A 55,541-nucleotide genomic window follows, 5' to 3' on the forward strand; every position below is an offset into this window, starting at 1 on the left:
TTACAATGGGGCTCAATGGCAGATATTGGCACGTCAAAAAAGCACTTTCACCTAGAAACTCCATTCACACTTTTTATAATTCAGCTTTCTGTGGAGACACATGCTGGAACTTTTTACTTTGAAATGTTTTGTAGTTTCTGAGTTATTTAAGTTGAACGCCCAATGCATTCCCAATGGCAATAGCACAAACTTTGGCATGCTACTAGTCCTACATACTTACACCTAGAAACCCCATTCAAACCTATTTAGGTTCATCTTACGGTGGACATGTTTGCCTGAAAATGAATCTTTGAAATGTTTCATAGTTTTAGAAATATAGTGCTTTCAAATTTGAGAAATTCAGAATGGGGCTCAATGGCAGATATTGGCACGTCAAAAAATCACTTTCACCTAGAAACTCCATTCACACTTTTTATAATTCAGATTACTGTGGACACACATGCTGGAACTTTTTACTTTGAAATGTTTTGTAGTTTCTTAGTTATTTAACTTAAATGCCCAATTCATTCTCAATGGCAATAGCACAAACTTTGGCATGCTACTAGTTCTACATACTTACACCTAGAAACCCCATTCAAACCTATTTAGGTTCATCTTACGGTGGACATGTTTGCCTGAAAATGAATCTTTTAAATGTTTCATAGTTTTAGAAATATAGTGCTTTCAAATTTGAGAAATGTATAATGGGGCTCAATGGCAGATATTGGCACGTAAAAAAGTCACTTTCACCTAGAAACTCCATTCACACTTTTTATAATTCAGCTTGCTGTGGAGACACATGCTGGAACGTTTTACTTTTAAATGTTTTGTAGTTTCTGAGTTATTTAACTTAAACACCCAATGCATTCTCAATGGCAATAGCACACACTTTGGCATGCTACTAGTCCTACATACTTACACCTAGAAACCCCATTCAAACCTATTTAGGTTCATCTTACGGTGGACATGTTTGCCTGAAAAGGAATCTTTGAAATGTTTCATAGTTTTAGAAATATAGTGCTTTTAAATTTGAGAAATTCAGAATGGGGGTCAATGGCAGATTTTGGCAAGTAAAGATTTGAGTGGGGTTTGAACCCACAATCTCCAGATCATGCAGCCAGTGTGCTAAGTCACTGATCTACTTGCTACCTGCCACAACAAAGTCTGCTGTTCCCTTTGAGTACAACATTGATACAAAAATAAAATACAAAAAATAAAATAACAGGAGATTTGTCTATTGTTTCTTTTGCTGTTGTTTATCTCTAGACGTTCGAATGATTATGAACCACAATGGAAACAAGTCTCTGGCTCTTCTGTCATTATCTATTCGGCCTTTTAAGAACAGCATGCACAGTGGCTCACTGGGTACAGAGCCTGCCTGGGAATCAGGAGGCTGCAGGTTCAAGGCCTGCCTCTGACATAGTGTCCCAAAATCATGAAAATATGACAAACCATGGACTATAGTATGTCGTTTTTTCATGATTTTCATCTTTTTTTCAAATCCTCCAAAATCATGAAAAACGACATGCTATAGTATGCCGTCCGAAACCATGAACTATAGTATGTCGTTTTTTCATGATTTTCATCTTTTTTTTAAATAGTCCAAAATCACGAAAAACGACATGCTATAGTATGCTGTCCGAAAAAAATTATAACTTTGGCATGCTACTAGTCCTACATACTTACACCTAGAATCCCCATTCAAACCTATTTAGGTTCATCTTACGGTGGACATGTTTGCCTGAAAAGGAATCTTTGAAATGTTTCATAGTTTTAGAAATATAGTGCTTTAAATGTGAGAAATTTATAATGGCAGATAGTGGCACGTCAAAATCACTTTCACCTAGAAACTCCATTCACACGTTTTATAATTCAGCTTACTGTGGAGACACATGCTGGAACTTTTTACTTTGAAATGTTTTGTAGTTTCTGAGTTATTTAAGTTAAACGCCCAATGCATTCCCAATGGCAATATCACAAACTTTGGCATGCTACTAGTCCTACATACTTACGCCTAGAAACCCCATTCAAACCTATTTAGGTTCATCTTACGGTGGACATGTTTGCCTGAAAAGGAATCTTTGAAATGTTTCATAGTTTTAGAAATATAGTACTTTCAAATTTGAGACATTTACAATGGGGCTCAATGGCAGATATTGGCACGTCAAAAAAGCACTTTCACCTAGAAACTCCATTCACACTTTTTATAATTCAGCTTTCTGTGGAGACACATGCTGGAACTTTTTACTTTGAAATGTTTTTTAGTTTCTGAGTTATTTAAGTTAAACGCCCAATGCATTCCCAATGGCAATAGCACAAACTTTGGCATGCTACTAGTCCTACATACTTACACCTAGAAACCCCATTCAAACCTATTTAGGTTCATCTTACGGTGGACATGTTTGCCTGAAAATGAATCTTTGAAATGTTTCATAGTTTTAGAAATATAGTGCTTTCAAATTTGAGAAATTCAGAATGGGGCTCAATGGCAGATATTGGCACGTCAAAAAAGCACTTTCACCTAGAAACTCCATTCACACTTTTTATAATTCAGCTTTCTGTGGAGACACATGCTGGAACGTTTTACTTTGAAATGTTTTGTAGTTTCTGAGTTATTTAAGTTAAACGCCCAATGCATTCCCAATGGCAATAGCACAAACTTTGGCATGCTACTAGTCCTACATACTTACGCCTAGAAACCCCATTCAAACCTATTTAGGTTCATCTTACGGTGGACATGTTTGCCTGAAAAGGAATCTTTGAAATGTTTCATAGTTTTAGAAATATAGTACTTTCAAATTTGACACATTTACAATGGGGCTCAATGGCAGATATTGGCACGTCAAAAAAGCACTTTCACCTAGAAACTCCATTCACACTTTTTATAATTCAGCTTTCTGTGGAGACACATGCTGGAACTTTTTACTTTGAAATGTTTTTTAGTTTCTGAGTTATTTAAGTTAAACGCCCAATGCATTCCCAATGGCAATAGCACAAACTTTGGCATGCTACTAGTCCTACATACTTACACCTAGAAACCCCATTCAAACCTATTTAGGTTCATCTTACGGTGGACATGTTTGCCTGAAAATGAATCTTTGAAATGTTTCATAGTTTTAGAAATATAGTGCTTTCAAATTTGAGAAATTCAGAATGGGGCTCAATGGCAGATATTGGCACGTCAAAAAAGCACTTTCACCTAGAAACTCCATTCACACTTTTTATAATTCAGCTTTCTGTGGAGACACATGCTGGAACGTTTTACTTTGAAATGTTTTGTAGTTTCTGAGTTATTTAAGTTAAACGCCCAATGCATTCCCAATGGCAATAGCACAAACTTTGGCATGCTACTAGTCCTACATACTTACACCTAGAAACCCCATTCAAACCTATTTAGGTTCATCTTACGGTGGACATGTTTGCCTGAAAAGGAATATTTGAAATGTTTCATAGTTTTAGAAATATAGTGCTTTCAAATTTGAGAAATTCAGAATGGGGCTCAATGGCAGATATTGGCACGTCAAAAAATCACTTTCACCTAGAAACTCCATTCACACTTTTTATAATTCAGATTACTGTGGACACACATGCTGGAACTTTTTACTTTGAAATGTTTTGTAGTTTCTTAGTTATTTAACTTAAATGCCCAATTCATTCTCAATGGCAATAGCACAAACTTTGGCATGCTACTAGTTCTACATACTTACACCTAGAAACCCCATTCAAACCTATTTAGGTTCATCTTACGGTGGACATGTTTGCCTGAAAATGAATCTTTTAAATGTTTCATAGTTTTAGAAATATAGTGCTTTCAAATTTGAGAAATGTATAATGGGGCTCAATGGCAGATATTGGCACGTAAAAAAGTCACTTTCACCTAGAAACTCCATTCACACTTTTTATAATTCAGCTTGCTGTGGAGACACATGCTGGAACTTTTTACTTTGAAATGTTTTTTAGTTTCTGAGTTATTTAAGTTAAACGCCCAATGCATTCCCAATGGCAATAGCACAAACTTTGGCATGCTACTAGTCCTACATACTTACACCTAGGAACCCCATTCAAACCTATTTAGGTTCATCTTACGGTGGACATGTTTGCCTGAAAATGAATCTTTGAAATGTTTCATAGTTTTAGAAATATAGTGCTTTCAAATTTGAGAAATTCAGAATGGGGCTCAATGGCAGATATTGGCACATCAAAAAAGCACTTTCACCTAGAAACTCCATTCACACTTTTTATAATTCAGCTTTCTGTGGAGACACATGCTGGAACTTTTTACTTTGAAATGTTTTGTAGTTTCTGAGTTATTTAAGTTAAACGCCCAATGCATTCCCAATGGCAATAGCACAAACTTTGGCATGCTACTAGTCCTACATACTTACACCTAGAAACCCCATTCAAACCTATTTAGGTTCATCTTACGGTGGACATGTTTGCCTGAAAAGGAATCTTTGAAATGTTTCATCGTTTTAGAAATATAGTGCTTTCAAATTTGAGACATTTACAATGGGGCTCAATGGCAGATATTGGCACGTCAAAAAAGCACTTTCACCTAGAAACTCCATTCACACTTTTTATAATTCAGCTTTCTGTGGAGACACATGCTGGAACTTTTTACTTTGAAATGTTTTGTAGTTTCTGAGTTATTTAAGTTGAACGCCCAATGCATTCCCAATGGCAATAGCACAAACTTTGGCATGCTACTAGTCCTACATACTTACACCTAGAAACCCCATTCAAACCTATTTAGGTTCATCTTACGGTGGACATGTTTGCCTGAAAATGAATCTTTGAAATGTTTCATAGTTTTAGAAATATAGTGCTTTCAAATTTGAGAAATTCAGAATGGGGCTCAATGGCAGATATTGGCACGTCAAAAAATCACTTTCACCTAGAAACTCCATTCACACTTTTTATAATTCAGATTACTGTGGACACACATGCTGGAACTTTTTACTTTGAAATGTTTTGTAGTTTCTTAGTTATTTAACTTAAATGCCCAATTCATTCTCAATGGCAATAGCACAAACTTTGGCATGCTACTAGTTCTACATACTTACACCTAGAAACCCCATTCAAACCTATTTAGGTTCATCTTACGGTGGACATGTTTGCCTGAAAATGAATCTTTTAAATGTTTCATAGTTTTAGAAATATAGTGCTTTCAAATTTGAGAAATGTATAATGGGGCTCAATGGCAGATATTGGCACGTAAAAAAGTCACTTTCACCTAGAAACTCCATTCACACTTTTTATAATTCAGCTTGCTGTGGAGACACATGCTGGAACGTTTTACTTTGAAATGTTTTGTAGTTTCTGAGTTATTTAACTTAAACACCCAATGCATTCTCAATGGCAATAGCACACACTTTGGCATGCTACTAGTCCTACATACTTACACCTAGAAACCCCATTCAAACCTATTTAGGTTCATCTTACGGTGGACATGTTTGCCTGAAAATGAATCTTTGAAATGTTTCATAGTTTTAGAAATATAGTGCTTTCAAATTTGAGAAATGTATAATGGGGCTCAATGGCAGATATTGGCACATCAAAAAATCACTTTCACCTAGAAACTCCATTCTCACTTTTTATAATTCAGCTTGCTGTGGAGACACATGCTGGAACGTTTTACTTTGAAATGTTTTGTAGTTTCTGAGTTATTTAACTTAAACACCCAATGCATTCTCAATGGAAATAGCACACACTTTGGCATGCTACTAGTCCTACATACTTACACCTAGAAACCCCATTCAAACCTATTTAGGTTCATCTTACGGTGGACATGTTTGCCTGAAAATGAATCTTTGAAATGTTTCATAGTTTTAGAAATATAGTGCTTTCAAATTTGAGAAATGTATAATGGGGCTCAATGGCAGATATTGGCACGTCAAAAAAACACTTTCACCTAGAAACTCCATTCCCACTTTTTATAATTCAGCTTGACACATGCTGGAACTTTTTACTTTGAAATGTTTTGTAGTTTCTGAGTTATTTTCGCCTTTTTTCAAATCTTCAAAAATGATGAAAAACGGCGTGCTATAGTATGCCGTCCGAGACCATGGTCTATAGCCCATGGTCAAAAATGATAAAAAACAAGGATTTGAAAAAAAAGACGAAGATCACTCTCAGCTGAGTTTCTTCTACTCTTCACTGTGGACCACATTTTGGAAAATAACACCCAGAAGAACAATGGAAAGCTGAGGAGATTCTCAGAGTTTTTTCCACCACTGGACAAATGGACAGTACAGAAGATTCCCTTTCTTGTAATTGCAATACATAACATTAATTTAATCTTGAACAAACCGTACAGTAATTGGCTCAGTAGTACACATGCTAAGCAAACTGATTTGTCGTGGCAGCAGATGATGACCAAAGGCAGTGTTCAGGAAGGAACAGCTCCTCACTTGTTCAGTAACATCAAACAACCATAGCATCACAGCAGGGAAACTGAGCTATAGAAGTAGACAGTAAAATGCGGCCAGCGCATGAGAGGGCCTCTATGTCAGTTCAGTGGCCTTGTGGTTAGTGTCCACCCTGGGATTGGGAGGTCAGGTTCAATCCCCGGCCGGGTCATACCAAAGACTATACAAAATGGGACCCAATGCTAGGCAGCCTCCACTATGCATCAGGGGTTGGATTGGGGGTCAGGTCTCTGTGACATACTAGCATCATGTCCGGGGGGTGTACTTGTATGTGTACTTGTATATGTTAGTGTGGCTTCTCGGAGGTAGTCCAACATTTAAAACATGTTGTATAAAAATCATGTATTTCTTGGGGTCATTATTGTCAAAAATAGTAAAGAATAAATGTCTTAAAAAAATAAAAAATAAAATTGCCATATTCTGCCATCTACAAGCTCACAATGTTGTGAGCTTGCAGATCGGCTATTTTCACTATTCGTCGTGCAAGAAGCATATTGTCTCTGTCGGGTGGAAACCTCATATGTCCAAAACTCTTACTTTTCAGGATGCAAATTCAAAAGCAGCAAAAGTGGCAGATCGACAAGCTCCAACCGTGGTTCGAGCTCCAAGTCAAAGCCACTGGGCAACTGCTCTATGTGGGGGCGGTGGTGTTTCTGTGTGTGGAGGTGTACCACTGCTCTATGTGGGGGCGGTGGTGTTTCTGTGGAGGTGCACCCTGCTCTATGTGGGGGCGGTGGTGTTTCTGTGTGTGGAGGTACACCCTGCTCTATGTGGGGGCGGTGGTGTTTCTGTGGAGGTGCACCCTGGTCTATGTGGGGGTGGTGGTGTTTCTGTGTGTGGAGGTGCACCCTGCTCTATGTGGGGGCGGTGGTGTTTCTGTGTGTGGAGGTGCACCCTGCTCTATGTGGGGGTGGTGGTGTTTCTGTGTGTGGAGGTGCACCCTGCTCTATGTGGGGGTGGTGGTGTTTCTGTGTGTGGAGGTGCACCCTGCTCTATGTGGGGGCGGTGGTGTTTCTGTGGAGGTGCACCCTGGTCTATGTGGGGGTGGTGGTGTTTCTGTGTGTGGAGGTGCACCCTGCTCTATGTGGGGGTGGTGGTGTTTCTGTGGCGGTGCACCCTGCTCTATGTGGAGGTGGTGGTGTTTCTGTGGAGGTGCACCCTGCTCTATGTGGGGGCGGTGGTGTTTCTGTGGAGGTGCACCCTGGTCTATGTGGGGGTGGTGGTGTTTCTGTGGAGGTGCACCCTGCTCTATGTGGGGGCGGTGGTGTTTCTGTGGAGGTGCACCCTGCTCTATGTGGGGGCGGTGGTGTTTCTGTGGAGGTGCACCCTGCTCTATGTGGGGGCGGTGGTGTTTCTGTGGAGGTGCACCCTGCTCTATGTGGGGGCGGTGGTGTTTCTGTGGAGGTGCACCCTGGTCTATGTGGGGGCGGTGGTGTTTCTGTGGAGGTGCACGGGACTGTAGGAGAAGCTCAGGATGGGCGGGCCCACGCTCCCCACGTGGCGCACTTTGATGAGGTCGGACAGGAAGCGCATCACTCTCAGGTCGTCGTCGCTGCTGCAGAAGCCGCCGTCCTCCAGGAGGAGTTGGCTCCTCCTCCTCCTACTCTGTGCGCCGACATCGTCCTCCTCCTCCTCCTTCCCGGCTTGGTGTAGAGGAGCATGGAGCAGGTCCTCCACGGAGGAGGAGGTGAAGGTGTGGAGCAGAGCCTGGCTGGCCAGCGCCGTCAGGCTGCTCTCCAGGTGCAGCAGGTAGGTGCTGCCCCTGTAGATGGAGCTGTGAGGGTCAGCCAGACGCTTGACCACGGAGCCTGCGGACGGACGGACAGTACTGTTGTTTAGAGTTATAACCAGAATGAAATAAATAAATCAAACTGGAATAAAAAAATAATAATAATCCCACTATCTATATAATTAAGATTAGGACCTTTGTGGTGTGTGTTTGCTAGGATCAATCTTAACAGCACTCCACTTGCCTCCACACTTGCCACAGACTATTCATAAGTATTATCCCACCCTCAATGTCTTCACATATTGTACAGTTTATATAAAATACCATTCATTATGCAGGCACATTTCAGCCACATCTTGTGTCCATTAGGCCCACTCTACGCAACATCATCAAACAGCAATGAGCACCTATGGTAACATCATTCTATAGGCCATTCTATGCTTTGCTCCTCTCTGCTGCCCTCTGGTGCTCTGTGTGTGTAATATCATGTCATGTTTTTTTGCACTAGAATCGAGTGAGCCTCCGAACCAGTGTTGTTTTCGTCGACTAACACTATGGCAAAAAAAATTGTCGACTACCTTTTTTCACTGACGAAAACTAAATGAAAAATAAATGAAAACTAATCTATGATGACTACATGATTTAGTTTGATGTGCTATATTTTCTTTTGTGTTTTGTTTATTTCCCCTTTTTGTGCAGTCTGCTTTTATTTCTTTATTGCACAGCAGCTCCCTTTGTCAACTTGTAGTCTTTTGTATTGTTGAATTTTTTATCTGCTTAATCAATGACCTCTTCCATACAGGAAAGGATTCCAAATAAGCCAGCTGGCTCTTCCTTTCCTTGCATTGTATTGTATTTTTGTTCATTGGTATTGTCTATTTTTTTTATACCATGTGCTAAATAAATAAACCTAAACCTAAAACTAAGGCTAAATATACTGACAATTTCGTCAACAGATAAAAACTAGACTAAAATGTTAGGGACTAGTGGACTAGAGGTCCGGTATAAGTGATTTTACACTTGGTTGCATGCTGAAAATAGCAGATCTACAAGCTCACAACGCCTTGCAGCGTGACGCGTTGTGAGCTTGTAGATCGGCAATTTCAGCAAGTGTAAAATCAGCCATTACGACGACATTAAAGCCAGAAAAAATAAATTTTAGTCGACTAAATCAACTGTAGATTTAGTCGACTAAAATCGCATGACATTTAGTCGACTAAAACTAGAACCTGTTAGCGTCTTCAAAGTATTTTTGCTGACCAGTGAGGAGACCCTGTACAGGAATCTTGTTCTTTGACCTTTTTGATTAAATTGATAACCATTGTATCACAGGAAAGACTTTCCGTCAATATTGTCACCCACCCAGCAATGGAACAATACAACTAAAACATGTACAGTATGTACTAACCTTGGTATGACGGACAACGCAGGGTCCTCTGGTCCAGGTCCAGTACGGCCAGGTAGCGTGCATACCTGGCCAGAGAGTTGAGCATGCTGCATGATGAGGTAGAGGATGATCTGTTCAGAGGGAGACCAGGTGTGAGGCAAAGCCAGAATTAATTTCCACATTTCTTCTACTCTAATGTTGATGATAAAATATGCAGCAATGTTTCACAAGCAGTGGGTCAGGATCCATTTGTATTATTATTATTTCAAAATATTTTGAAAAAGTAAATTTGTTAAAATTCTAGCTTTTAATTAAGAAATTCAATTAAACAAAATAAGAAAATTGTGAAAATGGCCAATCTACAAGTAGATAGTATTTTCAGTAGTTTGGGTCCCGTGGAGACATGGAATCGCTCTTTTAGGTCTCAAGCTACAGTACAAGATTTGGTAACCACTGCCATACGGTCGTTTCTCTTATCTATGCTTTGAATGGGAGCCAGCAAAAGCACAATCACAGAGGCTGATCTGAGGCAGGAAAACCGATACTACCGTAGTCAGTTCTTGAAGGCCATTACAGCCCAGAGGAAAATAAATAAACGACGATGGGGGTCATCAAATAATTATTATTTGTGGCCTTGCACACTTACAATGGATGAACAGATTACATTTTGGACACACGGTACCTGTGTATGCCGATAAGACGCCAGGCGAGGAGGTCGGTCAACTGAAGGGGAGCGGTCAGACAGGGCAGCACCGCGTCGGTGCCCTCCGGGCCGGGGGCGGGCACGAACAGGGCCAGGGCGTCCACCAGCTTCCTGACGGCGCTCTCGTCCCCTCCGATCACCACCAGCGGCCGGCCGCTCAGCAGACAGAAGATGGCGTGCTGCGAGAAGGAGTTCTGCTGCAGGAAGCGCAGCACTCGGAGGGCAGCCCTGAATCAGAATCAGCTGTATTGTCATATCACAGTTTTACAAGTAAAAAAGTGGGTGAAATTAGTTTTTGTGCATACTTCCCATCGTGTCATTTTTCCACGAAAACAAAGAAAGGGAAGAAGAGGGGGGGGGGGGGGGGGGGGGGAATAAGTCAAGGCAGGAAAGAATAAAGTTTGAGCGCTTTTACCACAAAAAGCTTGTTTCACAAACGGCACATAGTTTATTTACCTTCGCCTCCTTCCCGTCCTCTGGCCTCTGTGGTGGTGGAACTTGTTGTGGGACGACAGGGAGGTGGGCTCTGAGGAGGAGGTGAAGCTGGCGCAGTCGGACGCCACCTCCTCGTCCACGCTCAGTAACCTCAGAGGAGGAGCAGCGAAGCGAGAAGGAGGAGGCCACAGGCTCACCTCTGGCAGAAGCATTGTTGTTGTTGCAGGAGGAGCCACGTTCACGAGAAGTTCAGGCACCGTGGGGACCCTCTGGCAGCCATCACAATCTACCGACTCTACTTTACCCCGCTGTGGAGTGGGTACTCCCTCTAGACTGCTCTCCTCATGGACCTGATGATTTCTCTTCCCATACTGCAATGCACCGACCGGTTCCTCCTCTTCTTCTTCTTCCCGGACTTCATTACCCACAGTCCTTTTCTGCGCGGACTCTTCTCTCTCAGCTGGAGACTCCATTCTCTGAACAGGCTCCTCCTCCTCTCGCTGGCCGTCATTTTCCCTAGTCCTTAATTCCTTCATTGACTCCTCCTCCTCAGCATCCAGGAATCCGCCATCGTCGTTGAGCTGGTGCTCCTCCGCCTCTTCCTCCGTGATGGCGGTGAGGTCGTCAGGGATGATGGACTCCGTGGTGCTCAGGACCTCGATGCTGTCCTCGCTGTTGGTGCGCCTGGTGGAGGCACGCACTACGCGCCTGGCGGTCCCTGCCTCCGCCGCTGGTAGTACGCGCCTCGCCGAGGTGTCAAACATCCCAGCAGACGTTTCTGGTAAAATGACAGTGAGAGAACACATTTTGTCTTGTTGTATGAGACATTATGAAAGTGGTTCTCAAAGATTTTGTGTTATGTATTTATTTGGCTAGCGGGCCCCCATCTGAATAGATTTTGCACCACGGACAGATATTACTAACTAGTTCATTCAGCTCATTTGATGTGATGGTAATAACTGAGTATCAGCCAAGTGTTATATTTCACAGAACTGGGCATGCCATAAGAGGGAGAGCCACTAATAATGTTGTCCCTTCCAAGTTCAAGACTGATAGTGGGATAAACTCATTCCTGTACACAGGGGCCATGTCCTGGAATAGTTTATCTAGTCGACTTTAAGTAGTCTATTAGTTCTATTGTTTCATTCAAATTCTCAGTAAAGAGTTGAATCAGGAAATTGGATTCATTACAATTTTTGCTGTCGTTTTTGAATTGAGAATATATGAAGGTTTCACTTTTTTAATTATATTACGGAAGAAAATAAACTTTTACAATTAGTTGAGATGGACCTGTACCTATACCTATACATGTTTTTTAAATATATTTTTGGGGCCTTTATTGATAGTCCACAGTAGAGAGAGACAGGAAACAGGGAGTGACCCTCTCAGTCTTCCCTCCCCTGGCCTGGTAGGCACACCCATGCAGCCTTGACTACATGCAGCCCTGCACTCTCATTTGGACTTTAACACTCACAGGCGTTCAATCATTCATTCACCAGTACATTGTTTACACATCCTCAATATGTAACTGTTTAATAACTATATAGCTATATATTATGTCCCGCAAACTTATACAGTTACATGTTTAAGCAATAACAATCATCCTTCCATAAATGTATAGACTCAGGGGGGTCCCTGCTAGGGGCTTAGGGTGACCACCCATCCCTGCTAGGGGCTTAGGGTGACCACCCATCCCTGCTAGGGGCTTAGGGTGACCACCCATCCCGCATCACGCGGGACAGTCCCGAAATCTGCCTTTTATTTGTTATGATTTACGTTAGAGGAGTTTTATACTGTATGGTGTGTGTTATGTGAAATGTGAGCTTACCATAATGACAGTAATCCTTAATCATATTCCATCATATTCAAGGGCTTTTGGAGAGAAATGGAACAGACTCCAGTATTCTCAGTGTGTGTGTGTGTGTGTGTCTGTGGGGGTCCCTGAGGGGCTTGACTATAGACTCAGGGGGTCCCTGCTAGCCTGCTAGGGCCTTGACTATAGACTACGGTCCCTGTTTAGGGGCTTCACTTCACTTGGGAGAAGATGAGTTTCAACCTGGCATTTGCCAAGAAGACCATGGCAGAAGTGCTAGTCAAAGTGAAAACTGGCCAATCACAGCTATATGTAGTTTGGGATATCAGTGGCCACTTGTGTGTCCAAAGTGGCCACTGATACCCCAAACTACATAGAGCACTATAGCTTTAATGGAAGAATCACACCCAGTGTGAAGTGAACGGTGCAGGCACGCTCTCTAGGTGTTCCATGACATGTTTCTCCTTTCTTTTCATTTACATCAATAAATGCTGTTAATTGGTTGCTTTTCAATGTCTGTATGGCCTATAGGAGCAGTTCTGAGAACAAATTACATCTCTGATGTCATTAGTATATAGCCATATACATGGACACTCGTGCTGCTATAGACAGACACATAGACACACTCTGTCAAACGTTGGAGCCGCTTTCGCCACTCAAAAGTGAAAGCAGTGACTGTAACGTTGCCCAACAGCATTCATAACTAAGCAGAATGTGACGCCATGCAGGTCCCTGCTGGTCATTACATGGGGACACCAAGGGGACAGGTCATACCGTACCTCTGGCGTCGGCCGATACGTAGACAGCCTGCTGTGTGCGATACGACCTCTCGGTGCTGAGCACTTCGATGCTGTCGCCACTGCTCACGCTCTCCGTCATCATCTCAATGGCGACATCGGGGTCGGGGGTCACCGACGCTGACCCTGACCCATAGTCCCCCTCCTCGGCGGCCTCCATCTTGATGGGGATCTCCTCCACACAGGAGTGGAAGGAGTCCAGGCTGGCCGGAGAGGCCAGCGGCACCTCCAGGCACTCTCTGGCTCCTCTCGACCTCCGTGGATCCGATGACAACTCTCTGCAGGGATGTTATTCATTGTGTGTTGAAGTGATACTGTGTTAATTTCTTCAAATTAACTCGATAACTGACACGATTTCTCGTGTTTAGGAATTTTACCCATCTGTGCCAATGATGACAATCTCGCCATTACTATTGATTATTTGATTCAGAAAGATATCGTGTCACCGACGCTAGGCAAACGCTCGCTTCCGCTGTGGTCAGTCAATGAAATCTTTCCCGTCCGTCCACTTCCATTATAAGTGCGATCTTTAGCTGTGTTCTTCTCGGAATTGAGGCTCAGATTGAGGCGATTTAACAGAACGTCGATGTTAGGAGCTCAATAAAATATCTGCGCTGCTATAAATGTCATGCTTTACTGGGCAAATACATTTTATTTGACCAAATTTGGACATACTTGCACCTTGACAGGCATGCAGAGATTCCATGCATGTATAGAGATGTCGTGTAGTGGTATGGAACTAGTTGTCGTGAACTAGATGTCGTGTAGTGGTATGGAACTAGTTGTCGTGAACTAGATGTCGTGTAGTGGTATGGAACTAGTTGTCGTGAACTAGATGTCGTGTAGTGGTATGGAACTAGTTGTCGTAAACTAGATGTCGTGTAGTGGTATGGAACTAGTTGTCGTGAACTAGATGTCGTGTAGTGGTATGGAACTAGTTGTCGTGAACTAGATGTCGTGTAGTGGTATGGAACTAGTTGTCGTGAACTAGATGTCGTGTAGTGGTATGGAACTAGTTGTCGTGAACTAGATGTCGTGTAGTGGTATGGAACTAGTTGGTGACAAGTAATTCAAATTCTAACCTAGCGTCTCTCTCCCTCTCGTCGTCCTCCTCACAGCAGTCCTGCTCGGACCGGGGCCACAGATCAAACAGGAAGTTGGTGAGCTCCAGCCTCCGGGACAGCGTGCGCGTGAGGCGCGCGGTGTGCAGAGCGCTGCGAGCGCCGCGCAGCCGGCGCTCCGTGTCCGCCAGCTGCTCCAGGGTCAGCGACAGGAAGTAGGCGTCGCTAAGCTCCTCCAGAGGCTTCAGGCGCCGCTCAAACCTGCGGGGAGGGGAGGAGCTGGGAGGGGGAGGGGGGAGGGGAGAGGATTTGGGTGGAACAGGTTTATTATAGTTAGTTTTTATTTTTGTTTGTATATTTTTATTTTATTTTGGCTCCAACCATCCGAGTTGCGCAAGCGCCTTCTTTATTCAGCTATACGTGTCCACTGCTAAGACGAAGTATAATGTTGGAATATCCGTTTTAATCCTATAGTTAAAGAAGCACTATTTTTGACCTACCTTCATACAATTGGTCCTCACTAATGCTCATTATAAGATGGCACCATTAAAAAAGCCTTGTATTTTTGTTTTTTTTGTGTATTAATGCGGCACTATGTAACGTTTTGTAATGAATACAATGTAATTTAGTACCAATCTGTATGGTACAATATTTTAATACAATATAACTTATCCAATTGGAGTGGTCGTATTTTGTCTCCCTGCTGCCAAAGGTCATGTCTCACCTAGACACAGGTCAAAGGTCATGTCTCACCTAGACACAGGTCAAATGTCATGTCTCACCTAGACACAGGTCAAAGGTCATGTCTCACCTAGACACAGGATCTGACATGAATGTTGACCTGATAGTCAACATTTAATTTATCCCCTGAGCAGGCAGGCAGGCTCTATTAGCTCAATGGTAAAAATGTCAGCACTTTGTGCCGGAAACCGTTTGAATCCAGGGTAGAAGAGGAAAGTTACAGTGGTGCTTTAAATCTATCTTTAATTTGTTTAACTGAGAATACTTTCTTAAAGGAGTAGTTCACCCAAAAATGTACTTATTTTCTATCAAATTACTCACTCCATGAAGCCTTGAATGCATGGAGATTTTTTTGTCACATTCCTAAGTCAATAATTTGATGAACGGTGGAGTCTACTGGTACTATTGACCGATGAACCGGTCATGAACTTGGAATGCGACAAAACAACAAAATCTCCATGAATTCAAGGCTTCATGTGGTGTGTGTGTAAGAAAATAAGTCACTTTCCCTAGGATGGAAACCCCCGTTTTTCGGTTTTTACTTTTCAAGAAGGGAACCCGTTTTTGGGTTGTTGTTGCTATGTACAGTATATAGCAAATCAATGTTTTTGTAATTTTTGAATACGTTTTTCAGAAAACTTTTGTTATTTCACAATACTTTTTCTGTCCTTTCTGAACCTCACCCCTGAAAAATACCCCATATTATGACACAAAAAACTAAAACACAAAAAATAATACTAAACTAAAGTAGAGTTCAAAAAGCAATAAAACTAACCAAAATGATTAAAAAATTGAAAAAATAATAACCTTGGTGGGGAGGGGCAGGGCGAGGGTGTCAGTGACCCGGGCGGGTCAGCCAGGCTGTCGGCCGGGTCGTATGGCAGGAAGTCAGGATGCTTCAACTTCCTGTTGGGGTAGGAAGTGACCTGGCAAACAGTGAATCAAACTAAGCGATTTAATTTTATGATTTCATAACAATAATCAATAATTGATTATTTGAACTAGCCCTTACCCGTTGTGAAATACTTGCCGCCTTGTGGCCGCGGGGGGTACTGCCCTGGGTGCGTTTTTGCATTTTTAATTCACTAATAAATTCATTATTAATTTATAATTAAATTGGAAAAAGGGCTTTGTTAAGACCTCCATATTATATGGTCAATGCCTGTGTGAAAAGTGGGAGCGATTGGTGCAGGCAGTGAGGAGCTACAGCAGTGACAGTGACACACAGACACACATTCATTCAAACAGACATTGTCAGAATTATAGTATGATGATGATTATAGTATGATGATGATTAAATAATCATTGAATAATCGATCCCAATTGTGAGCATTATATAGGCAAAATTGTTCAGAATTAGGGAAAATAGCCGGTCTACATGTAGACCTTGCAAGCTCTTGATCGTCACATCACAACGTGTTGTGAGCTTGTAGATCTGTCGAGGCAGAAACTTCTCATCTCCATATTTTAACTTTTCGTGTTTTTTTGTAAATGAACGTGCTAGTTGATAATACAGTGTCACACAAAAGCATCAAAAGTAGCAGATATAGAAGCTCAAAGCTTTGTTCCGAGCTTGTAGATCTGCTACTTTTGAATTTGAACCCTAAAAAGTAACAGTTTTGGACATTTCCACCCAACAGAGAAGATAAACTAATCTCTCACAAGATAGAATCTGTCATCGCCACTGCCATGAACATGTAGTTGTTGTTAGTAGGAAATAAAAAACACAGAAGCACCCAGGAGGAAATGGACTAAGAAAGGGGAGGAGACAAACAAAGTTCCTGTTTCAACACAACAAAGGCACACTCAAATGTTACAAACCGATAATCACCAGTTAGGTTACTTACAAGACGATCTTAACGACCAGTATTCTGACAGCCTACTGGCTGAGATTAGGAAACACGGAAGTGAAACTGACTTACATGGCCGGTTAAGACTGATATGAGGTCAGGGTAGTTACATGGCCGGTTAAGACTGATATGAGGTTAGGGTAGTTACATGGCCGGTTAAGACTGATATGAGGTTAGGGTAGTTACATGGCCGGTTAAGACTGAGGTGGTGCCTATATATACAGTATAACATGTATATATATATTATTTTTTAACCTGCTGCATGCATCTCTGGGGGTGCCGGTGGCCTAGTGGTTCAGGCACAAACTGAAAATAGCTAAGTGTAAAAGACCTACCTGGCGGAGGAGTTCTCTGTGGTCCAGGATGGAGTGCTCCACTGCAGCCAGCTCAGAGGGCTCATCTCCCACCTCCATGAACTCCTCTGTGTCTGCTGCTGGAGCCTGGAGCTCTGCTGCTCTCTGCAGAGTCAAACGCTTGTACCTGTAACCAAACATTTAGATAATAAAGGATTTTCAAGTTGTGATGCCCAGTTTGTGCCACACATGGCACCCACTTTGAGAAGCTCTGCATTAGCCACAGATCCCCATCGACACTAAAAAAGAATGGAACTAAATGGACCCCATAAGGATCCATTTGGTTCCATCTGTACACAAGAAACGTCACACATTCCACATTGGCTGCGCCTCAGTGTGTGCACACACACACACACACACACACACACACACACACACACACACACACACACACACACACACACACACACACACACACACACACACACACACACACACACACACACACACACACACACACACACACACACACACACACACACACACACACAGTCAGCCTACATACAGAAGGGTGACAAATGAAAGGGAAAGAAGTGTCATGAAGTGTGTCATTGTGTCAAGGTGCAGGGTCACCACGAGCCACCAGAACAGCTCCAATGCACAGTGACATAGATCCTACAAGAGACTCTGGGGAACTAACAACACATATTCACTGATGATGATGATGATGATGATGATGATGATGATGGGGAGCGCTGACGTGTAAGTGGCAACTTACTGTTAAGATATGATAATAGTTACGCAAGTATTCAGACACAAGACAGGTCTGAACAGTTTGACACATCTTGAGAAAGATAAACATTGCATTTAAATATACTTCCTTTAGCTATCTGCCAGTTAGTTGTTCAGATCTTTTCAAATTATTGAAATTTTGTATGTATGTATGCCCAAACATTAAGTTGGCCAAATAAATATTATAAGGTTATTATTATATAATATATTTATTTTTTTATTATGACTAAATGTTTCAATTGTATAGGTAGGAGTGGGCCTTGACTGACTTTCTCTGAACTTCGTTCGGCATTGGAAAGCCAACATTTCACCCCTTTTTTAAGAATCAATTAGTCAAGAAACATAATTGGACCATGAAGTCGAATTATTCCACTTATTAATAGGAAACCACTTTCAAAAACTGGCATCACTTTTCAAACTTCCATTTAAGCATGCATGTCATGGTAGGCAACAATGCAAAAATTGCAGATAAGCTCACATTGCATCACAAATCACAATGTGTTGTGTTGTGAGCTTGTAGATCAGCTATCGTCACTATGTTTGCATGACACTGCTATACAACGAACTACACGATAGGGCTTAAGTGTTTCACCAGGCTAGTTGATTTAGTCAACTATAAGAGAATCTGTGAGAATGTTTTCACTGTGATACATTAATAATACAAAAAGATGAAAAGGAAAATAGGAAAATAGTTGCATCCCTAGGTCATAGCATATGATTCACATAGTTGTCATACTCATCAAAATATACCCCTCATTCATCCTGGAAGAGACTTCTCCCATCAGGACAGAAAGGTTTCATCACAGGATACGTGTACATCAAGCTTCCTCACGCTACAGAAACAGGAGATAGGCTCCTGCCCTATGGGCCTCATGGCTCGGCAAGGCTTACTTATTAAGGTCACGGACAATGTGCTTTCAACCACAGTTACCAGCACTATTTACTTGAGTCTCTGTTCCTGGAAACAGTAGCCAGAAGCGGTTTTTGTCACTGAAGCTCCTTCTGTCCTTGCCTCAATAATGAACCCTCTTGTATAGCCACATGGATCTTTATCAACTGTCAACTGCCCTTATCAACTTTAGAAATTTGTATGTCCAAAAAACCCTGATACTTTTCAGTATTAAAAATAAATAACCTGTGTTCCAATGGATCAAATGTAGTTGTTGTTTAGCTCTTGTTAATACTAATCAAAATTCATAAAAACCCAGACAGACTTAACCACTTCCCCCTTCACTTTCAAATGTTGAAAATATGAAGGTTTCTGCCTCTGAGAGTAAACGATATGTGCATGTATGCATCCATCTTGTGTGTATCGTCTCTGTCGGGTGGAAACCATCCAAAAACTGTTACTTTTCAGGATTCAAATAAATAAATAGCCAAAATAGCAGATCGACAAGCTTGGAGTGCATCGATTCGTGCCACGTTTCGAGCTTGTAGATCTAATGATCTAATGATCCCCGAGCGTGGCACGGCTGCAGCTCACCGCTCCTTGGCTGCGGCTCACTGCTCCAAGAGATGGGTCAAATGCAGAGAACAAATTTCACTGCGCTAACGTGTTTGACAAATGGTACGACTATGACTTTGTACTATGATCAAGAAGGCAGGGCGTTAAGTTATGAAAAAACACACAAAAAGTTAGAATATGGAGATAAGATAAGAGGTTCCTGCCTGACAGCGATGATATGTGATGTACTGTATGCATCCATCTTGTGCTACTCCATGTGTGTGTCTTACTCCAGCTCTCGTACTCTCTATGGCCCGGGCTACACTGGGGACTGAATTGGCTCCGCAACTATGCTACTATAATTAGTGGAACCCGTCTGTGGTGCGCAGGTTGTGTGTAAGCTTTGCATGTGAATCTTTTTTGTGCTTTTTTGTGCTCTATTTTTCGCGTGTCCACTCTGCAGTCCTTCACCTCACCTTCAGAGGGAAAAAAACAGGAAATACGGAACTCCCCGCCTGACGGACTAATTGTCGGTGCAGCCGTGTATGGTTCCGTTCCGTCCCCACTGTAGCCCGGTCGTATGTGTTTATCTTATACCAGCTCGCTCTTTTACTCTATGTGTGTATCTTACTCCAGCTCTTGCAGTCTCCGCTGCAGCTCCTTGGCGAAGGCCCGGCGGTTGCCGGTCTTCAGGCTGTCGGAGGCGCGAGAGAAGCACGCGGAGAGCTCGCAGAAGTGGTGCATCAGCTTGTCCTGGTCTGAGGACACGTAGGCCATGCAGAACGGACGCACCATGCCGCGCGCCTCCAGGTCGTACAGGGTCAGGTGGTGGACGTAGGCGAAGGCTCCGTCTGCCGAGTCTCCCAGCACCACCCGGGAGTCCTCGCTGAAGCTGAGGCGGGGGCCACCGGCGCCCGTCATGGTGTAGTGGGCGGTGGGCCCGGGGCAGGACGCCTGGTAGTCCACGGACATGAGGCGCACGGAGAAGTGGTTGAGGTCGAATGTGCCGAGGACCCTGGGGTCGTCCGGAATGGTCAGCAGCGGCTGGGGTCCCACCTGTAGTAGGGGACAAACGCAATGACTGTTTTAGAAATGGTAAATGGTGCATTTATATAACGCTGTGTGCGAACACAGCAGCCAGATTTGTGAACCATTCTGAACCATTGTGTTTCCTGCATCTGTCCCAAAAGTGACTGCAAAAACTTGAAAGATATGGTATTTGTTTCAAAAAGCAAACTTGAAAACGTATCTTTTCTCATGCCAAGAAAGCTCCTTTGAATTGAAATGTATTACGTTCACACAAAGTATAAGACAGGGCTTGAATGAATGAATGAATGAATGAATAGTTTATTTCGGTGCTTTACATTTACTTACTTTGCTTAAAGGGGAATACCACTCATTTTCAACATTTTACTGTCATTAATATACCTGGCTTAGAGTGTGGAAATAATAAAAAAAAAGTCCCCCCATTCCATTCTGTGTTTCCTAGAACTGGAGGTCTGAAAAAAATCATTAACATGGTGAATCACATCTTGATGACATCATCAAGATGTGATTGGACTTCTTTTAATTATTTCCATACAACAGCTCTAAGCTTTATTAATGACATAGTAAAATGTTGAAAATGAGTGGAATGCCCCTTTAATCAAATTCTGGCTAAATTGTAAACGATGAATTGTAAATTGTAACAACACCCCACGTCACCTGCTCTGAGAACTCGGCCACCAGGATGAAGTCTCGGTGGAAGTGAGCGGCGGTGCTCCAGGGGTCCGCCGAGGGGAACAGAGGGACGGACAGCTCCTCTGGCAGAACGTCCTCCACCACCTCCAGCCCGTCGTCCCCAAAGCCCTCCGTACCGGTGAACGCCAGCACTTCCGGCGACCCGATCATCCTTCTTCAGTCGGAGTGAAGGGTCAATCCATGTGCAGCAGTGGAGTGGCTCAGCCTCAGAGCCTCTGTCTGATGATCTAAAAGCCTAATATCTCCCCTGGCCAAGGGGGGAATTCCCCTATAGGCTAGTGGATAAGGTGTTGGGTTTTCCACACGAAAGACCCGAGTTTCAAATCATGGGTGTTACACATGGCCTCATTAAGGCCTCTTTGATAGGCTAATAGATCAATCCTGTTGATCTATAACCACCACAACTGGTTTGAGCTTTTGGTTTAGATAAAACTAAATCTTTGAGTGATGACGAAGTGAGATCAACTCATTGGATGGTCATTTAATGTGGTGTTGGTGGTCCTGTGTGGTCCCATGGCAGCTTCTGTTCACTCCTGTTCAAACTCCTGTACGATACAGAAAAGTATACCATCAAGTAAATAATTAAAGTGATATCTTTTTGTGATATTTGTGTGTGTGTGTGTGTGTGTGTGTGTGTGTGTGTGTGTGTGTGTGTGTGTGTGTGTGTGTGTGTGTGTGTGTGTGTGTGTGTGTGTGTGTGTGTGTGTGTCTTTCTCCTGATTGGATGAAATTGTTGTCCCGACCTGAAAATGTATGTTCTGTTTTAAAAAACCTGAGAGAGGAGAGCTTCCCCAGGACCCCATACCTTCAAGTATTCTGAAGTAGCCTACCAATTACAAAGTACATTTCCCATTTTTAGATAGGGCCCTATTATAAAGATTATTTTTTTTAAAGAAACATTACGATTTTTTTCAAAAATAGTTACTCCATAATATATTTGTAAGTTTCAAAAGTGCAATATTTCTAGTTGAAAAAATATATAATTATTATCATTAAATAAAGAAAACGTTTATTAGCCTACAGTAGGCTCGCAGCTCTCAAGCTAAATGTACAGTTTACTGTACAGTGTCAGTCCACCACTGCCCCTGTAGTGAGTCAGCTGTTATAGCGCTATAACATAGAAATAGAGAATTAAACGTGTTGCGCAATTCACTTTAATATGGAAAGATCACTTTATAATTTTGAATACACTTGAGCATTAAATTATCCCCCGCCCGCCGCCCACTAACTATAATGAATACAAACCTTTTAGCTCGTTTGAAGAAATTGAACTCTTCCAAGAAGTGCAGCAGCAACAACAGCAGCAGCAGCCAATAAATAAGTCGTGGGTGGCGTAAACAAACGGCCACTTGGAGAGTAATCCGAGAAGCGAAAGTTCTCCGTCACGCAGATCACACGGTCAGCCTGTGTAGAACAAGACGGGGGTTTAGTTTCCTCTTTTCATTTCAACTCCGTCTATATATAAACTTTCATCTGATTCTGAACTGCACCAAATAACAGTCTCTTCGAATATCATGTGAGTCTAACCGGCATATGATACCATGCACGTACTCTAAAACCCTACCTACTAGCCATGTGACTGACAGACAGCTGGTGGTGGTCCGGAGCTCTGTTGTCAGTGTTGTGTCACACTTGTTCGGCTGCTGTCTTTAAGAGGTGCTTTTGGCGTTACACCGAGATTGGTGAACTGGAGAATCCGGTGACTCAGTGGGTCGCTGTTTTGTTGATTTCATGTGTGACAGACCTGCAGCTAGGGCTAAACTCTGTCACTGTTATTCTCAAAGCCAAAGGCCTTTTATTCTGTTAATTTGATTGGTTGATTATGCTTTATTTATTAACAGTTGCCAAATTAAGTACAGTGGTACGATATACAAATGGTGCAAAAAGGAAAACCTTGTCTTGTTTCCATGGTGTAGCCTATTTAATTCATCATCGTGAAAACTTATTTCTAAAACAAGTAAGAAACTACAACAACTGGGACTTAATTGAATCAGGGAGTGACTATTTGTATGGCTTTTTTTTTATTAATAAGATACTAACTCAAAAGCCAATCAAATCTTTAATTTTAGCTTTAGGTGAGACTGGCGAGCCTTAATCTTTAGTTTATCTTTCGACAAATTCGACAGAATGCGAGATATTGAGCCACAGTATTAGATAGGGCACCGACCTGGGTGTAACAGCGGCGCTCTACAACCAAACCACTTGTGGGCGGGTTAACTTTATGAATGAATTCCTCAGAAGTCAGAACACAACCACAGACAGACTCGTACTACCCAAACGTTTATTTAGTGATAATGTAACGTCCATTTATCACCTGACTTTGCCATTGTAACAATGAGCAAGAGTCGTCTCTATACATTCTATGCAAACATAAAAATACCTGTTTATTGTAGACTCCAATAAACCTGTCTTTTTATGTTTTCATAGAATATCTCACAAGTTCCGCAAGGAAGCATACTAGGGACTTTACAGTTCCTAACTTCCTAATGTGTAACGATATAGAAAACGGTATTAAAATATACATTTTAATTTAAAAAATCATAAAAATTATATCGATATGTAAACAGCAAATATCGTATAGGCTATCGTTTGACTTTGTATCGTATTTCGTTTTGCAATGGAAATAATCGGTATCGAATCATTTTGCAATGGACATAATCAATTAATCAATACTAATACTTGTGCATTTCCTGGCGACTGTGTTTTGAGGTGAGTTGAGTTTGTTGGTATTCAACGACAATGACATCAGCCTGAACGGTGAACGCAATTTGTTCTTATTCGCGGATGACTTGGCTCTGCTGGTCTCGGACAGGGACAAATTGCAGGTTGAAAAAGCCCTCAGCTCCGAACTCGGTAGAATCTGCACCTGGCCCACTGATAACAAACTATCATTACATCTGGCCTGGGTAAAACTGAATCCATTCTCTTTGGGTCAAATAAAAACCTCATCAAGGCCGACGGTTTTACAGTCAAAGTGGGAGGTGACAATGTTATCACAAGAAAAGATGAAATTACCTACCTGGGTTCCATCTTGTGGCCCTTCACTGAGTTTTAGAATTGATTTTAAGATTGTATTGCTTGTTTTTCTCAAAGCCAAAGGCCTAATGGCCTGCTTATATCTGTGATCTTTGAACTCCCTATAAGCCAGGGTCTGGCTTATAGGGAGTTCAAAGATCACACCGGGGCGCTGAGTGAGATCATCAAGCAAAGCCATATTGAAGGTTCCAAAGTATCGCCTTGTCACAAAGAGGGGACCATGCTTTTGCCGTAGGCTACGGACCCCTCGGCTGTGGAACTCACTGCCTGGGGACCTGAGGCATGCAGGTAAACGCAGTGTCCTCTTCTAACAACGCACCATATTGTGCTGAATATAAGAACTTTTTTTTCCAACGAAATATCCTAAAAAAACAGGTTCATATTATAATCGGGGACTAGACTATTTGACATTCAGTCTTAAAAAATGGGGGTCGTCTATTAATCAGAGGGTCTTATATTCGGCACAATCGCACAGCCTTTTTATGAAATGTTGTACTGTTGCAATTCTTTGATCGTTATTGCGTTTTTATTGTTATTAGTGTTATATAAATAATAATATAATAAAATAATAAAATGGCAAGTAATGTAATAAAAAAATCACACCCGTGTGAACTGAGTGGTGCAACTACACATTTATTGTTATAGTTACTGTACATTAGAACCAGGAAAGCATCTGTGTCATAAGTACTCTCCGCATGAATTCAGTCTCAACAGTGTCATTTGAAGGTAGGTCACTCAGGCGTTGAAGGAGCGGTTTCATCTGAAATGAGATGGTATAGTATAGTATGATCTTACATAGCTTGTAAGATCATAGTGACGTCACATACTGACCATAGCAACCATGCTCGTTTTTTTGGTTGCTAACCATAGCAACCATGCTCGTTTTTTTGGTACGAACAAACACGGGTACACGGGTACAAAGCCAGTTGTTGGAGTGGTTTGCACCACTCAAAAAAACAAGATTTTTGTACAGAATCTCCTCACTGCAGTAAGAATACTTTGAAGACTCTAACAGGAGACCTCATTCAAGGTTTCTTCGACTATGCATGCACCTCATGGTATGGCACCACAAAGGTCCTAAAAACAAGGCCCCAGACATCCCAAAACAAATTGGTCAGGCTACTGCTTGGCCTCACTCTTACAACTCACCTCACCCCTGCTCAATTAGATAGGTTGGGATGGCTTAGGGTAGACGTCACGTCAGAGTACAGCAACTTGCAATGGGCCTGGTCTGCAAGACAGTGAATACACGCTATACACCACAAAGACAGACAGACTGTCAAACTACTTCCTAAACGTCAATGCCAGTATCCACAATCACATCGTCAGAGGGAGCTCCACAAATCACGTTCAACTCATATTTGTCTCAAACAAGGGGTTAAACATTTACCCTATGCCACAAAAATGTGGAACGCCTTACCAACAGTTGTAAAGGAATGTGAATCCCTATACTCTCCTTCAAAGCCGCTCTCAAAGAGCACTTATGGGCGGCTGCAATTCGAAACTGGCCCCAGTGGGCGGCTGCAATTCGAAACTGGCCCCAGTGGGCGGCTGCAATTCGAAACTGGCCCCAGTAAAAAAGTCAAAGTCCCCCTCTTTATTGTACATGTTATTGCGACCATAGGTTTCCCATGATTTCCCATCAGTCGTGTCACACGTCATGTCACGCCTCCATATATGGTCACACATCGTGACATCACGCCTCGTGACACGTCACGCAACCATATATGGCCGTCTACATGTATGAAGATCACGACACTGACCTCATCAAACCCTGGATAGCCATACATGGAGAAGACCATGTTGATCTGACCTCAAGACACGCTCCATATATGGCCAGTACAGAATTCATTCCATATGTTGATCTGACCCCCTATCCCAGCGCTCGCCCAGCAGTCTGCCGTCACTCAGGCAGATGTGTGCACACGATCTCTCCCTCAGGACGTCTTACTGGTTTATTTTTCTTTCTAATCATTCTTTATATGTTTTTGTAGTACTGTATATTTGTATGTCATTAAATGTTCAGATGACTTGAATATGAAGGACCCCAATGGAAACAATAGTGCTTTCTTGGGTTATAACATCTCTTAACAGACCTTGTATTGAACTGTACTTTTTTCTGCAAACTGTTAAAAGTATTCAAATAATCAATTACAATTAGGAAATATGCAGCCCTATATGCTGTGCATTTATGTAAAGACGAAAGAATGCATGAACTTGTATTATATTATTAACATAATTATTAGCCTACATTAAAGAACAAGAGTACAGGCTGAACATGTTAGAGTTTAGTTGTTATTAAGTTAACAAGCAATGAGAAGAGGAATTAATAATCCTTTCATTTCCATTAGCACTGTAAATCCATTGCATCAGCTGATCTGTGACTACTATGCATCACTTTAAATCTGGCTGCTGCCCCACAGCATCACATGTCTTACTCAAAGTAAGACTTACTTTGTGTAAGCCTCAAGTCTGGGCATCTTTCCAAGATTATGCTGCTTATACATCCACGTATGACGGCGGTGGTGTCACGTAGTCTATGTGAACACATACCTTTCTCACTGCTGGGCTGCCTGCAATTAATACAGTGATTCTTAAATTAAGAACAGGAATGCAAATATAAGTGCAATAAGAACACCATTTTCCTCTCACAACCACTGAGAGCCAACATTCATAACAGCATTCATACTGTGTTACAAACAACTGCATATAATACAGGGACCTACTGTACAAGACTTAAATCATAATTTAAATGGTTACTTTACTCAAAGGAGGCAAGCTACAGACTGTAAACTAGGGGTGATCCTTTTAAAATAAAAACAATTGCCACATTAAAACCTCCAGTAAAATATATATTGTATGTCTAGACTTCATTACTGCTATACTGGGTCTACAACCCTGAAAAGGTTCTGCAAAGTCTTCTGCATAGCTACAATTTAGAGGTGGGAAGAACAACTATTTATGTTACGGTAAATGTAGGGCATATATATATATATATATACATTACATACATATACACACACACACACACACACACACACACACACACACACACACACACACACACACACACTACAGTATATATCTCGTCTCTAGTCTGTGGGGTGAAAAGCCTGTCCAAGTGTCACTCTTCAGGATTCAAGTTCAAAAACCTTGTAGATCTGCTAGTTTTGCTTTTGTGTGATGCTGTAACATGATCCAATAGGGCATTCATTTAAGAAAAAAACACAAGTTTGAATATGGATATAAGGTTTTTGCCTGACAGCTACGAAATATAAAAAAGATGGTAAATTTCCCAACAGACTCTCATGTATGTCTACATTTCCCAGTAGATCAAGAAATGTGGGGGAAATCCAATTGTCAGCGTTTTCACTTCTGCCGACGAGAAGTACAGCATGCAACTTCTCCTTAAACAAATCTCAATTTAAATACATTAACGTGTCTCGTTTAGAGTCCAATGCCCTGTACAACGTTAACGATCGGGCAAAAACCTCTTATCCAATATTTTAAATATAAATTAAAACCCTACTCACACTATAGTGTCACATAAAACTATCAAAAATAGAATATCAGCAAGCTGGAAACGTTTTGAGCTCATCAATCTGCAACTTGTTTTGAACTCTTTTTTAATTTGAAGCCTGAAAAGTAAACGTTTTGGACATGTCTCCACCCAACAGAGACGATATGCATTTTTTAAAACGAGACAAGGCCATGTATGGGCACTCAACTTGCCTAGCCGCTCGTTCAGGTCAGAAGCAAGTGCGACTCACTTGCCTTGCTGCTATTGGTGTGGCTGCCCAGTTTGGAGGAGCTCTGCACAGCTGCAGCACATCCCTGAGGATGATCAAAGACCCCACACACAACCTGATAACAGTCTGTTCAAACTGTTGCCATCAGGGAAGAGGTATCGGAGCCTCAAAGCCAGCACTAGCAGACTGAACAGTTTCCTCCCCCCCCCCCCCCCCTTCCTTCGCTATAAGAAAAAAGTTACCCTGTTTAAAATAATAAATAATAGTCTTGTAACAAACTTGTTGGCTGGTGCGAGAACTTTATTTTGCATCATCACATTCTGTTACTTATCCCCTTCCATTTGCAAGTACATAATATGGCCTTGTGGACCTTCAATGAACTCCACGCAAAAAACATTCACCCGCTAGTAATCAATACACTATATATTCAATAATCCCACGCAAGCCATCCAAAAAGCTTCTGTTCATTTGGCGAGTCGGGTGTTCTTCTCACCCCAGTCCGTAAAAAGAGACCCAGAAGCTTGTCCATGTGTGTGTGGGAGGAATTATCATTTTGCACATCCTTCAGAAAAAAATAAAAATAAAGACAGCATTTTTCAACAACTTAGGTTATATAAACCCGTCCTCGCCTCGTTCCCATTGGCACGTGTTTGACTTTCCTCAGTCCAGTTTGCTTATCAGGGTCACCCACCTCCAGCTGTATTATATATCCCGATATATTAATGTAAATTAAAATGCCTTTCACTCTACTTGGGTTCCTCTCCTCCACCTGGGTGGGTAGAGTAAAGTGCACGGTGCTTGCTGCATCCTGTATAGGGTTGGGATCCTTACTGGTTCCTCAATGTTGGATCCAGTTCCTCCGGTTCCGGATCCCGACGCTAGGGAAGGAAGAAGGAAGCAAGGAGGAGCCAAGGCCAATCGAAAAGGATCGAGAAAATAAAAAAAAACACATTCAAGTGTCTATTAATAAGAAGATAATCTCTTCTGGTAGCAAATATGATTTGCAACATTAACCTCACAACTCTGTCATCAATGAAATGCCTTTTTTATCACTTAAAGGGGGATGAAAGTTGGAACCCTAGGCTGATTGTTTAGGATGTTGTTTTCCAGTTCAGGTTCAAAATAAAATACAGCAGGGTAAAACATGGCAGGCTGCCTAGGATTGACCTTATAGTACACCATGATGTAAGCAATGCAGCTGCAGCTAATCACATTAATAATGTGTTAAGATTTAGGTGTACCTGCCATTGTGCATTGACAATACAGTTGACTACCCTCTATGGTTGCACAAAGGTAATTGGTGCATTCATTAAATGTGCATACCTAACACTAACTAGCCTGCCATGTTTTTTAATATGCTTAGCCTAAAAGCTGAAAAACAACCACCTACAATATAAGCAAAACCTAGGGTTTCCTTTAAGCCCTATTCAATTAAGTTGTATGACAGTGTTTAAAAAAAGGCAAAAACAAAAATACAATCTAAAATTTCTTTTTTTGTTATTGAAAGGTTTAGCTTACAATGACCACTTCCCAAAATATGGACACCAGGTTGAAAGTGGTTAACACAAAACACCCCCTTACTTCTCAGGTGCGCGTGTACACGTTACTTTGCGTGATATGTTGGTGACTGTGTTTGTGTGTGTGTGTGTGTGTGTCGTGCACGTGTTCATATGAGCAGTACTTCGGGCTCTGACACGGCGCAGTAGAGCATAAAGCCTATCTGGTCCACCTGCTCTTCCGAAAGGCCGCTCAACAGATTGACGGCTGGCTTGAAGTAGCTGTGCATGGCGCCTTGCTCCAGGTAGCCGATCAGCTCTGTGACGCACTGTTGGAAGCGCGCGTCCACGGCGCTCTGGGACCAATCGCTCTCGCTGTCGCTGAGGTGCAGGATTAGGTTGTGCAGCGGCGCAGCGGGGAGAGGGCGCAGTGCCGGGTTCAGGCGGCACACCGCCTTCAGGGTCTTGAGCACGTGCCGGCGGCAGCCGCCGTCTGCGGCGTCCAGCTGGGCCAGGCGCTGGGTCTCCCACGGGTAGAGGGACAGGTGCCACGCGTTGACCCAGGGCGAGGTGAGCTCGGGCTGGCCTGTCAGCGCCACGTCGCCCTCCCGGATCAGCGGCAGGATGGAGAGGAACAGGCGCTGCTCGCCGCTCCCTTCGTCTCCGTGCCTAGAAGATAACAGCACAGTGCGGCTTAGGGGTAGGAATAGGATCCTAGTCTTAGCAGAAATGGAAATAAAAAATAAAATGATATATATATTTTGAAATATATTTTCGTGGAAGGAATTGGCAGCTTCCTTACTCGGATTTCGGGAGGTGTAGTTCCAGACTCTATATAGCAGGGGTGCCCACACTTTTTTTTATAAAAATAATATCTAGGACTGTCTTTTCTCAAAGACACTTTACTTGTGTGGGGGCCAGGGGAGGGAACATAAGAAAAGGACAACTTTATTTTTGACTTGAGAACTACTAAATGACCAGCTCAAGCTCGATCTACTAACCTTTTTTCCCCCCCATTGCTTAAAATGCTTTGAAAATGTACGTGAGGGGCTTTAATAATGGCACTGGTGTTTTAAGACAAATGCACTTGGAATGGGAAATAGAGGGGGAAATGGAATTGGTGTTTTGTTTTTATAAATAAGGTTATGCTACTGATGTTTGCATGGAACGCTATAGAAGCCATGAAGTCAGTGAGCTGATAGGCCCATCTTGATGTAAATCAATCAAGTCACCTTAATTCAATTGGCAGATGCCAAACATACTTTCATATTTTTACATTTACTTTTTTAAGGGCATGTCATGTGGTCTACCTGTGGTCTACTTGTGATCTACTGCTAGATCACAATCAACTTTTTAGGAACCTCTATAGCATGCGAAGATTGTTGAATAGTTGTCTGGCTACGTGAGACTAGTAGGATCCGGAACCAGAGCCAATTGAGAGGCGATAGTAGACACCTTTATGAACACAGCTATTGGTAAGCATTTATTTTGCAGATTGCTCACAAATGTTGCTAACTAGCCCTAACTACTGAGAGGTAGTACTGAGATTTGTTAGGCATGCAACACAAATGCACACCCTGTCCCTGACAACACAAAAAAAGCACATTAATAATAATACTTACTGTATCTCAAGCTCTGGGACTCCAGGTACGGGTCTGACCAGGCAGTCCATGGTGCTGCTGATACAAAGCCAGTTCATGGTGTCTAGAATAGCCTTGTTCAACATGTTCACCAGGGCCTCTGAAGACAGGTAACCCCCCACCAGGTGTCTGTGGCACAACACACAAAACATAGAGAAATCTCAGCGAAGCTCAACTCTGTAGGTCACGTTACACAACATGTTGGATTGTTATGGATTTATCTGTTGCTAGGAGACATGCGGAAATCCTTGCGTTTCAACATCCACAAGCAAATATATTGGGTGGAAACCTCATATGTCTAAACCTTTACTTTTGTTTTCAGCATTCAAATACAAAAACCAGATCGCAAATCGGCCTGTTATAGCACAACCATGAGGCTGATTTGAACAATTTCAAGTGGCATTTCTTCCTCTGCATAGGCCCTAGTGGGAAAGTGTGTGCAAAAATGTATTGGAAATCACGCGCTGCATTCATTATTTGAGGCATTTTGTTCAAAACGGAGCAATCCTGCAAACTTCGGACAGGTAAAGTATAACAAGCACCTGTCCCAGTAGCTGCATCCTCGGGGGTAGTACTCCAGGCTGACCCTGCGGACCATCCAGTGGAGGGGGTGGGTGAGGAGGGTCTCTTCCCCCGGAACCAGACGCCACAGAGACGACTCCAGCTGCAGAGGAACTAGAAGACATGCATGGTCCGCACTCACAACCTACACACACACACACACACACACACACACACACACACACACACACACACACACACACACACACACACACACACACACACACACACACACACACACACACACACACACACACACACACACACACACACACACACACACACACACACACACACACACGTTTGCAAATTGACATCACATCACAATGGCAACAAGCCCCTGGGGATTTTGGGTTCTCCCTTTGGCATGAACTGACTGACTGTACTACTTACTACCTCTAGTATTACCTACCTCCGTGTTATCTGTATTCATCGTGTTAACAAAGTATTCAATCAATCAATGTTAGGGATTGGGAAGGATGTCAGACTTAATTGTCACGTCACAGAATGGTTGTTGTGTACAAGCTACAGTTTGTTGCTCTCGGTGGAAACCTTGTATGTCCAAAACATAACTTTTCAGATAAAATAGCAGATCTACAAGGAGTACAAGCTCATTGTGAGCTTGTCGGTCGGCTATTTTCGCTACTTTTGCACAAGACCCAAAAAAAGAAATATGAAGATAAAAGGTATCTGCCTGACAGCAACGATTTGCAGATGCATGCAAATAACCAGTGCCATGTACACAATGAAGAACTGTGGCCAAGTCTGTTAACCCATTAAGACCTGGAATGCATCTGTGTCACTTTAACTTTTAACCACTTTAACCATTATTTTATGAGGGGTCCCTGGAACAACATATGGGGTCAGCAGCTAATTACACACATCATTTTTGGGGTCCTTGACATGAACAAGTTTGAGAACCAGTGACATAGAAACATATGTTTTTCTGAAAACTGTCATGATTTAGAAGACATTTGTAGAATCTGGTCTCTGCTAGTCTCAATGGGAAAATTAATGTGTGTGCATCAGCGCCACCTGCAGGTCATCGAGCAGAGAGCCTCCCAGACTCATCTCTCCCAGGGGCATGTCAGGGTGGCGCGTGTGGAGGAAGCCCTGGATCTCTCTGCAGATGTCCAGAGCCAGACGCTGGGCCCGGCACACCTCCTCAGACCCCAGCGCTGCCCGTGTGTCATAGTACTGCTGCAGGCGCTCCTAGACGCAGACGCACGCACACACACACACACACACACACACACACACACACACACACACACACACACACACACACACACACACACACACACACACACACACACACACACACACACACACACACACACACACACACACACACACACACACACACACACACACACACACACACACACACACACACACACACACACACACACACACACACACACACACACACACACACACACACACACACACACACACACACACACGCTTGTATTAGTGCAGGGGGGTCTTCAACAGTGCATCCGGGACTCTTAGGGCAAGGGTTCAAATATTGTGAAAATAACCAATTTACAAGCTCACACCAGCTATTTTCAGCAATGAATCTACCAAGATTTGCACGTTTCGAGCTTGCAGATCTGCTACTTTGATACTATTGTGTGACGCAGTAGTGTGATTAAGGGCATTCATTTACGAGAAAAGTCAAAAAGAAAAGTTAGAATATGGAATTTTGTTGACTAAAGGTGGCCTTACACTAGCCGATAATCGGGCATTTTGACGCTCGGGGGGTGCCGGACCGCTCAAAGCGCGATCGGCCCAATCAACATCAAGAATGTTTGATATTTGCTCTGCCCCGCTCCGATTATCCTGTAGTGTGTGGTGCTATCAGATTTCAGATTGAAAAAAATCGGCTAGTGTAAGGCCACTTTAAGATTAAGACTAAATAGACTAAAAGACTAAGGTTTTTCAGAAGACTAAATAAGAGCACAAGAAGACTAAATGGTGTGTTATTCAAAAGACAGACTAATCTACAAGCTCACAACGTGTCAATGTAGGCTAGTTGAACTATTCAAAAATGTTTTTCAAAATAGTAAAAAGAAAAAAAGAAAAGAAGTTTAGGGACAAGGGGTTTATCATGGACGAAAATATAAGGCTAAATCTTTTCTGGAAAAATTAACATTGCATTAAGACTAAGACTAAAAGACTAAGGTTTTTCAGAAGACTAAATAGGACTAAATCTAAATGGTGTGTTATTCAAGGCTAAATCAAAATATTCAGAAAAGATTAACACTGTGCCCGACAGCAACGGCATGTTGCGTTTATCATATACATGTGTTGCAATGATTAGTCAAGTGACAGTTTTGTTTGAACTTTCAAAAGATGTGCACATACTTCTGGATTATGTTATATATAGAACGTTGTTTTGGAACTGTCTAACAGGATAATGTAGTTTATATTTTTACAACTTTCAACATGGCGTCCCTATTTTGGGCATGTCATTAGGGGGGCGAAGTTTGTGACGATTTTCCAAAACGACCCAACCATTTAAAAAAAATAGAGAAAACAGGCAATGTACAAGCTCACAACGCTTTGCAAGGTGGCACGTCATGAGCTTGTAGATCGACTGTTTTAACAACCAAGTGTAAATTAGGGTTTAAGTGGTTAATAGCATTCGATAGAGGGTGCTTTAGCAAATGGAACGAACAGCTGCAGTGAAGGAACCGACGCCAATTCAGTTAACAAGTTAAAGCAGAAGAGCAATGCCGGGTGACGATTGTCACCATGCACCGTTTAGCTCTTGCAAAAGTCAGGGTTTCATTGTTATTAGGGTTACCAAAGGTGCACAGCACAGCGGTCCATGTGAGGTGCCAGCCAAGGGATTAAACACTAAATAATGAAGGCGTATTAGTCGCACACTGGGAGCGTCTTCAGGTTGAAGAAGGCCCAGCTCAGTCTGTCCCACAACGTTGGTAAAGTTTGCATCGGCAGCTACGAGCGTGTGGCTATAATACCCCATTATTAAATTGTATAATAACAGAGGTTCTCAACCTTTTGTGGATCAGGGTCCGTCCACATTTCAAAAGGTTTGTTTCACAAAACCATCAGATGGCTGAGAAAGTTTAATTTATAAATCATTCAATCAATTGTGTTTCCCACTTGTATCAATTAAATGGAACTAACATAATACATATTCAAAATTCAGTGTCACAGTGAAAGCTTTTTAAGAAAATATACCATGACTTTTTCTCACATATATTTATAAAAATGGGTTTTGCCAATGATGTGGGGGCCCACTGCGAAGCAATTAATTATAAGATAATCAGTAGAGCACCAAAGTCTGATGTAATTTACGCATCCTACCTGGGTCATGTTATTTTTCCCCCCCATTCAGAACTCCCATATAGATATGTTTAATATAGCATCAAATAAGAAAGAAAAAAAAAATAAAGAAATTAATGAATAAAGAAATTACCCAAAGTTATTCTCCATTGGGAAGAAATTACTTCAATGACCCAGAGGATGAACGATGATGACTTCTGTACTCTGCTGTCTCTTCAACCAATTTGAAGTTTTCAGAGCACTTTAAAAACAAATGCAAATCTACAACCTTATGCAACTCTATAAACAGGGTTTAAATTAGGGTGCGGTGAATCAGAACATACTTGCAGGGTGAGGACACGAAGCTGGATCCTCTTGGGTGTGGACTGGAGCACTGGTGGTGCATCCAGAGCGAGAGACACCTGCTGCTGCTGCTGCTGCTGCTGCTGTTGGCACAGATCACCTGGGACAGATAGAAACCATAAACACAATTAACACAGGATATCATTGCTGTCGAGTGTCACACAGAAATAGTGAAAAAAGCAGACAACGATTTGCATTGCGCCACGTTGTAAGCTTATAAATCTGCATTTTTGCAAATCTTTGCGATTTGGCGGGCCCCCTTGTAAGTAACTCAGACCCCCCCTAGCGGTCCTGGACCCCATTGTTCAGTGTTTGTGTGCATTTTCAGCACCTTTCTTCTGTTTGGCCTGTTTGGCCGCCTTGGCCACGTGCTTCATGACCACGCCTTCTAGGCCCTTCCTGATCATGGTGGGGGAGGCGGAGACTTTACTCAGCTCCTCCCAGCTCTCCGCCATCTTCTGCTCCACCTTCTCGTCCTCCGCGGCACGTCCCGCTCGCTCAATCAGCTGGAGACGAGACCACACACACACACACACATCATTCTCATTCTAAAGCTTATTTTGCTGCTGTTTGCAGCCAACACATTGAAGAAATCACAACCTGAGACTTTGAACCCCTAATTGCTCCCGATGTGCAGATTGGTGCATTGCATGGTTTCCTCCACCATCGGTGTATGAATGTGTGTGTGAATGGGTGAATGTGATGCACAATCTATGTAAAGCGCTTGGGATAAAAATAAATCACCATTTATCATTATGACCATTCATGTTCATGTAAGATGCTTCTAAACTGCTATTCTATTATTATCTGTGTGAACTGAGTGGTGTAAGGTCTTATATAGCCTGATCAGCTGTGGTCTGACGTAATGTCTGACGTAATGAAATCACACCCGTGTGAACTGGGTGACTGTAGCAACCATGCTCATTTTTTACGCACAGACAGACTAACAAAGCCAGTTGTAGGAGTGGTTTACACCACTCAAAAATGTATCACACGATTTTGTAACCCATTTTTCACCCCTGTGTCAACTATGTAAATGTGATCCTGGGATCCTCCGCCAACCTGGGGAGAGCAACGGACTTGAACTCATGCTTCCTTCATGCACAAGTTGCTCCTTTACACCTGACAGGGGGAAGTTTCCCTGGTTGGACGTAGTGCGTGGAAGGAACACGTTATTCCCAACCAGTTCCTTTCACCTCCATCAGGCGCCCTGGCTGGCCTTTCACCTCCATCAGGTGCCCTGGCTGGCCAGGGGGAGGCAGTTTAGAGACCAGGATTACTGCATGTTTTTTGTGAGGGTACCTACCCTAGGGGACACGGGGAGAACATGCAAACTCAACACAGAAAGGCCCTTTCGCCAACCCCGCCTCGGGTATGGGCACTGATGATGCGGAGGAGAGAACAAGCCGCCAGCACCCACAGCGTGTGTCCACAGCGGGAATCGAACCCAGGACGTTCTAGCTGTGAGGCGACCGCACTACCGACTGTGCCACCGTGCCCCTGCTATTCTATTATTAATTTAACCACTTCAAATAGTATTTAATCTTAATATAACTATGACCAAAAATAGCTGATCTACAGCAAGCTCACAACACTGTGGGCTTGTAGATCTGCCATTTTCAGTGGGCTTCTATGGAATCCAAATGACTGAAATCAGTCGCGGCGACAGAGAAATGTAATATATCACACACACACACACACACACACACACACACACACGTGTTGGCAATTAAGACTTTCTACAACCAGGAAAAGGAGCTGTTATGAACAGCTGTTTGCATACCTCTCTAATGGAGAAGAATGGAATTACTTAAAGCATGCAAATTGAATTTACACCCACAAAGTAAGCCAGGGTAAGTGCTTAATTTCTACACGCGACACAGTGTAGTAGTAGGTGGCGGTGCTGCAGTCTTTCTAGGTGTTTGTGTAGTTGCTGTCTGCGTGGCAGTGCGTGCACATGTAATGTCCAAGATTCGAACCTGTGTGTGAAATCAAACATCTGCCCCCAGGCCAATCCATGAGGTAATAATCCTCCCTTGGTCAGGAGAGATATTAGGCTTTTATTGGGGGGAGGGGGGGATTTAAGGCTGGACTACTCTGCGGCGATGTACAAATATACTTTGAACCTTCAAATACAACTCAACTGGGGGAAAAAAACTGTGATTTCCACCCTGTGGTCTGGGCCCACTGCTGGGCCGCAAGCGTATCGGAAGTGGCCCACCAAATTATTGGCACAACACTAGGACTTTGATGATTATATAACATTAATATTTAAAAAGTAATGTAAATAAATGACATGGATTTTGTTTTTATCAATTCTTTAAAACCTTGAAAATGTGTTTTCATAGTGATACAATAAATAAGAACTTATACATTGTCTGCCAAATGCCTTCTAGTTCTGACTTTTTTGTGGCAAGGACACCCAATATTTTCTAAAATAGCAGATGTACAGTACAAGCTTGTTTAGTATATGTGCAGTTTTTGCATAGCCAACACTAAAAATCTGAAATGACAAGGATGCTTTAGTAGTTGTAATGGGTTAAGTATTCTACATTCCACTGAGATTGCAATGCTCATCAAAATAAACTCTGAAATGATGACGATGATACAAAACATTATTTCGATTATCTCAAATAATTGTGATTAGGCGATTATGTAATGATAGGGGCTGACAGGTCTAGGCCCTTATCCAGAAAAGGTCAGGGACCACTGCACTGGAAAGGACACAGTATCCTTCCTTGACCAATGAAAAGATGGAAAAACTCACCCGTTTGACAGCCAGTGTAGCGATGCCCAAAATTGCAGCCCCGCCCACTCCCAGGACCAATCGGGCGTTAGACAGCAGGAAGTCCACCACCATGCCGATGCCATCTTCTCCTCGCCCCCTTCTGCTGCCGTGGAAGTACATCACTTCCTGTTCTTGGAGTTAGCCTTGAGGGACGGCAAAGGCGGTTCATTTAGGAACATGCACCATTCCAATTGGAGCCACTAGAGGCGACATGTTTCACAAACCCTACAAATGGTCTCCTACTGTAAGTGGGCACCGGCGTCTGGCGGCAAATCTCAAACGTCCTATGTTTACTGGTGCTAGATCCTGCGAGAGTTGTGTTGCTGGGACAGAGAAAGGTCGATAATAAAGTCTCCTAACCCTTGAGAAAGTATAAACCAAACCAGTGTGGTGTAATGGTGATTTTCTTTTTCGGTAGAAAACTGTTGGTCTTTCTTATTCCGTAGCACAGATTAGCGATGTAACGATACCATTTTCCCCTTCCCGATTCCAATCCCCATAACTTGCATATCGATTGATACCATTTACCATTTACCATACCGAGTCCGATACCACTGTGTAATAATAAAAAAAATCCCACTTGTGAAGTGAGCGGCGCTCTTATCATCATACATAACATCACATTCCTTGCTCAGCTAATTAGCTGAGCTCATTCCGTGCTCATACAGACAAACACACATACACACAAAGCTGTGCAAAGGAGCCGCTCAAAAATATGGTTCTGGACAGTGGTTCTCAAAGTTGGGTCGAGGCCCAGGACCCTCTGGGTTCCTTGAGGGGGTTCCAAATGAACCCTTACAAGTTTGTAACTCTGAGAATATAACTCGGAGTAGTTTTCTTTCAGAATCACTGATCTAGGAATAAATAAAAAGTGAACAAAATAATAATGTAAATTGTACAGTACGAATATAAAACAACGCAACGTCAATTAAAATTAACTATGACTGTAAATTAAATCTCATCATGATGTGATACATTGCATGGTATCGGAATGGCATTAACTAACATTCATCGCCACGGATACCAGCGTTTTAGGTAGTATCGCCAGCTTTACAGACACTGGCATCGGTACAACTCTAGCAGAGATCACTTATCCACTCTGAGATTGTCCCTTCTGGATAGTGGATAGACAGGGCCGGGGTGCTGGGTATATGTGACTGCAACAGAAATACACTTTGTCAACTTGCCCAAAGCAGAGTCTGTGCGCTGCTGTGCTTATAATATCGAGCCCTGATCATTTGGGAGCCAGAAATAGTAATAGTATCACTGTTAAGTAACCACGTTGTTCCAGTCTGGAGCAGCAAGGCTCCCTTTTTGGCACAAAACGGGTGAGAGGGCACAAGTTCTATGGCATATACCCTTTTGTTCTGACTGGCATCCATCTGTGAAGCTATTTATGGATGCAACATACACATTGTCCTAGAATGCAGCATACGTGCCACGTTGTTGAATCTTCTGAACATTGAGGACAGCACAACAACCAATACATGCACAGCACAGAATAAACACAGCTTGACTTTGTTAACTGGTGTTAAAACCAGACAAAGCAAGGGAACACACAAAGCCACCTGACATTCATTTAGCTAGAACAATGGTTCTCAAAGTGGGATCCAGGACCACCAGAAAATTGTGTTAACAGCAGCACAAAAATGTATCCATATTTTATACGTTGGCTATTTAAAAAAAATGCAGATTTTTTTTGCCATCTTTTCTTTTTAATATTTAGGAAATGTTTAATCATTTTGATTTGTTTTTTTCACGTGGGGGTCCGTGGCCTAATAAATATCAATTTGGAGGTCCTTGACATGAAAACGTTTGAGAAACACTGAGCTAGAAGTAGAAATACTAGGAGATACAGCCAAGTAAAACAACACTCAAATGTAGGTCACATGATGGTTCAGCGGTTAGCACTGGTGGTCATCATACCCAGAGGTTACTGGGTTTAAACTTTGAACCCAATTTAGGGGCCTTTTTCTTTCTCTGTGGAGAGTAGCCTACATGTAGTGGATCTACTCCCACACCACAAAACATGCATGTATGTTATTAAGAGACAGTGACCTTGAGCAAGGCACTTATTATAGCTGCATGGTCCCCGGGGCACTGCAGTGGCTGCACAGCTTGATCCTTATAGTTAGGATAGGCTACATTAAAGTATAATTAAATGAAATAGTAATACTGAACTACTACTGAATAAGGCCGAGGCTCTTCAGATCTGTGTTATGAGTACAGTCAGAGAGTGGGCGGGGCAAGCTGATACGAGGGCATTGTCAATGAACAACAAAAACCCCAAAGGCTAACGTGACGTAGTTTCCATTTAAACACCCCCCACGTCTGGCGACGTTGTTGTTGGCTGGATATCACGGTATCCGATAAACAATATTGATAAGAAGAAAGAAGGAAGTTGTTTTTGTGCCTGCGTACTGTACTGGCTAACTAGCAAGTTTGCTAAGTTAACTAGCCTCAGCCAGCCAGTCAGATGTGTTGATTGTGTCCCAACCCTCACAATGTTATATTATGATCCAAGTGGATCTATTTCGAGGTGTATATATATATATATATATAGGCCTTACTTACCACTCAGTAAGGATTGGAAAGTAATACTACGACCCCCCGAAGCATTAGAATGTGTACTTCAGCCTCACACCGCATCCTGTAGCTAACAGCGGCTAACAACAAGCTAAGCTTCAGCTAACGAGTCTGCTGCTGTCTAGCAGCTGTTGTGACTGACAGGAACCCGCCTACACCGCACAGCAGATTGGCACTCCATCCGGCCAATAGGAAGGCAGAGAGCGCGCGCACGCACGCACACGTCACACACGCACGCACGCACGCACACACTGACACACACACACACACACACTGACACACACACGCGCGCGCGCGCGCACACACACACACACACACACACACACACACACACACACACACACACTCACACACACTTTGAATGACTTACTTTGCCTGCTCCATGGTAGTCTACATCCTGTGCCCACTCAGCCCCACTGCCCACCATCATATTGGTTTTAATGTGTAAACTTTGCATTGTATAAATTGATGTATATGGGTTTCTTTGTACCATTTTGGTGGGTTGATAAACTTTGACAGTTGGCACATTAAAGGTGTAGCTTACAGTAGCTAAGTGATATTATTTGGTTAAAACAAAAAGGTTTTTGTTAAAAGGCACTAGGCCTATAGTCTGGGTCCCATATCTGTCTTCTAGTCAGCCAGAGTAACGCCACTCCTCAAGAAATCTAAACCTAATAGCAGCATTTGACACAGTGAACCACCAGCTGCTCCTAGACACCCTAGTTGATCTAGGCATCGGCGGGAGGGCACTAAAGTGGTTCTCCTCCTACCTAACTGACCGGTCGTACCAGGTTTCTTGGAAAGGTTTGCTATCATCCCCCGAACCCTCCTAACTGGGGTCCCACAGGGATCTGTACTTTGTCCCCTCCTTTTCTCCCTGTAGTGTACACTACAATTTACAATTTACAATTTAGGCATTTAGCAGACGCTCTTAATCCAGAGCGACTTACATTAGGCAAGAACAAAAGTATGGGAATACATCACATATATAAAATGCATTTATCAAGAAACATGCGTAAGCTAAGAACGTAACTAGAACATATCTATATAATGACACTATACATATTAAATATACATATATACTATACTATGCTATACATATGTACTATGATGTGCTATGACTACATACAATGCAATTATTGTGCTGTCTACATGACATGCTATAAGTCTGTTTCAAATGCTATCTAAGTCTAAAAAGTGCTATCTAAGGGGGTAGGATAAGTGCTATGGGCCATGATGGAGTCTGAAAAGGTGGGTCTTCAGACTACGGCGGAAGATTGGGAGTGATGCTGCAGTTCTGATTGCAACGGGGAGTGCATTCCACAGTTTTGGGGCCAGAAGGGAGAAGAGTTTGGGACGTGTGGAGCGTTGTCCCGGCGTTTTTAGTGAGGGTACTTCCAGCTTTCCTGCGTTGGCTGATCTGAGTGCGCGGGAGGGTTTGTAGGGTTCAATCATGCTTGCAAGATATGGGGGAGCCATACCTTTGGTTGCTTTGAATGCCAGCATCAGAGTTTTGTATTCTGTGCGGGCAGCGACTGGGAGCCAGTGCAGGGAGCGGAGCAGGGGGGAGACATGTGAGAATTTTGGCTGGTTGAAGACCAGACGAGCTGCGGCGTTTTGGATCAGTTGGAGAGGCTTAAGTGCACATGCCGGTAGGCCAGTAAGGAGCGAATTACAATAGTCAAGTTTTGACAAGACTGTTGTCTGGATTAGGAGCTGGGCTGATTCCTGGGTGAGGAACGGTCTAATTCGTCGTATGTTATAGAGTGTGAACCTACAGGATCGAGTGACAGCTGTGATGTGAGTTTTAAACGAGAGCTGACTGTCCAGGACAACACCAAGGTTCCTGGCTGTTGGGACAGACGTTACCAGGGCGTTGTCTACGGAAATAGTTAGCTCCCGCATAGGGCAGGACTTAGCTGGGAAGAAGAGAAGCTCAGTCTTGTCTGGGTTCAGCTTGAGGTGGTTGGAGGACATCCACTGTGAGATGTCAGCCAGGCATGCAGTGATGCGCTCTTCCACCTGAGTGGCAGAGGGGGGGAAGGATAGAAACAGTTGTGTGTCATCGGCATAGCAGTGATAGGATATATTGTGAGCAGAGATGATAGTGCCAAGGGATTTGGTGTACAGTGAGAAAAGGAGCGGACCAAGTACAGATCCCTGTGGGACCCCAGTTTGGAGGGTTCGGGGGGATGATAGCAGACCTTTCCAGGAAACCTGGTAGGTCCGGTCGGTGAGATAGGAAGAGAACCACTTTAGTGCTGTCCCGCCGATGCCTAGATCCGCTAGGGTGTCTAGGAGCAGCTGGTGGTTCACTGTGTCAAATTCCGCCGATAGGTCTAGGAGAATCAGGACAGCAGAGTGGGAAGCAGCCTGGGCAGCATGTAGTGCTTCTGTGACTGCCAGCAGGGCAGTTTCTGTGGAGTGTGCCTTCTTGAATCCTGATTGGTTGGGATCCAGCAGGTTGTTCTGTGAGAGATGGAGAGAGAGCTGGTTGGAGACAACACGTTCAATGCTTTTAGACAGAAATGAAAGGAGTGATACCGGTCTGTAGTTCTTGACATCTGAGGGGTCAAGGGTTGGTTTTTTGAGGAGTGGAGTTACTCTGGCTGACTTGAGGGCAGATGGGAAGCAGCCTGAGGTTACTGAGGTGTTGATGATGGAGGTGATGAAGGGGAGCAGATCAGGTGCGATGGTCTGGAAGATTGGAGACGGGACAGGGTCGAGAGGACAGGTGGTAGGTCTAGTGGATGTCACTAGTTGTAGGACCTCGTCTGGGGAAAGAGGAGAGAAAGAAGACATGCATGGTAAGTTGGGGTTAGTGTTGGTTGAGTCAGATGCCACTTTATGGGGGAGGGGGGGAAAGGAGCTGCTGATATCGTCAACCTTCTTCTCAAAGTAGTTGACAAAAACATCAGCAGTGAGGGATGCAGGTTGAGTGGGGGGAGGGGGCTTAAGGAGGGAGGAGAAAGTGGAGAAGAGTTTCCTTGGGTTAGAAGTACAGGATTGGATTTTGGTGTGGTAGAAAGAGGTTTTAGCAGTGGTTAGTGAGAGGGAGAAGGCAGAGAGGAGTGAGTGAAAGTGGGAAAGGTCATCAGGTAGCTTTGTCTTGTGCCACCTTCTTTCGGCTGCCCTTAGAGGTGTTCGTTCAGATCTGAGAGTTTCAGATAACCAGGGAGCCGGTGGACATGAGCGAGCTGGCCTGGATGAGAGCGGGCAGTGTTGGTCGAATGCCGATGAGATAGAGGAGAGGAAGGATGAGGTTGCAGTGTTAGGTGAGAGAGAGAGGAAGGACTCCAGGGAGGGTAGAGAGGAGAGAATAGAGGATGAGAGGGAGGAGGGGTTTAGGGACTTGAGATTGCATCGGGTGGTGGTGTTCGGAGGGTTAGTAGGTTTGGGCGGGAGGGTGGAGAGAGAGAGGGAGAAGGTTATGAAGTGGTGGTCAGACCTGATTAAGGGGGTAACAGAGAGTGTAGAGGGAGAGCAGGCTCTGGAGAACACAAGGTCCAAAACATTACCAGCCTTGTGAGTGGGAGGGGAGGGAGATAGGGAGAGGTCAAATGAGGCCAGAAGGGATGTAACGGGAAGATACTTCTCTGCTGTAGGTAGGTTGAAATCACCCAGTAGGATCAGAGGGGTGCCATTCTCCGGAAAGGAGCTGATCAGAGAATCTAGTTCTTCCAGGAAGTTCCCAAGGGTTCCTGGGGGGCGATAGAGCACAATGAGGGTTAGGGGGACTGGTTGTGATATTGAGATAGCATGAAATTCACATGTGGACAGAGAAAGGTGAGAGAGATTTAAGACACGGAAATTCCATTTGGGGGACATTAGTAGTCCTGTACCCCCCCCTGCACCTGTTGGGCGAGGGGTGTGGGTGAACTTGTGTGAAACAGAGAGGGCGGCGGGGGTAGCAGTGTTATCTGGTGTAATCCAGGTTTCAGTCAGAGCAAGGAAATGCAGAGACTTGAGGGAGGCGTGGCCTGAAATGAATTCCGGCATTTTCTTCTTGGTAGCTGCGTGGCAGTTCCAGAGGCCTCCCTCCACCACAATGTGGTGACTGGGTGAACGAGCTGGATAGATGAGATTTGAGGGATCTCTGTGACGGGAAAGGTAGTGTCTAGGGCGACATGAGGAGGACAGTATAGGGACGGTGGGAAAGCACATTATAAACAGATATAAGAGATAATAATAATAAAGTAATAATAATAATAAAGTACAACTAATAATTATAACATAATAATAGTAATAATAGGAAGTAGGAAGTAAGTTGATACAAAACCCTAGGAGACGGCCTCCTTCGCTGGATGTGTCTGGATGTCCGGGTCTTTGGATTGGACACTAGGCTATATTAGTCAGCCTGTGTGATTTGTTCGATAAATATCGAGATTCAGCCAGCCATGAGTCAGGGTCTAGTGTGGTTAGACGGGGGAAAGGAAAGGAGCTAAGACAGCTCAGAAGTGTAAAGGAAGGAAATGTAGAGAAAAGGTTCGGAGTATGTTTTCACTTACTGTGAACCAAAGTGCAGCTTTACAAGCAAATGCAGAGTCAGACCGCTACCCCAGACACTAATCTCTTGGCACTGTCATCTCTGCTCACAATCTATCTTATCACTGCTATGCCGATGACACTCAACTGTTTCTATCATTCCCCCCCACTCAGGTGGAAGAGTGCATCTAACCGTCTTCTAACCACATCAAGCTGAACCCAGACAAGACTGAGATTGCCTTCTTCCCAGCTAAGCGGGAGCTAACTATTTCCATAGACAACGCCTATAAGCTCTATAACATTCGACGAATTAGACCCTCTAGGAGTCAGCCCAGCCCTTTGACTATTGTAACTCCCTTCTTACTGGCCTACCGGCGGCATGTGCACTTAAGCCTCTCTAATTGATCCAAAATGCCGCAGCTCGCTTGGTCTTCAACCAGCCAGAATTCTCACATGTCTCCCCCCTTCTCCGCTCCCTCCATTGGCTCCCGGTCGCTGCCCGCACAGAGTACAAAACTTTGATGCTGGCATTCAAAGCAACCAAAGGTATGGCACCCCCATATCTTGCAAGTCTGATCGAACCCTACAAACCCACCCACGCACTCTGATCAGCTAACGCAGGGAAGCTGGAAGTACCTTCACTAAAAACGCAGGGACAACGCTCCACACGTCCCAAACTCTTCTCCCTTCTGGCTCCTAAACTATGGAATGCACTTCCCATTGCAATCAGAACTGCATACAGTAGACTCACTCCCAATCTTCCGCCGTAGTCTGAAAACCCACCTCTTCAGACTCCATCTTAGCCCATAGCACTTGCCGTAGCACTTGCCCTAGCCGCGACGACCTACAGGCGTATGCAAAGGCTCAACTTATGTAACTTAGATAGCATTTTATGTAGACATAGCACTATATAGTATATATGCATAGTTTCATTATACTGTAGATATTCCACTGTTAGCTTGTATGATTCATGATGACTATTTTTTTATGTATATGATGTATTACCATGTTTTTTGTTCTTGCTTACTGTAAGTCGCTAATATGTAACAGTGTCTTTACAGGTCTCCCTAAACCAGTAAGACGCCCTGAGGTCACGTGCACACATCCGCCTGGGTGACGGCAGACTTCTGGGCTGGCTGGGCTGGTGCTTTGGCATGGTAAGATCAACATGGAATGAATTCTGTATTGGCCATATATGGAGCGTGTCTTGAGTGTACAGGGTTTGAAGAGGTCAGTTCAACATGGAATGTCAGAACAGGTCAACTCCATATATGGAGATCTAAGGGTGGAAGCGGGGAAGTGTCTTGAGTGTATAGGGTTTGATGAGGTCAGTTCAACATGGAATGTCAGAACAGGTCAACTCCATATATGGAGATCTAAGGGTGGAAGCGGGGCAGTGTCTTGAGTGTAAAGGGTTTGATAAGGGCCCAGCCTTCATTTTGGGGCCTGTTGAATGGACAGGTATCAGTCAAAAGGGAGACATCGAAGAGGAAGGACGGTGAGGAAGGATCAACATATGGAATGTCAGAACAAGTCAGCTCCACAGAGATCTAAGGGTTTGAGGTCAGATGTAGAGTTGCTGGCCGGCTCCATATATGCAGATCTAGGTGATGATCAGTCTTCTCCATGTATGGCTATCCAGGGTTTGATGGTCAGTGATCTTCATATATGGAGAAGGCCATATATGGAGACGTGATGTCACGAGGCATGATGTCACGAGGCAATGAGGTCAGTGTTGTGATCTTCATATATGGAGAAGGCCATATATGGAGACATGATGTCACGAGGCGTGATGGACTGATAACCATATAGGAGGCGTGACACGACTGACGGATGGGTTTTTCAGGTTAATAGTAATCTGCGATCTAAGGTCGCAACAAAACAATCAGATGACTACAGTTGATTCAGAACACCCTGCTGCTTGAGTCCTTACTAATACCCAGAAAGTGGAGCATGTCAGTTCTGTGAAGCGGGTGCAAATCCTTACACTGGTTCCCGGTGTGTCAAAGACTTCATTTCAAAATACTACTGTTGGTCTATAAAGCTTTGAATGGTTTAGGGCCAAAATACATTTCTGATCTTATACAATATCATGAACCATCCAGACCTCTCAGGTCATCTGGGAAAGATCTAGCCTGGCTAATAAGCCAGACTCAAATCACACTGTCGTGTGCCGGCAGGCCATTTTCTTTTGCCAACGGCTGATTCGGTCTGGCTTATTAGCCAGGCTAGGAAAGATCTGCTTTCTGTCCCTGAAGCCGCCACTATTTCTGTTAAAACACAGCTAAAGACCTTTGGTTTCTGCGACCTTTACCTTTCCGTTTTATTTCTCTTCCGCACTGTAACTTATTTTCCTTTCGGCTTTCCCTTCAGGAGTCATCTGCGTCCATCTCACCCTGTCCCCTGCCTCCTCTTCTCACCAACTAACTTCATGTCCTCTTTCACTACATCCATAAATCTTCTTTTTGGTCTTCCTCTAGGCCTCCTGCTTGGCAGTTCCAACCTCAACATCCTTCTACCGATATACTCACTATCCCTCCTCTGTACGTGCTGACCTCTGATGTACTTGTTCCTGATCCTATCCATCCTTGTTACACCCAGAGAATCTGTTATTTTTTTCCTGTTTCTTTTGTTATGCATCCTATTATATATTGTAGCATCTGACCCAAACCACCACACAGGAGCCGTGAACAAAGTCAGCCCAGCGGGCGTTGTTTATTATAATGTTAATAAACAACAAGGAGATCAGCTTCATCAAACGGGTAAGTAAAGCAGTACATTTAACTTACAGTACATTGTCTCTTTTCCTTTTCAGGTGGACGTCATTCAGGAGGTATACAGTAGGTTCCAACTGAGGTGAGTACAAGGTTTAGTTAACATAGGATCAAGGTAGGTAAATTACTCAAAGTCTCTGTCCTAGAAGCGCTGTAATTTAATGGAGATAATCAACTGTTTCGTTTAGCCATTCACTTATCCTCTCCCAGTGGACCGGTGAGTGGGGTTTGGAGATACAAGGTTTCCTCGCGTCCTTTCCTTTGGATATCACTGAGCCCTGTGTTCCTTAAACATTCCTTAGTTTCTCATGCCATTTCATCTGGGCTAGACATGGTCCGTGACCGTGCATATGCCTGAGGGTGAGAAACATACGTGTCACTGACTCAGACTGTTTAACATTGAATGGTTAATGTAAGGAGGGTATAAGAGTTCGCTTACCGCCGCCAGCGCCAACCTTCATAGAGAGCAGACACCGACTGACTGTGAGGACAGGTTTGTATGTTCGCGCAGGTGAGTTGCATCCACAGCACCTCCTTGATTGCTGACGCGTCCTAGGCTTCCCCATAGGATCCAACTCTAACACACCTCTTGTTACTGTAGGATTCTATTATATGGGGAGAACACAGAGCCCCTCCAGGTATCTCATTTAATTGCCCTCAGTAGGAGGCACAAAAGAGTCAATAGTAACTTTATTTTAAACAATACATTTGCCTAGATGGGCTTATTGATGCCCTTGTGTTTATTTAATCTATTTTCTTGACTGTTTATGCCATGCAGCACTTTGAGATTTGTGTCAAAGAGTGTTAAAAATAAAATATTATTATTATTATTATTCAAAGTGATTGTCTTTGTGTGTCTTGATGAGTTGAATACACAGGACAATGGAAAAAGGCCTCAGGGCATTTTTTTTGTTATCCTTTTAGCATTATGAATTCCCCAATAACCCCAATCCTTAACTGCCCACAGATCTGTTTTTGAGGGGCGCTAGCCCCTCCTATACACAGGTTTAATGTTTGTCTTTAGTTCAATGTTTGTTTTGTAAACGCCATTGACAATGAAGGGAAAATGTAGTCATAATGTAACTCATTACATCATATTGTCTCTTTATTGTTAGGCGTTTAATGTTTGTGTTGGCACCATTTGTTTTACATCACCTTATCAATCAATGAGTTAGACTTTAATATATTAGCGCCCCTCACTTCACACAGGTTTGATTTTTGTTTACTAAATGCGCCCAACATTACCATTGAGAAAGGAGGTAAAGGAGACATTTTCTTTGTCAGAAAATATGGTTTATACTGCAGAAACATATTGAAGTTGATCAGTTTTGATTTATTACATCACCTCATGTACCACAAGGTAAAAAAAAAAGCCTTCATAAGTGAGAAATTCAATTTCTCTAAGTTTTACAACTTCATTCATGTAAAGCTAATTATCATAATTGTTAACAATTTGTGGTAGGAAAAAAATGCCTTTAACAGTAAGAAATTCAATTTCTCAAGAGTTTTACAACTTCATTCACGTACAGCTAATTATCATAATAGTTACCAATTTGTGGTGGCCAGATTCAGTTTGTGCGGTTATAATTCAATTTAGAAGTGAGCATAACTGTGTTTTATTCATTCCCAGGTACCTGAGTATACAGTCGAGTTTGGAGATGAGCCCTTTGTAGTGTAACATGGCCACAGAACGTGGGCCCCTAATTCATGGACTCAGAACATTTTACCATCTGCTAAATGCTCTGAATCAGAAAATGTAACATCCTTATGAAATAATCCTGACTTGTTTATGCATAGCCTACCTACATTTGGAGCTTTGAGGGAGACATGTACACCTTCACAAACATTGACTTTTAATTTCTTAACCAAAACCTTGACTTTTAATTTCTTAAAACACCACAATCCATAAAAAAAAAAAAAAAAAAAAAAAGCTCAAATCACCTGACATGCTGAAAATAGGTATGCCATGGTGAAATTGGTTAATCCAAATGTGAATCCTGTTTTAAACTGGCAATGCCTTTAAAACAATTAAATTGTTGAGTGGGTGGAGTACAAGCTAAGCTGTCAGGACATGCTATGGATGTTATTTTCTTTTCATTACTAACGAAACTAAATCCAAACATCACCCAATGCCAATTTGGAAAGATTTAATGTTTTCCTTTAGGTAGGAATGAAAAAAATATACCTGTGGCACTAAATAAAATAACTTTTAAATGAGGGGTCAGTGTAAAAAGCCCTTAGTTTTTTTTCCAGGATTTGTGAATAATATATTACAGATTTGACCAAGCTGGTGTTGAAGATATTCAACCCAAAAACATGTTTATTAGGGATGCACGATATATATCAGTCAGCTCATCACATTGCTTATACCCATATCAAAACTATGCCCAATATGTTGCCACAAATATAACCACTAATGTTGTGATGACAGGTGTGCTAGCCTAAATAAACGACATTTAAGCTAAAAAAAAACAAATAAAAAAGGAAAAGAAAAACTCCCACACACCGTCTTGAAATGCAGGAAGAAAAAAAAAAGGTTTCATGGGAATATAACATACATTCTTGCATTTGAAGACACTGCGCAGGAGTTATTTTCTTTCAGTGTGTTGGGGCCAAGTCTGGTCTTCTCCTACGCACCCCGTCGCCTATATGTAGGTGTGCAAAAGCCTTGCTTTTTATCTAAGCTGAAATACTTTGTGCTCATGTCCTTCTGTAAATGCAGACAGTGCTTAGAAATAAAACACAACAGGTACTGATAGTTGTTTTGGGGGCGTTTTTTTCTGCACCAAGAATCACAGTTTAAGTATAAAACTTAAAGGTCAACTCTAATGGTGAAACATAAATTGGTATCAGCATCAGCTGGAATTGGGAATAATCAGTTATACGCAAAAACAATGCCATTATCGTGCATCCCTACGGTTTCTACTGCTGCAGCTACAGTTTCTGCATGTGGAACTGGGCTACGGGAACGTAGCAAGGGATAATCTGTCTGGAAACGTATGTGTGCGAGTCAGAGCTGTGAGAAAAAAAATGTACAGGTTTCTGTTTGCACAACGTTCAATCAAAGTGTATAGGTCTACACAAGCTCAACAGTCTAACAACTTACATAACAATTCTTTTTTTGTTTTTGTCTCTTTTGTACAAGTCCATACATACATCTTTTTGCCCCATTAGCTCTGGAGGTCTGTACATCTTAAGTTACAAAAAATACATGCTATTTTGATTTCTATGAACACAAAAAAAAAGGAAAAAAAAGAAAAAAAAAGAAAAGCATATTGTGGAGATTTCTTTACAGTATAACAACAGAGTATAACTGTAGCTTAACTAGATGCTGGCTTTAAGTCTGCCAGAAACAAAACACACGGCCACAAACTGATTTAGATTCAAATCAAAAACACTAAAGGTGATGATAGTTCTTCTCCTCATGGCAGACTAAAAGTGGAGCAAGAAAGTGGCAAAAATAATCTGAGGTGTAAAACATGCAGGGACTGGGGTGTGTGTGTGTATTTATGTATGTATGTATGTATGAGTGTGCAAAGTCCTCAGTGACGTCTCATTTTTACTTTGCGTCCTGAATTTTCTCTGTGTTTGTCGTGCTCGTGGCCGCGTCGCCAGTAATTCTCTGAGCTGTTGCTATGACGACGGTGACGGCTGCCGGAGAGGGATGGGCGCCTGTTCTCCTCCTTATCCATCTCTAGGACCCTGGGCCTGGTAAGAGAGTGAGGGACAGACAGACACAAGAGAAGTTCATTGAGATAATTAGGCACTGTGTAGAGTGATCAGCGATCAGTGATCAGCGTCACTACCAAAAATCTGGCAACGGTCAGCCCTCTAATGGGAATGCAGAACTAGCCGATCTACAAGCTCACAACACCCGTGTGAATTTGTAGTTTTGCTATTTTCAAAATGTGGAAGCGAGTCAAACTAAATGTAATGCCTCAACTTCTACAATTCCAAGGGTGGAGGGGTCCCCAGTTCAGTTATGATTATTTTGGGTATGTCATGGCCTGAAAGGTTGGCGTTGACACTTAAGGTGGCCTTACACTAGCCGATAATCGGGCATTTTTGACGCTCGGGGGGTGCCCGACCGCTCAAAGCGCGATCGGCCCGATCAACATGTCATATCAAACAAGAATGTTTGATATTTGCTCTGCCCCGCTCCGATTATCCTGTAGTGTGTGGTGCTATCAGATTTCAGATTGAAAAAAATCGGCTAGTGTAAGGCCACCTTAAGGCTTGCCGCTGTCAGGTAAATAAAACTTTCGGGCAGGTGGAGGTTCCTTTCAGGTTGCCCGACCGGGCAAGTGCTCGTTTGAGAGGGCACGCATCCCTCTATAAACACAACACGAGATACATCTTTTGGTCTGTGGAATGTAAAATAAGAGCACTGTTTACCTACTGTATAATGTGCTGTTTTCACTGCCCAGAAAAAGAAAAGTGTTAAATTGAACGGAAATTCAAATTTTACCTAAAACTTTATAATAGACTATTTACTTTTCGGGCATCTGGGCATGACCTTTGGGCAAGTATGATCTGTACTTGCCAGACAGGCAAGTGCCTCTGAGACCTTAGTGTCAATGGTGTGGGAACCCTTGATCTAAAACAAAGTCAGTAACGTACCTGTGAGCGGCGTCTGGGTCTGCCGCCCTGCGATGACCCTGAGAGCGCCTGGCCTTCAGAGGAGCAGGTCTCTCCAGTGGAGAGGAACGTAAAGGGCTGTCTGAGTCAACACGAGGTGCGTCAGCCTTGGTCCTGACAAACACAGAGGGAGCAAAGGTTACAGCCAGAGGAGAAATCACTGCAAAGCAGAATGCCCCACACCACGTCAGATTAAACAAAAGGTCTCAAGGTGCACTCAATAATGTCATGAAACTGAGAAAACAGCTAGCACACAATATAAAAGGTCCTTTTCACATAGTTATATTGAACTCTCCACAGACAGAGCAACTCTGAGGAAGACCCATTAGGTTTAAACATGTCCGTTGGTCTGTCAGTGGAGAGAGGTACATAAAACTACAGTATGTGACAAGTAATGTAAATGTATTGTGTGCTGGCTGTTTTCTCAGTTTTAGAACCAGAGGACAAAATTGAATTCTTCCCTACATTGCCTACCACAATTTCCAGTCCTTCAGTGCTTCCGTCATACAAGTCTGGAGCACGGAAGTGGATGTAAATCAAATTAGTCAAAAGCGTTATATAGCTTGCTGCTTGGCAGAAATGGGAATTCAAAAATATGATTTAAAGATACGTAACGTTATATTATATTTGAACGGAAATGACGAACAGATGATAGCTTCCTTTCTCGGCTTTCGGGAGGTTCAAGCTCCAGACTATACAGCATTCAGAGATTGTGGAATAGTTGTCTCACTAGTGGCTACTAAACAAGACTACTAGATGACGGACTGCAGTGTTGACTCACTTCCTGAGGATGATGACTGCACGCCTCTCCTTGATGTCCTGGGGTCGGATACAGTGGGTGATGTCATCAGCAGCGTAGCCACTAGGAGAGAAGACAGGCTCTATAAGTCAGTTGTTCTCAAAGCGCGGTCTGGGGGCCTGCACGGCCAGGGGTCCTTGAGGAGGGAGGTTCCAGGGGGTCGGCAGCAAAAAGATGTGTAACTAAGTTAAGAGCATACAAACGGAACAGAATGGACCTGTATGGTTCATTTGGTTCCATTTGTACTCAACTCTCAACTTCTCAAGAGTTATGGTGTACCCATGGGCTATTAAATACCAAACTGAACTTGAAAATTAAAAAAATGTTTGAGTTAATGGGCACTGCAGAGGTGGTGGGCGTGTTCACTGGGGCTGGGGCGGTGCCACTCTATTTATGGCATTTACGTGTCACTAGAGAGTGGGAAGTTGAACAGAGACAGCGTTTCCAGACCTGAGCCGACAGCCGCGGACGTTTTCTCTGTCGGCCAGCGTCTTTTCCGGGTTTTTAAGACAGCTGGTGGATGGAAAAGAAGCTCTACCCACACAGCTGAATGCCACGACGGCCAGATTCCCGGAAACGCTTGCCCCAGCAGCAGTCAGCCATGTGGGTGGAACTTAATTTCCATCCACCAGCTGTCTAAAAACCTGGAAAAGACGCTGGCCGACAGAAAACGTCCGCGGCTCTCTGGTAAGTCTGGCAACAGCTAGAGAGGAGGTGAGCATGGGAGAAGATGCCATTTTCTGTTGACCTTCGTAAACGCAACTTTATCACCTTTACATCCACGTTTAGGTATAGCTAAAGCCTGGGAACTGTTACTTTTACGTGTGGTGATCGAATAAATGGTCAAACTTAAAGGTGGAGTGGACCTGAATTCATTTGCGTTGCCTTTTAAACCGCCGCAATAATGGCTATAGGGAGTTACAAATGAACCCTGGGTCAATTTGGTTCCATTTGTAGACTGTCCGAGTTATGGTGGTCCTTGAAAATAAAACTTTGAGAACCACCATTATTGAAATTGTATAGCAGACGTGAAGTCCACATACCAGCTCAGACAGTGTAGACTACACGGTCACTGTAGTGTAGATAATAACACCCGGTCCCGGTTCCAAATGTGATGGAAACCGATTCTGCTTCCTCAATGTTCCTGATCCGGATCCCAACAGGTCACTAAGCAGTGAGCCGGGGGGAGCCAGCCAGCCATACACCTACCTGAGTATCGTGACGCTGCCTCTCTTCACCGGCAGGATGTGCACGGGTTCCGACACGCGGATGGGCTTGAACTGGAAGCGACAGCCGAAGCAGAGGGCGCTGTCGCTGAAGAAGGACACCGACACGATGGGCCGTGCAAAGATGTGCTGGGGGTCAACGTGTGACACGATGCAGCCACCCGGCTGGTAGTCGTTGATGACGGCGCTGTTCACGAAGCCCTCTGGGACGACTCCGTCGGACACCAGGCGCTTGATCACCAACTCGTGCACCCAGTCCGGGATGTCGTCCACCTCCCCCTTGGCGTACAGCCTTTCCTGGCCCGGCCCTCGCTTCTCCAGCTGGGCGCCGTATGTGTACCCCTCCCCGAAGAAGTACTTGTTCCGCAGAGGTGCCCGGTCCACTGTGTGCTCACGGTACCGGCCAGCCTCCGCGTTGGCGACCACCTCGTCGATCTTATCCTCGATGGCGGCGTACTCCTCCGGCGTGAAGATGCTCCTCTGCTCGATGCCGCTCTTCACTCTCCGGGCCTCATGCTCCTCGTGGGGTTCCCCCCCGCTGTTGTCGTCACCGCCACTGTGCTCCACCTCGTCGTCATCAGACTCCCGGAACTTGCGTTTTCGGCCGTTCCTCCCGCTACCATTGGCTCCTCCATCCGGGTACTTGTTTTTGTGGTCGTCTCCGTGAGGAGTCATGGATTTCAACTTCTCCCTCAGGTCAGAGTATCCACTACTGGCTGCCATCATGACCCAGTGCTACTGCCACCCACGGGTAGATATTTAACAACACAGTTCGGCAGGGCTAGGTGTACGTTAAGCCTGTCTTGGTAAACAAACACGGGTTCTGATGAGATCAGGGCGACATTGCAGCTACTGTGGGCTGAACGTGCAATCTAACCCCGGCGGTGTGGGGGTTGGCCAGCTGTCAAAAG

At 43.4% G+C, this 55,541-nt stretch overlaps 3 protein-coding genes across 3 annotated transcripts in view; all 3 read right to left on the reverse strand.

Moving 5' to 3' along the window:
• Nucleotides 1-6,260: 6,260 nt before the first annotated feature.
• On the reverse strand, nt 6,261-22,799 carry smcr8b (Smith-Magenis syndrome chromosome region, candidate 8b). The gene is made up of 12 exons (XM_079498712.1): nt 22,757-22,799; nt 22,434-22,596; nt 21,157-21,734; nt 20,084-20,508; nt 17,259-17,403; nt 15,881-15,999; nt 14,354-14,611; nt 13,254-13,549; nt 10,683-11,439; nt 10,206-10,454; nt 9,545-9,654; nt 6,261-8,215 (listed from the first exon to the last, which is right to left on the reverse strand). Exons 3-12 carry the CDS (start codon nt 21,340-21,342, stop codon nt 7,824-7,826), a joined length of 2,937 nt encoding a protein of 978 aa, XP_079354838.1. The 5' UTR covers nt 21,343-21,734; nt 22,434-22,596; nt 22,757-22,799; the 3' UTR covers nt 6,261-7,823.
• A 5,434-nt stretch (nt 22,800-28,233) lies between these two features.
• mief2 (mitochondrial elongation factor 2) lies at nt 28,234-40,855 on the reverse strand. The gene is made up of 8 exons (XM_079498703.1): nt 40,697-40,855; nt 38,102-38,265; nt 35,666-35,840; nt 35,316-35,434; nt 32,710-32,886; nt 31,656-31,819; nt 31,096-31,242; nt 28,234-30,142 (listed from the first exon to the last, which is right to left on the reverse strand). Exons 2-8 carry the CDS (start codon nt 38,240-38,242, stop codon nt 29,644-29,646), a joined length of 1,422 nt encoding a protein of 473 aa, XP_079354829.1. The 5' UTR covers nt 38,243-38,265; nt 40,697-40,855; the 3' UTR covers nt 28,234-29,643.
• A 9,405-nt stretch (nt 40,856-50,260) lies between these two features.
• Nucleotides 50,261-55,541, reverse strand: part of alkbh5 (alkB homolog 5, RNA demethylase) — a 5,889-nt gene continuing 608 nt past the window's right edge. Inside the window, exons 1-4 of the mRNA XM_079499665.1 lie at nt 54,614-55,541; nt 53,387-53,467; nt 52,588-52,719; nt 50,261-51,675 (exon numbers count right to left, since the gene is read on the reverse strand). The exon at nt 54,614-55,541 is cut by the window's right edge and continues 608 nt beyond it. Of these exons, the coding sequence (XP_079355791.1) occupies nt 51,510-51,675; nt 52,588-52,719; nt 53,387-53,467; nt 54,614-55,356 (1,122 nt within the window). The 5' untranslated portion in view covers nt 55,357-55,541 and the 3' untranslated portion in view covers nt 50,261-51,509. The remainder of the gene's footprint in view (nt 51,676-52,587; nt 52,720-53,386; nt 53,468-54,613) is intronic.

Source organism: Electrona antarctica (genome assembly GCF_951216825.1).
Source record: "Electrona antarctica genome assembly, chromosome: 4".
In the NCBI taxonomy this organism is placed as follows: domain Eukaryota; kingdom Metazoa; phylum Chordata; class Actinopteri; order Myctophiformes; family Myctophidae; genus Electrona; species Electrona antarctica.

Bases quoted from the DNA above. Each gene is read 5' to 3' on its own strand.
- smcr8b (XM_079498712.1), bottom strand. From the start codon at position 21,342: ATGATCGGGTCGCCGGAAGTGCTGGCGTTCACCGGTACGGAGGGCTTT. The intron at 16,000-17,258 runs GTAGGTCTTTTA...ACTGTTTGCCAG, and splicing joins ACAGAGAACTCCTCCGCCAG to GTCACTTCCTACCCCAACAG. The intron at 14,612-15,880 runs GTTATTATTTTT...TCCCCCTCCCAG, and splicing joins CCCTGCCCCTCCCCACCAAG to CTCCTCCCCTCCCCGCAGGT.
- mief2 (XM_079498703.1), bottom strand. From the start codon at position 38,242: ATGTACTTCCACGGCAGCAGAAGGGGGCGAGGAGAAGATGGCATCGGC. The intron at 31,243-31,655 runs GTGCTTGTTATA...GTTGTGCCACAG, and splicing joins GGATGCAGCTACTGGGACAG to ACACCTGGTGGGGGGTTACC. The intron at 30,143-31,095 runs GTAAGTATTATT...GTTATCTTCTAG, and splicing joins GTCCCAGAGCTTGAGATACA to GCACGGAGACGAAGGGAGCG.